This window comes from Chenopodium quinoa, unplaced genomic scaffold (assembly GCF_001683475.1).
Source record: "Chenopodium quinoa cultivar QQ74 unplaced genomic scaffold, ASM168347v1, whole genome shotgun sequence".
In the NCBI taxonomy this organism is placed as follows: domain Eukaryota; kingdom Viridiplantae; phylum Streptophyta; class Magnoliopsida; order Caryophyllales; family Amaranthaceae; genus Chenopodium; species Chenopodium quinoa.
The window spans coordinates 5810440-5882528 of record NW_018742484.1 but is presented as its reverse complement, the minus strand read 5'-3'; the positions used below and the strand labels follow the sequence as shown (position 1 = coordinate 5882528).

Below are 72089 nucleotides of genomic sequence, written 5' to 3'. Positions count from 1 at the left end.
GTATTTTACCAAACTAAATTTATTTTTGATTAAAACTTATTTTACTAATTCTCTAATATTTTTTCAAATAAATTAAACAACAATGCATTTTTGTATACGACGCCGGACAAAGTAACACTTATAAAACCGATCGAGTAACCCTTGTAATATTAACTGAGTAACCTCTAACACGGACTAAGTAACCCCTATCTTTAACACTGATTGAGTAACCACTATAACACTGACCAAGTAACCTCTATAGCACTAACGAAGTAACTCTGATCTTGTAATAGTTGGTGACACGGTTTGACCAGCTACGTATAAAAGTTTGTGGTTAAGTATATTATAAATGGATCTTATTTTAAAGAACTTTTTAAAACAAATTTTATGATGGAAATAGTACCGAATTATAAGATATTTATTAAAAGTTATGATTAATTTTGTATGTATGAAATATGAGAAGTATATCAATAATAAAACTCTATACAACTTTTTTATCTTTAAAAATCTATCCAAACTTCGCTTACTTAGCATCATATATGTCACAATAATACCTATTTGTCACCTATGTGGCGTGACAATTGGCGAAAAACTAGAATGCCAAGTGTCGCTGTCTCGTGGCCTGGCTGCGAGACCGACTTTATTTATTAGTGACTAGTTTTATTCCCGGGCGATGCCCAGATTGTTGATAAAATTTCATTATAAACTTTTTTGCTTGAATGTTAAATACAGTCCTACAATCCCTTTTGATAATGTATGATATTTAGACATACGATGTCATATCGCTTATTTAATTAAATAATAGTGTACTTTTTGTAGTTTTGTTTGTCAATAGATATTTATGTTATTATTGACTTGAAATTATTTTTATGGAACTTAAATTGCTTTGTTACTAATTCTCTATTTTTTAAATGGATTTTATTTTAAAGAACTTTTTAAAACGAAATTTATGATGGAAATAGAATCGAGTTATAGGATATTTATTAAAAGTTATGATTAATTTTGTATATATGAATTATTAGAAGTATATTGATAATAAAACTCTATACAACATTTTTATCTTAAAAAAAAACTATCCAAAATTCTTTTACTTATTATCATATGTGTCACAATAATATCTATTTTTCGCCTACGTGGCACGACATTTGGCGAAAAACTAGAATGCCAAGTGTCGCTGTCTCGTGACCTGGCTGCGTAACCGACTTTATTTATTAGTGATAAAAATGGTATAATTATCCCAATAAGTGCACTTGAATACTTTAAACCTTAATAAAACAATCCTCGAGTTGGCTAGTATAGTGGCATACTGGCATGACATCCAAGATAAAATTTTGAGCAATGTTAAAATATTTTATGTTTATTTATATTGGTGAATTTGTGAAGCCATTGTAACAATTACTTAATTAAATATGTATCACCCCAATAATTCTCCCTTTTCCAAACCACTTACTTAAAATAAAATAGAGGAGAACTATTGACATGTTACTGTCACGTGTTAAAACGTTAAGACTTTATCAAAGTATCGCAACGGAAAAACCAAACTCAAGTCTTTAAAATAACAAAGTTTAGAAAACCAATAAGTACTGGAACCATATAAGACCCTTATTTAAAACCAAATTAATATTCAAAACTCAAATCATAAATGAAATAGTAAAACATAAATAATTTCAACACAAGGAACGAATACTCTCACTCACACTAATCCCTTGACAATGCGTATGCCAAATCCCTGAAGTTCACATCATCAAGCTAACCTGTGCAATACTGCTCCCCAATAATACAAGTGCAATAAGCAAAGTTGAGTACATACAAGCTACAACGAACCAACCTAGCATGCTCAACTAATTAAAGTAAATAAACATACATCACGAATTCATTAAACAAGGCTCCTTACTTAAATAATTCAATCAACTCAACACACTTACTAACTAATTCCAATCACTTGAATCATTATATTTAATTTAATTAATTTAATTGGAGTAAGCAATAGACAAGTTTGTCCAATCCACCAAATTATTTTGGTCCCAAATGACCATTTAAATAAAAACATAGCGCGATGCAAGAATGGGCGCGACTCTATTCTCACAAAGTTAGTCTAAGATCCCATCTAACTTTCATTATAAAATAGAATTGTAAATACCAAAAGAAAAGAAGACATGTTGATCAAACAAGCCTCGGAAAGCCACGGGCTACCACCATGTACCCCAACCCATAATTGTGATCAATACTCTAAAAGTGCACCCTTTCCAGAGTTTTATTGCTCATCCATATTTCACTTACGTGATTACAAGTTTAAATAATAGGCGACTCATTCAAGCAAACCATACATAATAATCATACATATAATTCACTTTTAATCTTATTTAGGACAACGATGATCACATCAGAAATTGACCTTTAATTCCATTAAACTTCCAAGATATCCAAAATTGTTGAACATAGTCAACCCACCAAGCCATTTCGGCTTAATCTACCTTTACTCAACATGGTAACAAGTCATGCTTGAGTAATAAATAAAATAATAATGACCTCATGGAATAATTAATAAATTCATTCCACTTAAACCATTCAATTCCAATCCTTCAATATTCCAAATGTGGTTAATAAAACAATCCAATAAAAATATGCTTATATCAACATTCCATATAAACAATTAATCCAATTCAACATGCTTGCATCCATAATTCCCTACAAACATAATTAATTTACCAAAACATGTCTCATAAGCATAAGTACATGAATTAATTCAATGTTTAACCAAACAATTTCCATCCTAGAGTTCTCTAAACATGAAACTAAGTTCTTTCCTTCAGGTACCTAAACATGATACTACTTACAACGAAATAGACATGTACGTACCTTGTGTAAACAATTCTTTGTGCCACTTTTAATCAATTAAAAGTCTCCTAGGGAATAATCACATCCTAGAAAACAACCAACAATCATAAATTATTTCCCAACTAATTTCTAGCAATATAAATTTGATTAAAACTCCTTAAAACTTCCTTAAAAACATATTTTTTATGCTCAATTAAGCATTAAAAATACATTGGGTACAAATGCCCCAATTTAATTGCTCATTAGAACCCTAAAATCCCAATTTCAATAAATTAAAACCCTAGGTTTAAAATTATAAAATCTGAAAATTAAAACTAAAATTATAATATGAAATAATAAGTTTAAATCATCAAAATATTGTGTTTCATACTTATTAAATCAATTTCAAACAATAAAATAAAACCCAAAACAATTAAATCAATTATTAAGCAATAATAAAGCAAAAGGAGAAAGAATAAGAGGTAGGCCAGCCACGGTGGGTAGCCCCCCGACGGCGGTCGGAAGGTGGCGGCCGGTCAGGGGTGGCGCCGTCAGGTGGCTCACGTGAGGGCATAGCTGCAGCAGTGAGAAAAATTTCTCACATAAGAACAGGAGAAAGAAAGAAGAAAAAGAAAAGAAAAAGGAAAAAGAAAAGAAAAATAAAGGAAAAATTAAAGAAATAAAATAAAGAGAAAAGAAATTAACTCCTTTTTGTGTGGGGAAAAATTTGGAGATTCATGAGGTATTTATAAGAGAGAGTAGTAGTGTAAAATTGGGCCTCATGAGAATAGTGGTTTTTATGAGCTTACATTATAGAATGAAGTTCATAAAATAATTTGTACTAAAATAATTTTTGACCCAAATTAATAATTTGAAACTTTTAAAATTAAATTCCGGAAAAATACAAATAAATAAAATAAAATTTTATTTATAAAATATTTAAAAATACATGAATTACAAAATATTATTAGTATTTAATTAGTATTAAGAAAGAAATAATATTAGTTTCAACAAGATTTTACGAAATCATACAACGAGAAATTTATTTTTTGGAATTCCAAAGATTTTACTTGACGTTTTCAAAATTTTTAGTACTATACATTTGTACAAATACCACTATAATAGTACAACTTCTTACTAATAAACGAGAGCTCTTTCCCAAAATAAGGTTGGCAATGTCCCTAATTCCCAAAATAAAGCCACTTTTTTTTTATATTCCCAATATACCGTCCACGTAAGCCTTGGTTGAAAATCCAGTTTTTTTTTTCCGGTACAGCGGAAAACCGCCATGTAGCGGTTTACTAAGAATAAACCGCTACTTCAAGTAGCGGTTTTTTTTATAAGAAACCGCCACTTGAAGTAGCGGTTTTTCCCAATACCCCGCTACTTCAAGTAGAGGTTTTCAAATAGACACCGCTACTTGAAGTAGCGGTTTTCTCTGTAATTTTTTTTTTACAAAATCAGTAAATCATCCAAAAAAAATCCTACAAGTGTACCTGTAAAACATTACAACCTGCTATTTTCAGCCAATAAAGTCCATATACCATATCTTCAACACAACCACCACAAATAACAAGTTTATGAACACATTCTAATTCAAGGAATTCCAAATTGTGTTAAGGTATTCTAATTGCATAGTCAAATACTTATCAAATGATAAAATATAAACAAAGTCTAATTCTAATTATTTACAAAATAGCATATGATAATGGTACCAAAATATACACCTAGCTCGGGCGTTGCTTCTTCCCATGAAGTGACGGTGAAGGTGATGTAGCTGGCTCCTCCTTTGGAATGTCATGCAGGCCAACTCCAACTCCAACCTGAGACCCAGTCTTGCTACGCCGTCAAACTCTCTCATACTGGCGGTGCACCAGTGGAGGAGATGTGACGATAGTATGCTGAGGAGGAGGAGAAGGGGGTGGGAGAGGTGCGTGGAACTAGGGGAGCAGAATTAACAGGTGGATGTGGATGTCGAACTGTAGGAGAGGGAGAAGGAGCATGTAAGGGAGAGGGGGGAAGGAGCATGCAAGGGAAATCGACTGGGAGTCGGTGGACGAAAGGCACGTGATGAATGACCACCACGATGAGGAGGTGGTCTGATCGACCGAGTGTGCACAACAGAAGCAGAAGAAGATGGCGAAGTGGACACTCGAGGCTGTTGAATAAGGTGTGAATGCCCCACCCTAGACAAGGTCTGCCCATAGAATGATGTAAGACTCTGTATCGTCTGTATGACAAATGGTAGAGCCTTGTCCGGTGGAAAATCAGAGATGGTCTCAGTAGCTCCCGATAGCTTCGTGTGCAAATCAGCAACTGCATGTGCTTACATTGAAGTGTAGTTTTAATGTTAGTAAAATGAAATCAAAAGCGAAACAACTAGATTGAAATGAAATGAAGTTCATACAAGTACTAGGTCAGAGGTAGCTGGCTGGTAATGACTCGGGGGGCGTGGCTGCGAAGGTGGAGTAATGATCAGCCTCGTGATGCGATGGTACCAAGCCATGTACTCTGTCATGACTAGGGAAGAAGTCCCAGTGAACGGGTTACCCCGGACGATTAATGCCTCTCGTCGACTCCACACATGTACATGCTCCGAATGTCGAATCTCCTAATTACGTTGTCCCCTTCGATCCTTCTTGTGTAGAGCAACATCCATGTCAACTGCCTATGGGATCTGTTGCTTTAAACCGAACTGACGCAGTACTCGGTCTGTGGAGCTCAACGACGTCAAAGCAAATCAGAGGTGTTCGTGTACGCCAAATGTACATGTTAGAGCGACAAATCTCAGGAAGTCGGTCCATCACCGCCTCAGTATATGGCTGCCAAATCATCTAATTCCCAAAACAAGTATGTTAAATTAATATAACTATTATAATGAACGAATACCAATGCATAAAAAACAAACATCGATTATACCTTGTCCTCACGCTGATGGTCAAATGCATCTCGGTAGTATGATAGTCTAGAAGCAGTATGCGCACACGAGAGATGGACACGTAGCCACCTGTAAAAATTTGTTAATAATAATTCTTAATTCTCGAGAGACAGCACTGTAAGAACATGAACTTTAAGCAATAGTTTACCTGCACACCAAAGAGTCAACACCTCGCTCATGCTGAGTCCCCAAAATGTCATCCTCTTCCTCAAGGTCCTCCTGTGGCGGATCTCGAGGCTTCCTTACATAGGGTCGACCAATACTAATGTGCTCCCACGACCACAACTGAAGTAGGATGAGTGGGCCTCCAATTTGACATGCTCCTCTCTGACATGCTCGACATAGCTGACGGTACAAAAAACCAAGAGTCGCACTCCCCTAACTGTAGGTCGAAGCTGTCTCCCAGTCTCTAAGTAACGGCAGATAGTAGAGTGACACATCATCGCCACTCTTATCAGCGAAGAGAATAGATCCCATGAGAGTAAGAATGTAAGCGCGACTATATCGCTGAACGGCAACGTCATCAGCTCCCTCTGCCATCTGTGAGAAGTGTCGTCTGAGCCACGTTAACTTCAGCGACGGTCCCTCCAAAAAAGGCTTAACCCTATCATCAACGCCAAATCGAACTCCCAACAACTCCTTAACAAGGTCATGCCATCCCTCAAACGGAGGACCAATGACAGGTGGGCCGTGAACTCTCAGACCTAACAGAATGGCAACATCCTGTAAAGTAATGGTGGCCTCTCCCACCACAAGATGGAAATTATGTGTCTCCTGCCTCCACCTCTCAACCAACGCAGTGAGAAGAGAACAGTCAAGCAAAAACCCTCCTCCCAATATCCTATGCACACCGTAAAACCCAACACGCCTCACATAGTCTAGTACTCCACCCTCTACCCTCCACTCACGTCCCACGCTAACCACATGCTCTCTAACTGACAGAACTCTATCAGCTACGCCAGTCCAAACATCATGACTCCTATGGGAAGTTTGCAACCGTAGAACAAATGAATCAATTGGGCCTGGTCGAATCACTAGATCCATGGGACCTACATGATAACAGAAAATTGAATTAATATTAAGCATGCGTAAGCAAAAAGAAAATATTAAATAAGAATTAATAATAAGTCATGTTAGCAATATATAATGGTCGTGACCCAGATGATCCAACACCACCGCTAATTGTAGGACATGTCTTCTTGTTATTCCCAGGTCGCCGACAAACACTACATGCCTTCTTGACACGATAGGGACGCTCATCCATTTCGTTCCGGATTCTAGTAGACCATCGGCCTGGGCCTCTTTTCAGATCTGGGTTGGCTATAACATTAGGCCCATTGTAAGTTGACCAATAGCAAGGATCAGGAACTGGTGTGAAACACTTCGAGTATGAAAGTCCATATTCGGCGATCCTAAAAAAAGAATCCACAAAGTCTAAGTGTGATAGGCTTCGATGACGACAAACTGCTAGGACATAAGAGCATGACAACTTGTATATTTTCAACTTCTCACAAGTACACGTCTTTCTCATCAGATTCACAGTGTGGGAGTTACCACCTTTACCAGCTTTTCTCCTTCCACGACCTGTCCTCACCTGATACAACCTTATGGCATCATAGTCAAAAGCAACAACCTCATGGTGCATGGATTTCTCCATGTTGGCCTCTATTGTCTTCATAGCCTATTCTGATAACTCATGGCCCTCTTCAAGTTTTCTTTTACTCCAACTTCGTCTAGTTGCAAAATAGGAGTTAACTCGAAAAAAGGTCATTTGCACTAAAGCAGTTATCGAGAGACAACGAGCCCCTTTTAAGACTCCATTGAAAACTTCCGACATGTTTGCAGTCTTCACACCAAACCTGAAACCACCATCATGGTGAATGGACCACTTACTGTACGGAATTTCCATCAAGTACCGACAAGCCTCCATATTCAAGTCACCGATTTTGTTGATGTAGTAATCAAACTTCTTCTTCTGCCTTGCAGTAGCTGCTTTGCCAAAGAGGTTCTTTATGACGACACTTTTAAATTCTGAGTTCACATTAGAAGCCAAGTGACGTGTGCAGTACTTGTGGTAGGCATTGGGCTCCTCCCAACCACTTCCAACCTCATCCATTGCTGCTAAAATACAAGCATGTCTATCAAATATCACACATAACCCTTTTCTATCCGTTACTCGAGCTCGAATACAAGCCATGAACCAAGACCAACTATCATTGTTTTCTCCTTCAACAACCGCAAACACGAGGGGGTAATAGTTCAGTTCCCATAGCAATAAGTAGAGTCCCTTTGTATTTTCCATATATATGAGTTCCATCAATGGTGATAAGGGGCCTACAATGACGGAATCCATCAATACATGGCTTGAATGCCCAAAAAAACTCGTTGGAAAAGATAAGTTCCAGGAACTAGGGGTGTTCACCGGTCCAAAATCGGACCGGACCTGGACCGGACCTGTTGGGACCAGGACTTGAATTAGGGAATTTTGAGGACCGGAGAACCGAACCTGTTCAGGTCCGGTTCCGGGTCAAACCTGAAAAATCAGGTGCGGTCCGAGTTTGGACATGAACAAACCTGGTTTTGTTATTTTTTTTAATAATAACCTGTTGGACCTGCATATGGACCTGTATATGGACCAGTTTTGTGATTTTTAGACCAGTTGCATAATTTGATAATTACATATTTGACCCTATAAGACCAGAGTGGATACAATACTGTCAAATTGTCAATACAGATCTAACCTAAACCCTACTATGTACACCCCTACGCACAACCCACCACCACAACCTCCTTTCCTTCTACCACCCACCGCATCTCACCCCTTAACCACCTTAACCCAGACACCGTAACCCCAACAACCCAGACCCCCCGATATCCACCCAGATCCCGGAAAAATGAAAAAATTGAAAAAAAAACCCCACCACCGTCCAAGCGTCCTTTATATTCCACACATACATTCGAACAAAAAAGAAATAAAAAAATGAAAAAATAAAAAAAACAAATTATACATAATATTGTTAGAAAATCCGAGACAAAAAAACAGAAAATTCCGAAAAAACAGATCTACAAACTTACATTACAAAATTTATAATTTTACATTACAATTTCATCAAAAAAATAATTATAATCGTCAATTGTGTGAAAAATAAAACTAGATCTACATACTAACCTATACTAAACTAGATCTAAAGTACAAACAAACTCTGGTGAGTGGTGACGGCAGATGATGAACGATGGTGGACGATGGTGCCTCAAATTTACCAAGTATAAAGCTGAGAAATCAGAGAAGAGGAAGAGAGAGAAAAGGTGAGAGTGAAACCGAATTTACCAAGTATAAAGCTTGAACATGGATGAAAATAGAAGAGAGGAGCGTGAATGGAGGAAGAAAGAGAATGGAGGAAGAAATGAAGGGCGTGAATGGAAGAGAGAGAAGAGAGGAGCGAATGGAAGAGAGAGAATTAGAGAAGAGTCTGGAGAAGGAGCAAGCCAACAAGTACTCTACGCTCCTCTCTAGCTCTCTTACTTTGTTATATATTAAAAAAAAAAAATTAAATTAAAAAAAAAATTTATCGGGTTTCAGGTCCGGACCTGAAACCCCGGTTTTAGACCTAATCCGGACCGGGACCGGACCTGAATCTACAGGTCCGGATCAGGTCCGGTTCAGGTCAGTTTTCAGGTCTGGTCCTATTTATGCACACCCCTACCAGGAACCGTACTCTCTAACAACCTCAACTCAACAACAATTCCAGCATTTGATTCCTTGAGAGCTTGCATGTACTTAGGCAACTGTTCAAATGAACCCTCCCAATCCCCATAAATGAGTTTTATTGCCTTTTGTTTCTCTAGCCATGCTCTCTTGTAGGTTATTGAGAACTCAAATTTCTCTTTCACAAGCTGCACCATTGCCTTGATTTTCAATGAAGGGTCAACGCGAAGGACATCTAAAAGAGCATTGCAAACAAACTCGGAAGTCTGTAGCTTATGATCCACCGAGTCGATGTCACCAACACAATTACTTGCATGAGGGCTGTTGTACCGAACAATTTTAAAAGTAGAAAGTGTTGGATCTTTCACTCCTCTAAGCCTCCACGAACAACTACATTGTTCTTTCCTCTTGCACTCAACAACAAATTTCTCTGGCTCTGCCTCCACAACTCGAATTGTTTGATTTCTAGCTATGGAGTAAGACTTCACAGCATCTTTCAGTTGTTGCAATGAGTCAAACTGCTGTCCAACCTCGAATTCCCCCCCATTGTTATATGTCTCATTTCCTAACTAAGTCATTCATGAGTTATTCAGACGTGGATCAACTTACGACATTTTATTGAAGTCTGTAGTGGGAGCGCTTTCTTTAATTGCCTTATCACGAGCTTCAATTACATCTTCATCATCATCTTCATCAATATCGTTCATCTCCACATCCCCAAAAACATCAACATTGTTTGGGTCAAGAGAATCAAGAATGGCTTGTGGTTGTGTGCTTGTTGAGGTTCCAACATTAGGCGATGAGGTCGGAGACCTAATCCGTGAAAGATGTTCATTGACATAGTGTGGATCAACAAGCATTCTTGTGAATGAGTCTACGCCCACACTTTGATTAGTAAGGAGAAATGGTTGCTCCACACTACAAAAAATATCCATCTCCGGGAAGGAACCAGTATTAATTTGCACAACTGGCTCCTTTGGAACCTGTTCAATGTACAATTGCATTGCAATAGAAGAACTCTGATTCACAACAATCTACATAGCCTTAAGAGCATTGTCGTCATTCAACGGAACTGCGACATAAGCCCCAACCATAGGATACCGCATAATCACCTTCAACTCCACAAATCTAGGATCAATACTCAATTCTTCATATAGCTTATTCCGAACGTTTGAATATGTCATCCCAGAATTTACAAAAACAAATTTTTGATTTCCACCCCTATACGTTACATCACTATCTTTGTGGATAATTTCCCTAGCCCAATAGCAATATAGAGGGTAGTTTGGTACCTCCATGTTTCATTCTAGAAAACACCATGATTAATCAAAGATATTAGTTTTGCAAAAAATTATTTATAATGACGACATTCACATACAATTAACATAGTCTACACTCTAAAACATACTTAAACCCTTACCAACAACGGCGTGAGTATATAGTATACAAAAGACATGTACACAACACATAGGACCACAAATAGAAAAAGCTAACATGCTTATTAGAAACTATGTTGCTGAACTTCTTGTATGACTTGAACCTCAAATTGGCTAAAACAAGAACTTTTTGCAAGTGATGTACAGTGAACCTCTGCATCTGAGGTAAAGATGGAGGCAATTGGTTTTACCAAAAAACAACAACTTCACCAGGCAATTGGTTTCACCAAACAACAACAAGTTCACCAAATAATTCGACAATTGAATAAAAAAAAAACACACACACACACACACAAAAACAGTAACAATTCAATAATTTCACAAGTTCACCAAAATTTCACAAATAGAATAAAACTCACCAAACAACAACAAATTCACCAAACACTAGTAATTCGGCAATTGAAAAAAAAAAATTAGGGCAACATTAACTTACCAAATCACGGAACAGCAAAGACAAAACCCACTTCGTGGTCTGACACCAGCGTCGGCAACCAACGTTGTGATGAATGCGGTGACGTCCGACGGCAAAAGGGGCGGCTTCCGGTGGTGATTGTTGCGTTGGGTGCTGATGGGGAGGAGGAGTGTCGCGTTTTTTTTTTCTTGGGATGTCTGAGAAGTGAGCTGAGAGTTCTATCTAAAACACGAAGATGGGAAAGTGAATTCGTAAAAAAAAAAAAATCATTAAACATAAACCGCTACTTCAAGTAGCGGTTTCTAATAAGAAAACCGCTACTTGAAGTAGCGGTTTTACACAATACACCGCTACTTCAAGTAGCGGTTTGTACAAAAAACCGGTTTAAAAAAATTTTCCCTTGAACCGGTGACGTGGACGGTATAGCGGAAATAAAAAAAAGGCGACTGTATTTTTGGAATTGTATATCTTCTCAATAATATTTAGGGACAGCGCTCAATAAACGATATGGAGTATTAATTTAAAAGGAATGATTTGTACCACACATAACTATTACGGAGTACTATTACAAGGTTAAATTTATCTTAAAATGACACTGAACACTCCCAATTATACAAATACACCTAATTAGTTCAATTTTATTTATTTATTTATTTATTTTTAATTTTTGTTTCCCTATAAGTGAGAACTATGTTAAATACCGTGTCGTGCACGGTCATAATTATAGTTTACAACAAATAAATTATAAATAATGGTGTTAATTCAACAATAATTTTTCCAAAATTAATATATGTAACAAAATAACTTGAATTTTATTTTAAACTAATACCAAATACGTAAAGGTTATTGAATTGGATTGTATAAAATAGTAATAGAAATTAGAAGCTATAAGGCTTTATATAAATGAATGAAAATATTAGCTTAGGTTAGTACCCATATATAAACGCATATACATTTGCCCTTATATTTTGTTGACACACTTTGACCGGCATTATATAAAAATTTAGTTGAATTTTTTTTACTTTAGAATAATTAGTATTCCATAATCAACTTTTTTAAATATATATTTAGTGAGTAGTAGGGTTTTTTTTATATTTTTTTTATTATTTTTTTATATTTTAATAATCACATAAATGTTTATAGTAATTAGATAGAATTTTCCAATATATATGATTTTGTTCGGTTGTTCTTATAAAATTATATATAATTTTAAGATTTACACAAAGTATGCTACCAAAATGATTTTTCTTTTTAAATTAAAATAAATTTTATTGTCAAAATGGTAAAAGTTGGAGAAATTTTTTTGGTAATATTATAATAATCTTGGATAATAATATATCACAATACATTACAATACCTTATTTTAAATCTATAATAGTATTTTTGTAACTAAAAGTTTCCGAGTATATACAGTAGAATATATGTAAAAAAAATTAATTGAGTATAATTGGATTAAATACGTTGTTAAAATAGAAATAAGTATTATTGTAGGTTATAAAATGGATGTCAATAAAATTTGGCAAAAAAAATAAAAAATAAAAAAGAAAAACAAAGGCGGGAAATTTTTTACTAGAAAATAACAAGTGTCATTTCTGATTTCGCCTTTACTATAAAGTTATGATTGAGAATCATGGACAACATTCGTGTAAAAAAAAAAAAAAAAAAAAATATCATGGACAGCATACCCACAAATGTCGCAGTTTTCACTTATGCCCCTAATAAGTTAACAAAATATCGAAACTAACAATCAACTACGACTCTACGAGCATAGCATTTCTCCACCTTATTCGAACTCACATACTCATTTCGCGCATCCAAATCCTTCCCCGGTCTCCGCATCCCCCCGCCACCAACGGCGGCGCCGACTTCATTCCATCGATTTCTCCACCGCTCCCGATCAATCCGAAACCCTAATTAGAATTACCAAATACTAAAATAGATCAAATTAAGCTTTGTAAGAAGTGAAAGAGTGTGATGAAGAGGCTATTGGAATTTGGGAAGAAAGCAATGTTCTATGTTAGGGTTCTTTCTGGTTACGAAGAGCGTCGCATTCGATCTTACAGATTGCAGCTTGAGCAGCGTCTTCGATCTGTACTTTCTCTCTCTTCCCCTTTTTATTTTTCTATGTCAATTTCAATTGTTGATTCTAATTTAGGGTTTTTGTTGACATTTAGTATGATTTCTATATTAGGGTATTTTTGTGTCGCATTTTTTTTATGAAAGAGTTTAATAGGGTGTTGTAATGTGAAATTCAGGAGCTTAATACCTAAATTAGACGATTAATGGAGATGTATGTTACTTTATTTTGGGTTCTTTGTGAAGTATTTTGGAAATTCTTTGTTGTGCCCGGATAAATGGATTGCGGGATACTAATTTGCCAGGTTCAAAGTTGTTCCTTTAAGAATGATAACAAATACGAAGTATGCTGTAATTATTCGTCAACCGGCCGAATGTTGGGAGGTTTAGAGTGCTAGACATACTCTACCTCAGCTGTAATTTGTTGGAATGAGTCGTATTGTCTTTATGATAAGTTCTTCTTTTGGAGTTGTGAATTTAAACATTATGTGATGACCTGTGGATAACTTTTGCTGGTGTAATCATGTATGTAATTACCCTGCTTCAAAATGTATACATTTGGTCGTGTAACCACCTGTGGAAAAGTTTTGCTAGTGTAATCAATAATCATGTATGGAATTACTCTGCTTCTTAATGTATACATTTGGTTGTGTAGTTTGGTGAATGCTTTTCATCTGCCCCGAAGTTAGTTACCTAATGCTGACTTGCTTTTGGTGTTACATGTACTGTTTATGCATGCTTGATGGGAGGTTGAGTGAAAAGGTACCTTGAGTGCGTTTAGCAAGGGAGCATAAGCTAAGATTTTGATGTTATCACGCTTTTTTGATTTATGAGTTTGAATCATCCTAAAGAAAAATTTTATACTTCATAGAAAAATCAAGTGATGAGGGTGAAGAAAAGAAGTGTTGAGATGTGAGGATGTGTCACATTGGCTGTGTGTGAGAGTAAAAGAAGCCATCCATGGCATATGATATAGATGACTGCATAGGACCATAGATACACATAGAAGACTATGTGGGGAATGGAGCCATGGGGTTGGGCCGTTGGGGAGTAGGGAAGGAGTGTTTACATTCTTTCACAGTGAGAGGTTTTCAGTTTAGCTTTACATAGAATAGATGATGGGGCAGATACTTAGAGAAGATTGTAATGTCACAACTCCCATGTATGAATGTAGACCATAAACTCTTAGCCCGTATTCCTACCCAGCCTTTCTGCTGTACTGCTGCAGTTGCGAATTAATATTGCTTTAAGTTAGAATCCAGGGCTGTTTTTCTCACCGATCAAATGCTATGGTAATTGTTTCTTTTCATTTGGAGATGACTGGTTACATCAGTAAGGATGATATGGATGTTATACCTGATTGATTGATTGATTTTAAGGAATATGTCAGGAGAAATGAGTTGGGGCCTTCATTTACCCCCCCGTTTTTTTTTCTTTTCTTTCTGGTCTTTATATTGATTAGTGAAATTGACATTTTCTTCCATGTGTGTTCTCTATTCAGGCACAAGAAAAAAAAGAGGCCACAAGAAAGATCCCTGAACAAATTATGCTGTCTGAAATTCGAAAAATGGTGGAAGAAATGCAAAATGTAAATAAGAGGTTGGAAGAGATGGTGAGTTTGTTTACTGGTTAATTATGCAAGTAACTCTTATGATTGGACTGCAAGGGATCTTTTACTTGTTGCACGTAATTATGTTGCTGTCTTGTTGACAGTATGAAGTTATGTTTTACATGACTCTCTCTTGGGGCTGCCCAGGTTTATCATTTTGATAAACAATTGAAGTTTATCAAGGGGTAAAAGCGTCATTTTCAGTTGATAATGAAGGGTGTTTATGTAATTTGATAATCACAGTTAACTAGCTGCTGTTATTGTTTCTCATCTCCATCTTCTTCGTATATTTCCAGTCATTGCACAACAATGGAGATTGCACAACAATGGAGACTTTTTCTCTTCCCCACCCACCTTCATCTTCTTTGCCTCCTTCTTCAAGTTGCTAATATGGACATTCCGCCAACCTCAACTACCACCATAGCCGCCGAATTAAACGAAAACCCTAAGATAAAAGGGAGAAATTAAGGGTATGGTTAACCCTTAAGGGTAGGTGTTTATCGATTGCTTGTGAGCTTTCCTTCCCCCATTGAAATCTCCATTGAAGTTAGTCTAACCTTCTTCCTGAACAAGTGGATGTTTGTGAGTTTCACTTCCGTCAAATAACGCCGTGAAGAGTAGTATTTTGACAGTCGGACAGAAGTACTACACTGAGTTTTTTATTATATAAGCTCAAATATCAAAACCAAATATTTACATAATTGCCATTTGATAAACAAGTCTTGTTTATCAAAATGATAAACTTGTATTTCCTCCTCTCTCTTTTAAGTGCTGAAATTTGCATCTTGCAAGTTGTGCAGTGTTGAGATGAAAGTACTACAGAGTACCTTTGTCTGGATTCCAAATTCTTTGGAATCGACACTCACATTTATTTTCTTGAGATATCCAGAAAAAATGTCTCATTTATACAAAGTACTCTGTATGTGCTTATGTTTAAGCATTTACCCCATTTGGAGACAGGATGGCCAAAAAAAAAAACAAAAACTGTTAGAAAGGCTATCAAATCATTGTGAATCCCTAACTATAGTGGGGTTTGGACAATGTGACTATTAATCTTGGTTCTTAATGCAAGCAGTTGTTTATATATTATTTATGTTGCTGGCATGACATCATAAATTTGGAATTTGTTCTTAACTTGACTACAAGGGAATCATATATGTGTACCCCTTTACTATGGGTGTTTATTTTGCACTTTTCAGTCGGGTTTGACCTTTCAATGAATTCAAGGCTTTTACAAACTTCATTAACTTTTATGTGCAGGAAGGTGATATTAATGAGTATTTCAAGCCAATTGACAAGGAAGTGGGAGTTCTTATGGATATGCAGATGGAGAAAGAGAAAGCAAAGATGGAAATGATGGGTTCCATGTATAAACAAGCTCTGATTGAGAAAGCTGAAACACAGGCAGCTGGAGATGTAAACGGTGCTAACCAAGCGAATATGGAAACAATGAGTGCCATGTTCAAACAGGCTCTGCTTGAGAAAGCTGAAGCAGAGGTGGCCGCTGAAATGAAGAACTCACTAAAAGAACAAAATCTTCCTCTCTCTAAACAAGGTTAGATTAGATAATTATAAGTATTTTAGACAAAACATGCTATGTGATGAATAATTATGAAATGCTATGCCTGTTATCTCTATTTTTAGGGACAGGAAGACAGTTCCAAGATAAATATTGAAATACTGAAATTCAGTTTTTTGTTGAATGCTAATTAGAATCTGAAATTTTGATTTATTCCTGAATTGAGAGCCTACTTTCGTCGTTTTTTTTTAACATATGCTGATGAGTAGCAGATTTATGCTTCAATGACTTCAGTTACTGAAGCTCAAGCTATTGTAAATTTGTAACAATCGTGTAATACACAACTTTTAATTGAAGCAAGTTCTGTTCAGTGGTACATATGATTATTTTTATTACTATATATATATATATATATATATATATATATATTTATTTTTTTTTCATTTCGCTAATCTGGCAAGAATCAGGCTACCATATATGGGACCAGATTGTAACTAAGAGTTCGTGATAGTGTGATACCCTAAAGCCCATGAAACCCAACAAGCCTAGATTTCCGAATGATCATGGAAATGTAGGAAGAAAAGCATGTTCCTTCTTTTTTTTGAACGGAAGAAAAGCATGTGTACTTAGTTATTATGGGTGGAGCTGCAGAAGCATGTAAAATAATCAAATGTTATCATGTAAAATGTTGTTAAATTAGTATAAACATATATTTTCACTCCTTCAATTCGGATGCATTGCAACACTTTTCTTTTTCATCTTTTCTAATTAATTGCAGCTCTTTCATATTTGGTAAAGGGCCAATGTTATTCTATATTTTCCTCACACTAACCTCACTTTCAATATTTTGATGATGTTTTTTTCAACTAGTACCATCTAAATATAGCCCCACCAACTATACTTTATAAGTTTATATTTTAAAATTCATATTTTGGTCTTCATTCTATGCGTTTTCTTAAACTATGTGTCAAACCTTTTGCAAGCCCTTCCCCACAATAATGCTATTAACTCATCCAAGTTCCAATACGACTTTTTTTATTTTACTACCTCCGTTAACAGTTATGTGCAACATTTGCCATTTTGGGAATCTACCTATTATGTGCAACAATTTTTTTTCCTTTCCACTTTTAGTAACTTTTTGTTAACAAAATCCCATATTACCCTTAAACAAATTAAACATCTAATTAAATCACTAATCTGATTTAACTCTTTACCTAATGAATCTGATTATTGTAATCATTTTCACCAATAATCATTCACCTTCATCAAAATCATTCATCTCCCTAACCCTTCTTTAGTTGAAATCTCCAGAATTTAAACCCGAACCCTACATTTTGGTTCATCTTCCCCCTTCTCTCTCCTTTTGCGATTTGGGTTTAGGTTCGGGTTCGTGGATTTGGGTTCGTCTGGTTTGTGGGGGTGGTTTTAGGGGTTTCAGATCTGGTTCGTAGGGGTGGCGTGAGTTTCGTGGGGATGGGTCTTTGTGGTGGGTGGGTTTGGTTTCATGGGTAGTCGTGGGTTTGGTTTCGTGGGGGTGGCTTATTGGGATTAATTCAATTCGTGGTGGTTTCGGTTTAATTGGGTTTCGTGGTGGTTCAATTTGTGGTGGTTTAATTGGATTTATTCAATCCGTGGTGGTTTAATTGGGTTTCGTGGTGGTTATGGGTGGTTAGGGTTCTTGGTTTCTTGGTTCTTCTGGGTGATGGTGGTTTTCGGTGGTTCTGGGTTCGTGGTGGTTTAAGGTTTTGATTTTTTTTTTGTTAGATTAATACTCAAGTACATGTCATTATATTTCAATAATCATGTTTAAAAACTTTTCCTTAGGAGTTCGTGCTACCCCCTTTGTTTCAAATAACTGTTAATGGAGGTAGTATTTTATATTCCTAGTTTATTGTTTCACATAAGCACATTAGGAGTTTTTTTCACGTACCAGTTTAGAGGGTTTTTAGACCTTCTAACCTTTACTTCAAGTAGTGGTTTTCAGTTGAAAATCAATACTTCAAGCGGCGATTTTGAGTAGTGGTTATGATGTAAATTTCTCATTATAATGATCTAGAAACAACGGTCTTTGTTTTTTATTTATTTGTTATATTAAGAATTAAATTGAAGATAGAAAATACAATTAAAAATAAAATAAAATTGAAGATAGAAAAACTTTTAAATATGAATTATCTTTGACAAATATATGAAAAAAAAATCCCATGTGGGACTTTGTTAAATTTGTTTTGGTATTTTCTTAGTCTAGTATTAGATATTTAGAAGAATTTAACCTTGTGAGTGTTGTGACCTCAAAGTTATGAGGTAAATACCTCAACACTTACACTAGTCCTTGGTTAAATAAATATTGTAATTACTTTGCAATTTAAGAAGAAAGAAGGAAATATACCCTTCAAATCGTAAGAAAAATAAGCCCACTTTGTCATTTTGTCTTCTTTCTTAGAGACTTAGCTAAGTGAAAACGGTGGGGTGTTGAAAAGTCTACAAAGTTCAACTATAGTGCTATTTAAGCACGCGCAATGAATTATAGAAATGTAATGTGTTGGGGGGAAGCATCCCACTTGGAAAATGACATTTGTGGACGTTATTTGGACGAGGTACAAATTGTAGGGACTTATCTTTTTACTTATCATTTAGACCATCGTCATTGTAATATTCAATAATTACGTTAGTTAGGAGTATTCAGTTATTCATTGAGCTGCACCGGTGATGCCAGGAAGAATCATTCCATCACAAAAAAGGGCAGAATCTGTACCTCCACCTATGGTCGAGGGCCTCGACTCGAGGCTGTGAAACCCATGATTAAGGGATCACAAAGGAAATCCGCTTGATGCGGGGCTTTAAGAAAGATCTCAGCAAGCTCCAATGCAATATCGATGTAATATCAATGTAACGTTGCTTTACCCCGATTACACTTACACGTCAAAGTGTAGAACTACATACAATATAACTTCTAAATTGGAGTGTTGAAAAGTCTACAAAGTGCGGAAATAATAGGGTTTTTTTATTATTTATTTTTTTTTTTCGCTAAGGAGAAGGACTCTGACCGAATCTCAACCTTCACGGTTTTTTTTGGTCCGGTATTTAGTTATTTACGGATCGGACACTTTGAGAGTGAGGGAGAAGGGTAAGTGCTTAAGTGGGAAACATCCCACTTGGAAAATGACATTAGTGAACTTTATTTGGACAAGGTATAAAGTAATAAACTACGGAGTATATATAATACTTGTCTTTATGTATTATAACATTTATTAGAGGTCATCCCAACTAATCTCTGTGATTTACATGGAAAAAATAGCAATTTCAGTTACGTTTTCCTATTTTTTTTTTCATAAAATTTACACTTTTGCTTCTGTGGTAAAAAAAAATTGTTTACCACAGAGATACATATTTTTCTTGTGTTATATGTAGTAATATGTTATTATCATATACGAATATATGATGTAAAATAAATAGCAGTAATTTTTTATTTTTTTTATCCTAATATTATGAGGCTTTATGACTATTGTATTCTTTAAGTTATCATAATGTTGCGATTATTGTTTATGTCCTTTTATTTGTAATTAATGTAATTTTATACAATAGTATGCGCTTTTTATCCGTATGTATGCACTTTTGTTATAATGTTATTATTTTTTGATAATAAATAACGTGTATGATTATTATGTTGTTATTCATAGATAGCGAAGCAAGCATTCCAGCGAAACAAGAATCTATAAATATATTATCTCCGACCTTAAATAATCACATCAATTATCAAATATTTACTTGTTTAACAAGCCAAAAAAAAAAAAAAAAACTGCTTTTACTTCTTACTTCATACTCGTATAAGATTTGTTTCTTCTTAATAAAAAAAAAAGAAAAAAAAAGTGTATTAACCCGTTTTTGTATAGTACTGTACTATACATACTCCGTATTACATAAATCAGATGTCTCCGAAGGACCCGTATTACATGTATGATTTTATGGGTATGACTGTATGAGTGTATAACTTCATAATTGCGGGGAAGCGAGTGTTGAAAAGTCTATAACGTGGTACAATTATATGGACATTATTAGGAGTGTTCATCTAATCATACATTGTGGTACCCTGAGGGTAAAATCATTCCTTTCCTTCAAAAAAAAAAAAACAATGGCTGAATCTGTAGCTCCGCTTTTGGTTGAGGCTGTGAAACCCATGATTGAAGTAATGGTGAGTCGGGTGAAGGGGGAGATCAAACTGATGCGGGGCTTCAGAAAAGATCTCAACGAGCTCAAGCGCAAGGTCGATATAATCTCAAGCTATGTGCTCAACAAGACTGCTACTAATACTAATACTAGTAGTAGAGACCTAATAGAACCGTGGATGAGAAATGTCGTCAACATTCTCTATGATGCGGAGAATATGATGGATGTGTTGGCTTATGAGAAGCAGCGTGTAGTTGTCATGAAGAGAAGGTCTCAAAGGAAACGAGTCTTCTGGCCTTTGAAACAGGTCTTCTTTCGCCGTAAGATTGGCAAGTGGATAAGTAGGATCAATTCCAACATCGATAAAGCTGTGAAAGAGGTTAAAACCATTGCCAAGCTCCGCCAGGCTTTAGACTTAGCTCCTCAAGGCGCCGCTGAAGATAATCCTCTGCAACAGGTTCGACGGAATTTGGATATGTCCATGTTCATCGGCAGGGATACTGATGTTGATTCCTTGGTAGACAAATTGTGCAACCCTTCCCTGGATAACTGCCTTTCTGTCGCAGCCATCGTTGGTTTTGGAGGTATCATTCTTATTGTTGGACTTATACTAACGTTATTAACTACTCCCTTCATTTTTTTTAAATGCAACGCTTTCTAAAGCTCATTATTTTAAAGCATTACAAGTTTTGCGTGCTAAAGTGATACATTCCCTGGGTTTTTGATTATTTTAGAAAATACACTTTTGCCCGAATATCAAATACTTTTTTAACACACTAGATTTTTAATTATTTGATTTATTGTACTGAATAATTTTTGCACGATTTTTTCATCTAAGATTTTTAATTATTTGATTTATTGTACTTAATAATTTCAGACAAAATTACAAAAGTTTAATATTTTTTTTTTATTATAAATTATAATGAATTTATTAAATATAAATAAATTGTAAATATGATAATTTTTTTTCCGTTATACTTGTATAAAATCTTTAATTTGAAATGATAAATTTTTAATAATTTAAATCCTAAATCATTATTTATTGTTTTACCATATCTTTTATAATCACCAACCTCGTCCACAACCAACCTACTACATCAATGGATAAAATGAAACGTGAAATGTTAGCCAAACTGAAATTGATATAAATTAAATCTTTACATTTATATAAAATAAATCAATATATTTACCAATAAATAAAAAATTGTTGCGATATAAAATCAAGTCTATGCATTGGAATTTTTTCATCATATCAAAAAATAATCAAAGCTATCCATATATTAAGTATACAACATCTAATCGTATGTCATTACATAATCAAATAATCGTTAAGTATCCTGAATAAATACAATGTAACTAATAATTACAAATATAAATTTAAACATAAGATTTTAAAAATTACCCAGATATTGATGACCTAAAACAACACAAAATTCGCTTGATGGGGTTTTGTATTGATATGAAATTTTATTTGTGTCGTATGATGTGTTACATCTGCATGTAAAAAAACATTTAGTAAATAAAACATAACACATATAATCGTTGAGTATCCCAAATTAATACAATGTAAGTAATAATTAGAAATACTAATTTAAACATGGATTTTAAAAATTAAGCTAAAAATTACCTGGCCATTGATGACCAAAAATTAACACAAAATTACTAACACAAAATTCGCTTGATGGGGTTTTTTATTGATACAAAATTTTGTTTGTGTCGTATGATGTGTCAATTTAATTATAATTTAATTTAATTATAATTAACGAACAATTTGGATTTCTTATACTCGTAGTATTGAATTAATAAATTTATCTTTTCCTATATTCTTACTTTTTTTTTCATCAAAATAATTTAATTCGTGGATTATAATCTACGTGGCATTAAAATTTTAAATATAACAAATTTAATTCGTTACTTTTATCTAGGTGGCGACATAATTTTTTAATTCAAAAATAAAATACAAATATTTCTTCTTATTGATCGAAATAAGTATATTTCTTACGTGGCGCTCCAAATGCTCTCCAAAAATGCCTACTTTATATATATATATATATATATATGTATATATATATATATATATATTAGATTATTGATAAAAATAATATTTTATTTGAGTTGTACATTTATAATTATCTCACATATCTCATTTTTTTTAATTCTATTTAACTTGACCTAGTTTGACTTTTGTACTTTCTTAAAAAAAAAAGTTTTGGCTTTTGCACTATTTAAATAGACCAACCGTCTTTTGTAATTTATACATAAGTTATAACATAGCCATGTGTTTTCTTTGAACCGTATTGATAAATCCTATCATAATATCTAGGGTTTATTTTATTTTTTTTTAACCACCAACAATTGTTGGTGTTTTAGTAATAATCACTAACATTTTTTTTTTGAAATTTACCACCTGTACTTTTTTAAAACATTTTGACCAACCCCTCAAAGACGACATCAACCTTGCTATTTCCCTCCTTTTTCTTTCTTCTTCTCTCAATTTTCACTTCCCTCTTCTAGAATACTCTATCTGTTTTATATCAATTTAGTTAACACTTGTATCAAACTGGATAAGTGGATATATATACACAACTTTGATCAATAATTTAAGCAATTACTTTGCATTTACTTCTTTTGCGACTTTTTACTCAAAATATTAGAGATTTTACGTTTACCGGTGTACATTGTATAGCACTAAAATCTTAAATATACTCCCTTCATATTTTTAATCTTATATAACATTCTTTGGCGTAGGCTGAAGAATAAAAAAAATATTAGTGAGGAGAGAACTTGAAAATTATTAAAATATGATATGAAGAAACCACAAGTAAGGAGGAAAATAATAAATTATGGGGAAATTCTACATGGTGGCCCTCAGGATTCAATTATTCTACGTGAAAGACAAACTTTTTCCAATTCTCTTAAATGACACCCAAGTTTTAAAAAATTAACCATAATGTCCTTTTTAAGATTTTATGGTAACTTTTATGATTAAAATGGTTAACCTTTGATTTTTTTTTTTTTATTACTAAAAAATTGTTTTATAAATAATAAAAAAAATAAAAATAAAAATAAAAAACCCAATCACCAACCTAGTCACCACCAACTCGCCGAAACCCTAACCCCACAGACCAGCCGCCGCCCCAAATCTCCCTCCCCCTCGCGTCGGCCGGCCAACCAGCCCAATCCCAGCCACTCCCTTTCCCTTCCCCGTTTCGACCACCCTTCCCTTCCTCCTAACTGGAACAAATCCCCTCCCCTTCCTCCACTGCGAGCCGACGACCCCAAACCTAAAACCCCGAAACCCCATAGCCCAAACCACCCTCAATTCGTTAGGGTTCCGGTCGTCCGCTTGAAATCCCAATTGATTTGTGGCTGAATTGGGGATTAGAAGTGTGGCTGCTCTGTTCGAATAGATGTGAGGTGGGGAGGAGGGCGACGAACGGTGGTTGGGTGCAGGTGTTTTTGAGATTCCGGCAAGTAGTCCAGTTAGTGCGAGGTGGGTGATTGCGGTTGTTGTTGGTGTCGATGTTGTGCTTGTTTGTTGTGGCGGTGGTAAGTGGGCTGGAGAGAGGTGGTTGCATGTTGTGGTTTGCAGGCTGGGCTATGGGGTTAGGGTTCCGGCGTGGTGGTGGTAGCGGTGGGGTTTGGCAGGTGGTTTTTTTTTTTTTTTTTTTAATTAATTATGGTTAACCAAAATTTTAAAAAGTTAGCCATAAACCTAAAAATGGGCATTATGCTTAATTTTTCAAAACTTGGGTGCCATTAAAGAGAGTTGGAAAAAAATTTGTCTTCCATATAAAAAAATTGAATCCTTGGAGACCCCTATGTAGAATTTTCTAAATTATTTTTATAAGTTTGCAAAAATAGAAATAAGCACCGATTAAATTAAAATACAACTGGAAATGGGAAGTAAGCACGTATTAAAATAAAGGGGCAATATTTTATTAAAATTATTAAAAATAAATAAAATTTTGAAAATATATTTCAACACAAAGCTAAGAAGAAGTTACATGAATACATTTGTTTCAACATTTAAATAACAAAAGAGTATCAAAAGAGGATGTGGGTATTATAAAATTCCTAATATTGTCATTAATAAATAACCGAGGAAATTTATATTGGTAGGAATTATATAATTTTGATAAAAGAAAATATGTACAAGTATTATAACTAATACAAAAACAATTTACATTACAATATTTTTAATTTATGTATGACAGGCATTGGAAAAACAAGGCTAGCAAAAAACGTTTTTGAGAATAAGCGAGTGACGGAGTCATATACCCAAAGAATTTGGGTGGTCGTATCAGAAGATTTTAACATTACGAGGATTTTACTGAGAATGCTGGAGTACATTGACAAGAGCGATAAAGAGATTGCCAACACCGACAGCAGCGAAACAGCAGTAAGAAAACTCAAGGAAAAACTAAATGGAAAGAGATACTTGTGTTTGATGATGTTTGGAATACCCATCAAGGCCTTTGGAATTCAATGAAAAGTTCTCTGGAAAGTACTGGTGGTTCTAAGGATAGCATGATACTGGTGACAACTAGAGATAAAGATGTTGCACGGGTAATACACTCGTCTTCGGTCCATGAATTGCCAGAGCTTTCCGAAGATGATGGTTGGTCTTTGTTTAAACAAGTTGCCTTCGTAAATAAGTCTAAGGAGAACATATCTATGTTAGAGACCATTGGTGAAAAGATTGTTAGGAAATGTAAGGGAAACCCCTTGGCAATAAAGACCATTGGAGGAATATTGCAAACTAAACAACATTCATATGAGTGGGAGAACATTGAACGAAGTGAATTATGGGATTTACCACAGGATGATGAGACGGGAATATTACCATCATTGAAGCTTAGCTACAATCATTTGCCATCTCCATTTTTGAAAAAGTGCTTTTCCTTTTGTGCTGCGCTTTCAAAGGATGAACAATTGGGTAACGAATGGTTGACACATCAATGGATGGCTCTGGGCCTAATCGAACAATTTGATAGTAGAGAATTGATGGAGGATATTGCTCAAGGGTATATTAATGTTTTGCTAAACATTTCCTTCTTACAGGAAGCAGAGTGGGATGATCTTGGAGATATAAATTATTATGTTATGCATGACTTAGTGCATGACTTAGCAACATCAGTTTCAAGGCACGAGTTGTTATTATTGGAAGAAGGTAAACAAGTGACAACCATATCTGATGTTCGACATTTGTCTATATATGGACATGTGGAAGTAACATCAGATTTTTGGGACAATTTGGTTGTTGAAAATTTACGCTCACTTCTCATCGATAGGAGTTCACCTAGAGGTTTATTGGAGTATGTCAGGTATCTGCGTGTATTATGTTTACAATATGTAGGTTTAAATAATGTTCCGAAATCAATTGCTGGATTGAAGTGTTTGAAGTACCTTAGTCTGAGAAATATTCCAATTAAGGTGATGCCTGACTATATTACTAGATTATACAACCTGCAAGCTTTGGTTCTAGAAGGTTGTAAGTTGTTAAAGGAGTTACCTCGAGGATTAGCTAATTTAGTTAATCTGAGGCATCTTTGGATTGACAGCATAAACAAAGTTCCAGCAGGGATGATTGAGCAGCTGAGGTGTTTGCAAACCCTTCCACCTCTGTGGGTAAGAGATGGAGGATTCCAGATCTCTGAATTGGGATATTTGCCTCACGTGAGTGGTGAATTAAAAATCTGCAGCCTTGAAGTAATCAAGAGCAAACAAGATGCTGAAACTGCACGTATCTCAGAGAAGTCAAGACTTAAGAAGTTGGGGCTATTCTGGAATAGTGACGACAACTGGGTAAAGCATGAGGAGGTGTTAGATGGGTTGAAGCCAAACTGCAATCTTAGACTTCTAAGAATTGGAGGGTATGGTGGAGAGAAATTTCCATCTTGGTTTATGAGAATGGGTGCAGTCTACAACCTGGTAAAGATTATAGAGCTTGTTGGTTGTACGAGGTGCCAAAAATTGCCAACATTGGGGAACCTGCCTTATCTTGAAAGGCTTAAGATCACAAATATGGACAGGTTGGAGCACATAGGTGCAGAGTTGTATTGTAATGCTGAGATTTTAACTGAGGATGCGAGTAGCAGTTCTAACTTTGAGGTCGTATATTTTCCAAGCCTGAAAGTACTTCAACTATGTGGGCTTCAGAATTTAAGAGAATGGGGTGAACCGTGCTCTGGGGTGAGGTCATCAAGGACTTTCTTTCCTTCCCTGGAAGAATTGCTTATGGAAGACTGCCCTGAGTTGACGACAACTGCAAATAATTTCCCGTCTCTTGAAAAGCTAACTGTTAAAAACAACACTTCCGGTGTCCCTGTGGTAAAAATACTTGACCATGAAAACAGTCTCGCTTGTCTGAAGAATCTTCATATCAAAAAGGTGAAGCAGCTCACAAGTTTATCTCAGAAGTTGACAGAGTACTGCACATCACTCCAAGTATTGGAAATCCAAAGATGCCACAAGCTGACTTGCTTGCCAGAGAACCTTTCAAAGTTGATTTATCTTGAAGATTTGCAAATAACTAAATGTTCCAGCTTGGAGTCTCTACCCAACCTCAGCGGTTTAGCTTCGTTGCGTTGTTTTCATCTCTTCTGCAATAAAAATTTAAAGTATCCTCTAGAAGGTCTGCAATGTTGCACGACGCTGGAAGAATTGGTGTTTTCAATTTGCCCAATAACTGAGACACTTCCTGACCTGAAAGCATTGACTCGTCTTACCGCTCTCAGCCTTGTCGGTATACAAGGTATGCCCAAGATGATAGGTCAGTGGCCTGATTGTATATACAGCCTTCCGTGTCTTCAAACGTTACATATTGGGAGGTATGATCAGCTAGATCATTTTCCTGATATAAATCCCCTTTTGAAAATCACATCTCTCAAGAATTTGCTGTTGTATGGTTGGAAAAACCAAGATGCGGATATTAGTCTTCCAGAACAACTTCAACACTTTAAGATGCTGCAACAATTGCATATTCGTTTATTTGAGAATCTGGAAAGTCTTCCGGATTGGATCGGAAACCTTTCATCTCTCCAGATATTGGTCCTTTCTAGATGCAAGAAGTTGAAGAAACTAGCGGCAGAGGATGCCATGAAGCGACTCACCAAATTAAGCAACTTGAAATTTCAAGAATGCCCCCTGCTGGAGGAAGCCATCAAGACCAATGGCACAGAGCATCACATGATTTCTCACATTCAAGTTGACACCGAATGAATTTGGCAATCCTTGTATTTATAAATTACTATTTTTATGTAAAATTTCAATTCCTGTATTTATACCCCTTAACATTTATGAATTCTTTCTTTCTAAGTGTTGAAAATTTATCATTCTACAAATCGTACCAATCTTTGTACAGTATGCCTTTCTTTCTTTTTTCTTTTTTTTTTTTTCAAATTTTTTTTTTACGATGTTTAAGATGATACTCATTTGATTATTACTATTTGTTCTTTCCACTAAGACTAATGTTCTTATAATTATTAAATAAAAAATCGAACAAATGTCCTTTCTATATAAAATATGTGTTCTTTTTTCTTTTTAGAAAGTAAAATATGTGTTCTTGATATTAAAGCTATATGCTTTTTATATTTAAATAATACAAGTATATTTACACGGGGTTCATGTTCATTAATTCCCTCTCTATATGAAGTTCAAGTGTTTTGTATTTATCCCTTAAAAGCTAAGAGGCACACTCACAGTATAAGAAATTTATTATTTTAATTTACTTATAATTTTATTACAAAGTATTTTATTTCTATAAATAACAATGTCTATAAAAGATATTACTTCCTTCATTTTTTTTTTAAGATGCATCATAATCTATGAATGAAAGTTTCAATTTAAACACATCATTTTTCTTTTTGGTTAATAAATTTTCTCTATCTCTCTACTACAAAGTTGTCTAGGAGACCGTAAATTGAAAAGTGATGCAAAAAAAAAAAAAAAAAAAAAAAAAAAAAAAAAAAAAAACCTAGAGGAAATAATAATTTTTTGATAATTAAAATCAATTCATTATAATTAAATCAATTCATTATAAAAAAGAGGTTCACTTGTGTTATATAAAGATTTGTTCTTTTGTTCATTTGTCACTTGTGTTATATATAAAGGTTTGTTCTTTTTTTTTTTTTATTCAAGGCTCATGATTTCTTCGTTTATCCTAGATGATCTATCGATTAATGAGGTGCGCGCGTTTTATGGTATAAGTGGTGCATTTTGTAGGGGCATGTTGTATATTATATACCCACGACCTACATCATCCAATTATTGGATTAATTAAGAAAGAATGATTGAAAAGCTGTAAGTGGTGTAGGGTGTAACTAAAGTAGATTGAAAAAGGCATCGTGGATACCTTGCTATTTTATAGAATAGCAGGGACCTTTATTTTATTTTTTTCTTCCAGAAACTAAAGTATTGCAATAATTTATTCCCCACGGCAAATATTATCAAATTTTATCAAGTTTCAAAGCATTTTTTTATCAATTTTTAAATCAACACAGCCAATATTTTCAATTTTTTAAAATCAATTATGAAAGGATAACCAACAATCATCATGTAAATATTACCAATTTTTATCAAATTTTTTAAATCAATTATGAAAGGATAACCAACAATTATCATGTAAATATTACTAAATTTTAATCAATTTGTTTAAATCATCACAACAAATATTTCAAAATCTTTGACAAATAGGAAAGGATATTAGTAATTATATCATGCAAATATTATAACTTTAAAAAAGCAACACAGCAACCAACTGAAATAAGCTACACAAAATTTTCATCACGATCCATTTAATAGTACATAAATCTACCTGAACGAAGACAATTCCATCTGTGTAGCTCCCGAATTCTGTGGTAAATCCACTCATTCCCAAAGAGTAATTAGGTCCACTTTGTGGGATCACCGGCTTTGGATCTATCAAGTCTTCTACCCGCTTCGGTATTATTTTTGTTTTGCCCCGATATTCCACAACGAGTTGCTGCTTGGACCTCAAGCTTACCCACAACATCTGCTGCATTAGGTAAGTGAGTTGGGAGTATGTTCCCATGCTCATCCTGCATCATCAACTTCTCTATCCTGTGTTGCTCGTCCTTCAGTTTAGCAACAATCTTTCGCAGAATGTCGAACTCCAGGACATGCAAAGTCAGCCTTCCACTCCGACTATAAAAGTATGCATAGTCATTGAATTTCATTTCCGGCTCCGGATTCTTGTTGTACTCGAAACGGTGCACTGCATTCTCCGTTGGTGGAGCAAGGTAGAAACCAGCTGGAATAGGGTTGTGTGGTTGGATGGGGTTTGAAAAGAGTTTTCCAACGATATATTATAAGTCCAAATCCGAGTTATTATGAAGAAGTTATGGCCAAAATACTAAACTGGGTCCAAACCGAGTCTTACCTACGGACCCAATGATCATGTCGAGGATCCAATTATCTTAGCTCTATTTCTAAAACCATTAGGATTTATCATAAGTTTTTGGAATTATCTAGAAGGTTGTTTTAAGTCCTAAATCCCTTAGGACTGATTATTTGTTTCTAGAATCTTCTAAAAGGTTCTAATTTATCCTTTTTTTGAAAAGATAAGATCTAAGGATTTTACTTCGAATAAAACATGTGTTTTAATAGATTTAATTCTGATAAAATAAGGATAAGTACGTATATTCGACTAATCCAATTTGATTGGAAGTCGAATTCCGTACGGATCTTATCTTCTGAAAAGCATCGTGTAGCAATATAAACATCGCGTGGCGATAATATAAACATCGCGACGCGATGAAACCATCGCCACGCGATTAAAGGCGTTTTACTCTGAGTCGGATTCTGACTCTTCTTCTGATCTTTTCCATCGTTTTTCCTATAAATAGGGTGTTTTCCTCCGTTTTCATTCACCAACAATCATCATCTAATTCCCTCTATAAGCTTTAAGCTTTTCTCTTTCTTTCTTAGCCTTAGCCTAAACACATCACACACCATACGACCTTTGCGAGACTTGAAGTCCTTCTCGAAGTTGCCTTTGATTTCGACGTGAAAGGTTGATATTTATGAGGGTTTGGTCCCTAATCCTTATTTCAATTCTTATTTGATTTATTTGTTTGTTTAATCTTTCTTAAAGTTACTAACGTGTGTATTCTTTCAATAAAAAGAGATACGAGGCATCGAAGTGAGTAGGTCTACTATCTTTATCTTTATCCTTATTCCTTGCTTTTGATATAGAAATCATGCTTAGATTATTATTTTAATTCCTAGTATCGTGTTAGGATGCTTTTATGATTCCTAGTCTCATGTTAGGATGCTTAATTAATATTTCTTATATCATGCTTTCTAGTATCATGTTTAGGCTAAAGCTTTGATTTTTATTATTTAGTGACATGCTAGGGTTTGTTATTAATTCGTTTAGTATCATACCTAGGATCTTGCTAATATTATTTTGGAGATACTGCTATTTATGATGATGATGATGATGATGATTTGTTGTGTCAATAATAATTATACGTTGCTTGATTATTTATTATTATTATTATTATTATTATTATTATTATTATTATTATTATTATTATTGTTTGATCACGCCCTTTCTGCAGGTTTAAAGAGAATTTGTACTTGAAATCACAACTAATAAGATAATTAATAATTTGATTTTAGGGCTAACATGATGTTAATTCAAGTGATCACCAATAATTGATTTATTTGTACATTAATAATCAACCAACGTAGATTAAACAGGTTTAGGGCTAACTTGTTGAATGTATGTTGATCGGAAAGCGCACACACTACTAGAAATAGGTTGATTTCCGACGGACTGCTTCCGACGGACGGAAAAATCCGTCGGAAAAACTAAAAATTCCGACGGATTTTTCCGTCTGTCGGAAATTTCCGACGAATTTTAACAATCCGTCGAAAATCGACCTATTTCTAGTAGTGTGTTCTGGGCGTCTGATGGGGTCAGGGTTTGGGTTAGGGTTCGGATGTTTTAGGTGGGTGGGTGGATCTGGGTATTCGGTGTTTGTGGTGGTCTGGTTTTAGGAGGGTTGTGGTTAGGTGGGTCAGGGTCGGTGTTTGTGGTGGGTATGTTTTAGGGTGCGGTGTTTGTAGTTGGTGGGTCTGGGTTAGTTTTAGTTAGGTTTTAGGTGTTTGTGGTGGTGTCTTGGTTTTAGGAGGGTTGTGGTGGGTGGGTCTGGGTTGGTGTTAGGTTTTGGTGGGTTGTAGTGGGTGAGTCTGGGTCGTGTTAGGTGTAGGTGGGTGGATCTGGGTCAGTTTTAGGTTTGAGTGGGTTGTGGTGGGTCGGTTAGGGTGATGGGTGGTGGTTGTGGGGAATATTTGATAGGGTGGTGGTCCGGGTTAGGTGGGTTATGGTGGGTAGGTTAGGGTGGTGGGTGAAGGTTGGGCGTCTGATGGGGTGGTGGTACGGGTTAGGTGGGCTGGAAAGGGGTGGTGTGGGGCGTTTTATTTTTTATTTTTTTAAAGCAATTTCCGACGGAAATTTCCGACGGAATTTCCGTCGTATTTATATTCCGTCGGAAATTTACGACGGACTTTTCAGGTGCCGGAATTCCTCTTCCGACGGAAAAGGTTGTTTTTCCTACGAAAGGGTTTCCGACAACCGGTTCCGACGGATTTTCGGGTTATTTCGACAGTAATTTTCTGTCGGAAATGGCCTGTTTTCTAGTAGTGACATGGATATCATAAGAATTAAGTAAAGGCTGATTTAGGGCGGGTTCAATCTCTAGGTTGGATTCATACCATCATCCCCGAATATCCAGTCATGGTTCCGGACCACTATGGAGTTAGCGATATCTGTGATCGTGAACCCGTGAACGGTTTACAAGTTCCTAAAACTTGTTGGTGACTCTTTTATCTCTAGCTTCTTTCCCTTTGGACACCACAATGCTTAAGTGCATGATCACAGTGGGGCTCAAAGTTGAGTGTTGAAATATTCCCCACAGTTTTTGGCGACTCCACTGGATAGGATTTCTAATTTTGATTCCTAAAATTTATTTTGGCAATTGACTTTAGAGTGGATGAGACTTGAAAAATTCTAGATATTCATGTGCGTAATTTTGATTAACATTGTGGCATATGCATAAAAAGGTCCACATTGGAAAGACCATCCAAAATGAGTCAAAAACATAGGAATTTTACACGTAGGAAAATTGGAAAATATCTTTCACAACTAGAATCGAAAAAATACTACGAAAAATCGAAAAATTTTGAGAACATAGAAAGCTGCCGCGAAGTGTAGGAACTGTCACGAGACGACAGTGTCCATCGCTACGCGATGGGGTCATCGCTGTGCGATGGACCCTGTTTTCTCGCGCCAAGTCTTCCAACATTGAGCCAGAAATCTGTCGTCTTGTTTTAACTGATTCTAGTACTGTTTTGCCGATTCTACTTCCTGATTGAGTTTTTCCTTCTTTTCTGAACCCATATGTATTCTACTTATGGTTTTATCCCCTGGGAATTCACGCTCCATCTACCCAATCGAACGCTCCGTGCAACGACGGATACATCCGAGTTTGTGAATTCACCAAACCATGGAAGCAAGTCTAACTTGCGGGGTCCCATCCATACGCGCCAACCTTTCCAAAGGTAAGGCTTCCGCGCGATGCATCCAGACTCATAACCATGGACCCTCTTTGACTACCAAAATCCTTGAACTTTAGAGAACTAAAGTCATGGTTAGGTTGCAAACTCATTGCATATGTTGCGACTATTTGACTACTTGTGCATCTCTTACTTGTGCATAATTATATGTGATTAAACTAATCGTTTGTGTTGACTTGTATTTGTAACTAAGTCTTAAAAAACTAACTAATGACTAAAAGGACTTTGCTTAATTAATTAATTAATTAGGATTAATAAACTCTAATTATACTCAACTTAGCAAGACTTTAGGCTTATCTTTTCGAAAGAACTATCGCAAACAAGCTAAATTAACGTTCCAGTTCTGGCGCGGAAGTTTGGTTTGTGACGCGGAGCATCAGCTTTCATCGCCACGCGAGTTGACGCGATGCGATGGTTCGATCTTTCCTTTCCGAGTCTTTGTGTCAAGTCTAATTCACATGATTAATTAATTTTCACTAATTACCGAGGTCCTAATTTGGTCTTTGTTTGAGTCTAGCACATAGTCCCATGGTCATTACACGAGTCATAAGCATGTCACTTTCACTCACTAGTCAATGCACACACTTTGTATATGTCATGACCATGTCTAGAGTCTTGTGTGCGTTTTTTCGTCACTCACCACTCAGGTTAACGACCCTAGCAAGCAAGTACCAATCGAGACCATCAAACGCATAGAAGAAAGCTTGAGTCAAATGTCTAATGACAAGTACCATGGGATTAGCTTCAAAGGGGTCTCAGTGGATAAGGAACTTCTTCCGCAAAAGTTCTCTGCCAATGACATCCCTATGTTCAAGCCAACTGACAATCCTTACTTTCACTTAAGAGCTTTTGAAACAATCATGGACATCAAGGGAATTGATAGGAGAGTTTTTCCTTCACTCTTCCCGCTTTCTCTTGAAACAGTATGTCAGCAATGGTTCTTCTCTATAGACAAAGAGAAGATCTCTACCTAGGAATCTATTACACATGCTTTTATTGATAGATACAAATGTAATATCCAAGTAGAAACTGACCATAGGGAACTTGAAATACTTAAGCAGAAAGAAAATGAAGGATTTACTGCTTTCTATAATAAGTGGAGGGAAACTTCCACTAAAATTATCGAAGTTCCAAGCGAGAAAGAATCTGTAAGGATGTTCATTAAGAACCTCCAAGACAAATATCAAAAGCATTTAAAATATCAATGCAGTTTAAACACTTTCAGAACTGTCTATAACAGAGGCATTAAAATTGAAGATGATCTTGCAAAACAGAAAGCTGCTAACAATAGCAACAACAATGGCTGGAAAGGAAAGAAGAACGACAAACCTTCTTCTTCCAAAGCCACCCCTTCTAGTAATAATGTTAGCACCTTTAACTTAAATAATGTCCTTGCCATGAATAATCAAGGGCAAAAGAAGCAGTTTAGGAGAGACTTTACTCCTATTGGGATGAGCTATGATACTGCTTTTGACCGTCTTCATGCCAAAGGACTCATTACTCCTATCGGACCTATGCAAGATCCACCAGTCGAAAGAAGAATGACTAGTTGGAACCCAAATGCGCATTGCAAGTATCACCAAGGTAGGGGCCACTCTACTGAGAATTGCTGGAAATTAAAAGAAGTTATCCAAGACCTAATTGATAACAACAAACTCCTAGTGCCTCCTGCTAGCAAGAAGCCAAGCATCAATAACTCTCCATTTTCGGATTCCTTAGCAATTTCTAACGAACAAGATCCTATGGATCCATCGCTCCTCATTAAGCCAATTGAAGAGGTTCATGCCATTGAAGAGGAAGAGGAGACTTTCTTTGATGCCATGAGCGACTTTCAAGAAGAAGATAAGCCCTTAAATATTAGAGAACAGGCTGCCACTAGAGGAGAAGTGTGTGTCCTTATCAACACATTAGAAGAAATAAGGGTTGAACTTCAAGCTATTCGTAGGAAAGCATAAAAAGTTGAAAATAAGCGTGCTCTTGAAAAAGAGAACCATGCTTCTTCTTCAAACACCGTTGAGAGAAAACCATTCATTTTCAACGTATTTACACCACCAATGAAAAGGAATAACAAAATTTATACACCTATTGGTGTCCCTTATGAGAAGATGTTCAACATGCTCTTTAAAATGGGAAAAATTAAACCTCTCGAACCAGGACCATTTGAATCCCTCAAAAGAACGGACAGAAACTGACAGTTCAATTTCAATGCCTATGTTATAGACAGCTTTGAAAGTGTTTAAATTGCATTGATACTTTAAATGGTCGGGTCAGTTTTCGATTTTCAAAAAACGGGTTTTAAACAGTTCAATTCCTTTTTAGATCGGTTCAAAACAGTCGAGTTTAACGGTTCGAGTCAGAAACTGACAACTCTATTTTGCAACTGAGCTAAAGTGGTTAGCTGGTAAAAAGATTTGGAGAAAATAAGACACAAGTGGTAAAATGGGAAAGACAAAAATTAATAATAGACACAATTGGCTACTTCGTTACATTCACTTCTTCCGTTGTTTTTTTAGTTTTAACTATTGAGTTGGGCTTTAGAAATTAGAACTAACATTTTTTTTTTGGGCTATACCAGGGGCCAGGCCTCAGTAGGCCATACTGAAGAGCTGCCATTGATTACTAACTTCAATAATTTCTTAAATTGTGTATTCACGGTAAATCTGTAAGTGAGAATAAAAGAACAGGAGTATATAAATATATAATGTTGTTCGATTAGACAGGCTAGGAGAGATCGATACTTTTAAGAATAAGCGAAGTGTCACGCCAAATAGACGATAACCAACCATTAACTTGACACATATGATATTAAATAAGCGAAATTCAAATAGCATTATTAGGATGGAAAAAAAAATAGATTTTAATTTCAGTATTATATGTATGAAATGAATTACTCCGTATAATTTTCAATTAATATCTTTATCTATATTTATGGAATATTTATTGATTAAAATCTAGAGGTGATCGAAATTCCAGGTCGGGTCGGGCCGGGCCTTAATATAGAATCTCGGGCACAACCCCGCAAAAAGTAGCGGGCTTTTCGGGCCGGGTTTTTAACTAAAAATGCGTTTTAGGCTTGCCCAAACTCGCCCTATTTTCGGGCCACGCTAGCGGACCGGGCCAATGTTGATCACCTCTATTAAAATCCTAATCATAAATTATTTAAGGAAATATAATAAAAATACCCTATGTCAATTTGATATTCGCATTACATTATTATTGTAGCTTCAATTATATAATCACAATAAAAAGATGTGAAAAAAAAAAAATCTTGTTGAAATTAATGTAGGATAGAGTACACTCCCTATGTTGCAAATTAGGTTTTTTTTTAAGAAGAAGCTGCAAATTAGGTTTAAAATCTTTTTTCTTTTTTTTTTTTTTTTTTTACTTTTTGCTTATATTTATAATTGTCAATTTTTATTTTTTTTGAAATATTACATCAAAAATTTTATTTTAAGTAATTATTACATATATATGTACGATGTATAAGATAAAAAAATATAAAAAAAAAAATTAAACTAAACTATATTCTGAAGCGAGACTGTGGACAATGTTTCCTTCCCCGGAAGAATTGGTTACCGAGTATAATAGAAAACTGAAAATTGATATATACATTTGGGTGCACGGTACACCCAATTAATAATCAAAGTTAGTTTTTGCTCTTCATTTGATGATTAAATGAATAACGATCATCAAAATGATAACCAAAGGTATATATAACAATCTCTCAATATAAGTGGTTGTTGACTAAGTTTTTAATTATTAATGTCATAAACTTATTGGACTGTGTACATGTTACACATACTGACATACACTATAAGATGAACTTAAGAGTGTGCTCACTTTATTTCATAAAATTTAGACCAAAAAAACAAGACAAGATCAATTTAATGGCATGCTCAATATAAATGGCCTGTTAAAGCCGTCTGAATGTGTTATCCTGGCCATTCTCTTTGTTCTGGCCATGGTGTCTTGCACAGACACATAGACAGTCGGATTCTTTGCAGTTCGCAAAGGGTGGTCCTGTTAAACAGGTCTATGTCGCCATAAGATGACGAGTATATGGTTTGGTTAGTAGCAGTCTTATTCAGCTTACAAAAACGATTGCACTGGACCACGTTCCAGCCGGCTGCAGCAAGAAACATTGTCATTAGGCACAGCTGCAGATGATCATCTTTAACAACTAGTTCCGACTTCCGACCACGAAAGCGTTGATATGTCCTTTTTTGTTTGGAGGATATCAGATGTTCATTCCTATTAATTATTTAATTTTTTGTCTTTGAAGAGTCAGCAGTGTATAGATTATATACTAAATGTATGATTATAGAGTATGCACACATTTTTCATAGGAGTGGCATCGCACTCCCCAGTCCCCACACTAATAAGACTGTTCTTTGGAGGTTATTTGGGTAAGAGTACCATCTTATCTTATCTCCGAGGCATCCCACCTCGAAACTGACATTTGTGAACATTATTTGGACGATGTACGACTGTAAAGCCTTATCTTTAAATTATTTGAATAGCTTCACTAATTTAATCATTCAATAAGAGTATATATTCATACATTGTGGTGCTCTAAGGAAAGAACTAATAAATCATTTCATAGAAAATAAAAATGGCTGAATCTATAGCTCCGCTTTTGGTTGAGGCTATTAAACCCATGATTGAAGTTCTGGTGAGTCGGGTTAATGGGGAGATCAAACTGATGTGGCAGGGCTTCAGAAAAGATCTCAATGAGCTCCAGCGCAAGGTCGATATAATCTCAAGCTATGTGCTCAACAAGACTGCTACTAATACTAATACTAGTAGTAGAGACCTAGTAGAACCGTGGATGAGAAATGTCGTCAACATTCTCTATGACGCGGAGAATATTATGGATGTGTTGGCTTATGAGAAGCAGCGTGAAGTTGTCATAAAGAGAAAGTCACAAAGGAAACGGGTCTTCTGGCCTTTAAAACGGGTCTTCTTTCGCCGTAAGATTGGCAAGTGGATTAGTAAGATCAATATCAAGATTGAGAAAGCCTTAAAAGAAGCTCAAACCATTGTCAACCTCCGCCAGGCTCTAGACCCAGCTGCAAGAAACTCTATCATAAATGAAGGCGTGGCTCCTGCAACAGCTTCGGCAGAACGTAGATATGTCCAGGTTCGTTGGGAGGGGACCTGATGTTGATTCCTTGGTGGACAAATTGTGCAACCCTTCCCTGGATACTGAATATGTCACCAGTAACAGCCTTTCTGTTGTGGCCATCACCGGTTTTGGAGGTATGCTTCTTATTCTTGGACTTAAATTTAGTTAATGCAACGCTCTTTTAAAAGTTTTTTTTTTTTTTTTTTTTTTTTTTGCATTACTTAACTAAATGGAAATATTAACTACCCCACTCACACTCAATTATGAGTACTTCATATTTTTCTTCTCACACATCTTATACGGAGTACTTTTCTAAATAAAAACAATTAAGAGTTGACATCTCATTTTTATAATTTTAACTCCCAAAAAAACCCGCATATATATATAATATTTTACCAAATTCGTCCTAATCAGGCCACCTAAAACTCCGCTTGAGATAAACTGTTGCGTGCATTTAAAAACAACGAAAGATATATTTTATTTTTATTTTAATTGGACTTTTTGTCAACAACTACCTTTTAAGTTACCACTTTTGCAAACAATTACCTTTTACTTTAGAATTTGTGAATAATTACCTTATATTGAATTTTTATTTTGGTACCACTACCAATTGACGGATTCCTTCAATATTTTTGTTACTTTCAAATTGAGAACCCTAATTCATAATTGAAGAGTAAGAGAAATGTTTTGGAGAGAATTCGATGTGAATTGGGAGTAAAATAAGCAAATTGAAACCACAAATGCATGTTGGAATTATATTATATTAGCCCCAAATTGAAAACCCTAATCTAATTTGGGTGTAAATTAGGCAAATTAAAATTGAAAAGCATTAATATGGGTTTACATTAACTAGATATAACATTAAGGTGTTTAAAATAGGTTTTAATGGGGTCTAACCTATGTAATTAGATATAATTTTGTTTAACATCATTGAACGTGGGTCTCACTAACGAAAATTTTGACGGAATCCGTCAAATGGTAATAGTACCAAAACAAAAACTCAATATAAGCCTATAAGGTAGTTTTTCGCAAACTTTAAAGTAAAAAGTAGTTGTTCGCAAAAATGGTAAATTAAAAGATAGTTATTGACATATTTTCTTTTATTTTTCTAAAAGATGAAGAAGGACCCTAACTAATCTGGCACCCTTCAAGCTAATAAGCCATTTCAGCTGCACATGTCAATGCTTTAGAGTAGAGAGGGGAATAAGGGAATTCCCCTACTCACAAGTAGGGATGACAACTCTTTCCGAGTTGGATTCGAATCCGACCCAGATTTAAGAAAGAAAATCCGATCCAAATCTGAATTTGATAAAATAGATCTGAAACCGAATAGGACTTAGACATAACTTTAACCAATTATATATTTAATTAGCAATACATATAAATTTTAACAAGTTAATTTTCGTAAAGTATGTATTGAGACGATTCTAACAAACACATATAGTGGCATAAACTTTTGTCAAAGTGATGTACGTGAATAATGCAAAAGTCAAACCGAGATACTTAAAAGAAACACGGAGGGAATAACTGAGAAATAAACTATACAGCGTGTGTAAAGTTACCTTCGTCAAAGGTCACGAGCTGAATAATACTTCGGTATCTATATACTGATAGCAAGAGGTAATTTGATCGGGCAAGCAGTGTAACACAGTGAATTCTTTTGGTCGTTTTGGATAATTAGCAACTTAACATGTTTATGGTAGGCATTTAAAGTATATGGTACCTATGTATGATACAGGTATTGGAAAATCAAGGCTAGCAAAAAACGTTTTTGAAGACAAGCGAGTGACGGATACATTTTCCCAAAGAATTTGGATTGTTGTATCGGAAGATTTTAACATTGTGAAGATGTTATTAAAAATATTGGAGTACGTTGAAATGAACGGTAAAGAGATTGCCAGCTGCAGCGAAGTAGCAGTAAGAAAACTCAAGGAAAAGCTAGAAGGACAGAGATACTTACTAGTGCTTGACGATGTTTGGAATACCCATCAAGGTCTTTGGAACGCAATGAAAAGTTCACTGGAAAGTATTGGTGGTTCTAAGGATAGCATGATACTGGTGACAACTAGAGATAAAGTTGTTGCACATACAATGCACGCGTCTTCAACTCATGAATTGCCAGAGCTCTCAAAAGATGATAGTTGGTCTTTGTTTAAACAAGTTGCCTTTGCAAATAAGTCTCCGGAGAACATATCTATGTTGGAAACCACTGGTGAAGAGATTGTTCGGAAATGTAAGGGAAATCCTCTGGCAATAAAGACCATTGGAGGAATATTGCAAACTAAACAACATTCATACGAGTGGGAGAACATTGAACAAAGTGAGTTATGGGATTTACTACAGGATGATGAGACTGGAATATTACCATCGTTGAAGCTCAGCTACAAATCTACAATCATCTGCCATCTCCGTTTTTGAAAAAGTGTTTTTCCTTTTGTGCTGTGCTTCCAAAGGATAAAATAATAGGTAAAGATTGGTTGAGATTTAATTGGATGGCTCTGGGCTTAATCCAACAATTTGATAGTAGAGAATTGATGGAGGATATTGCTCAAGGTTATATTAATTTGTTGCTAAACATTTCCTTCTTAGTGGAAGTAGAAAGGGATGAACTTGGAGATGTAGAATGCTACAGGATGCATGACTCTTCCACCTCTGTGGGTAAGTGATGGGGGATTCCAGATTTCTGAATTGGGATGTTTGCCTCACGTGAGTGGCTTTTTAGGAATTTCCGGCCTTGAGGTAATTAAGAGCAAACAAGATGCTGAAGCTACAAATATATCAGAGAAATCGAGACTTAATAAGTTGGGGCTAATGTGGAATAGAGACAATGACTGGGTAAAGCAAGAGGAGGTATTAGATGGCTTGAAGCCAAACCGTAATTTGAGACTTCTGATAATTTACGGGTATGGGGGTGAGAAATTTCCATCTTGGATAATGAGAATGGATGCAGTCTACAGCCTGATAAAGATAATCAACCTTATTAATTGTCGAAGGTGCCAAAAATTGCCAACATTGGGGAACCTGCCTTCTCTTGAAGAGCTTGAGATCAGAGATATGGATAGGTTGGAGCACATAGGTGCAGAGTTGTATTGTAATGCTGAGATATTAACTGAGGATGCAAGTAGCAGTTCCAACTTTGGGGTGTTATATTTTCCAAGCTTGAAAAAACTTCAACTATGTGGGCTTTGGAATTTAAGAGAATGGGGTGAACCGTGCTCTGGGGTTAGGTCATCAAGGTCTTTCTTTCCTTCCCTGGAAGAATTAGTCATAGAAGATTGCCCTGAATTGACGACAACTCCAAATAATTTCCCCTCTCTTACAAAGCTAACTGTTATAAACAACACTTCCGGTCTCCCAGTGTTAAACATACTTGACAATGAAAGCAGTCTCGCTTGTCTGAAGAATCTTCATATTGACAACGTGGTGGAGCTCATAAGTTTATCTCAGAAGTTGCCTGAATATTGCACATCTCTTCAAACACTGCAAATCGATAGATGCAAGAAGCTGACTTGCTTGCCAGAGCGCCTGTCAAAGCTGGTTTCTCTTGAATTGTTGCATATATGTTTTTGTTCTGGCCTGGAGTCTCTACCCAACCTCAGCAGTCTAGCCTCATTGCGTCGCCTTCATATCTTCCAGAATGATAATTTGAAGTATCCTCCGGAGGGTCTGCAATGCTGCACGTCGTTGGAAGAATTGTGGTTATCAATTTGCTCAAAAATTGAGACACTCCCTGACCTGACAGCATTGACTCGTCTTACCATTCTATGTATACGTGGTATGCCCAAGATGATGAGTCAGTCGCCTGATTCTGATTGGATATACAGCCTTCCTTGTCTTCAAGTGCTACATATTGGGAGGTATGATCAGCTAGATCATTTTCCTGATATAAGTCCCCTTTTGAAAATCACATCTCTCAAGAATTTGCTGTTGTATGGTTGGAAAAACCAAGACACTTTAAGGCGCTGCAACAATTGCAAATTGTTGATTTTAAGAGCCTGGAATGTCTTCCAGATTGGACCGGAAACCTTTCATCTCTCCAGCAATTGGTCCTTTCTGGGTGCAAGAAGTTGAAGAAACTAGCAGCGGAGGATGCCATGAAGCGACTCTCAAAATTAAGGTACTTGCAAATTGAAAAATGCCCCCTCCTGGAGGAAGCCATTAAGATCAACGGCACAGAGCATCACAAGATTTCCCACATTCAAGTTGCACTTAAAACAGAATGAATTTGTAAGTCCTTGCAATCAACGGAATATAAGTTATTTTTGAAGTAAAAATTCATGTATTTTACCTCTGTAACATTCAATTGCTTTCTTTGAAGTGTTGAAATTTATCATTCGATAAATGATACTATCTTAATTTTTTTTTCTTTTTTTACGAGGTTAAATTTATTCATTTGATTATTACTATATGAACTTTACTTCTTTCCACTAACAATCATATCTTTGAATAAAAAAATCAAATAATTGTTCTTTTGATTCAAAAATTAAAATATGTATATCCTCAGATTTATCATCTGAGATGAAGGAATTTCCTACTGAAGATTAAGATGCCTATTTTGCTGCTGATGAAATTGTTACCAGCCTACTCGTGATCTTCCTTACATGGTTCGCTATAGGAAGTGCTTTCAGCAAATGGGGAAGCAAAATAACTAGGAATCTTCCGTCAATGGAAAAAGGCAAACCTTTTTTGAATTGTTATGCTTTGTAAAGGAGGATAAAGAAACCTTTCATATTCCGAGCCGAGTAAACAACCCTCACTCTTACACTTAGCATGTTTGGTATGGGCTTTTTATAGGGCTAGAAACGGAAATCGGGTTACCGTTTCCGTTAGAAGATGTTTGGTTAAAGAGTTATGTAATAGAAATCGTTTCCCTCCTCTAACCCATTCCATTACTTTGTTTCCACTGTAAAATTTGGGGAAACAAATCCCCTTTCTTTCCTCTATCTATTCTCTCTCCTTTCATACAACAGATCACCCCTCAAAATCCTCAACTTTGATCGATCGAAGCCACAATTTCGCTGAAGAACCCTAAATTTTCGTACTTCAAATTTCCAGAAATCCATAATCTCAAGGTTTGATCTCTCACTTTTTTGATTAAGAACCCTAGATGTTGAGTTTGTGTTGAATTTATATAAAATTTGTTTGATTGATTGTGTTTTGATTTTTCTACTGTATATCGAAAGATTGCTATTTAGGAGGTATTTTCGATTCATGCTCTTAATTTGATTTGCGATCCATATTTTTTGTTTGTGTTGATTGCTATTTTCGATTTATGGTGTTAATTTCTAGGGTTTTCTGTCCTAATTTTTCATTTTTATTTGAGTTTTATTTTTCTCAATTGAATCACCTGCTTTTTGTTTCATGACATTATTGCTAACATGATATCAATTTTCGATTTTATGCTTAAATTAGATGGTATATATAGCTATTATTGCATGTAATTGTTGTATATTTTGTGTTTTCCCCCAAATTTCGATTTATGCTTAAATTAGATGGTATAATTTGCTGTTATTATTTGGCTTCTTTTATCAGTATTGTTGAAATAATACTTACTGATTTTTTTGTTCTGCAAATTTTGATTTTATGCTATTATTATTTGGCTTCTTTTCCCCCAAATTTGATTTTATGCTTACTAGTAATACAAACTGATGTCTTAGGATTTCTACTGCTGCATTTTTTTGCTGGTTATTTTGTGTTACTCCCCCAATTTTTTCCATGATTTTGGTTTACTTTTGGTGGGTTGATTGTATAGTTGGGGATTTTTTTTGGATTTTAAGTGCATTAGGAAGTTGCTTGTTTAGAATTTTGATTTCTTCCAATGATTTCTAAAAGCTTAAGCAATTGCAATAATATTCTTCCCTTGAATTCATGAAATCATAATCAAAGTATAGTCCAATTGTTCAGATTGGTTAAGAAAAATATGACTGAGACTTGACAGAAACATTGAGTGGTGGGACTACAAGTCCATATTTGCACTAGGTAAGCCAGAATATCCCCTTTGCAACGATTTAGGCAGCTTTAACAATAGATACCACACTAAAGCTAAAGTAAAAATAAAACCAATTATACAGACCCTCAGCTTTGGTCCATATGACTTCTTCTGTGGGTGCTTGATGAAAATCAGATGCAGGAAAAGGAGTAGATAGTTAATATTATTAGTCAATCATAAGAGAAATATTCAAATAAACTAGCTCATGATTACTAATCTCCCTGGGAAAGCATCCCATACTCAAGTTCTCGATGTGTTGCAACGCAATCTTTATGCAGTTGACTGTAATCTTGGCTAATAGAATATGTGACATTCATCTCGTTCTCTAACGTATCATGAAAATTTTGCCGTTTGTCAGGTTCAATTTCCATTTGTTGTGTTTCTTGTACAATGGCTCGACTTATGCGTTCTATAAGGAAGAAAAAACTATAACAAATACAATTAGTAATTGCAATGGTTATTATTATGTTGATGATGTATTGGATGTGGTATATAATTTGCGTTGTTACAATAAGGGGGGTTCAAATAAAAGAAAGGAAAAGAAACAAAAAATTGTTACGAATGTTAGTATTGAGAGGGCTTTATAGGGAGAGTGATGTGAAATGCAAGAGTGAGCTTCGCGTTAATAGAAGAACTTTCAATATTATTTGTGAGATGCTTAGAGACATTGGGGGTTTGAGTGGAACAAAAAACATGTCGCTTCAAGAGATAGTTGCCATGTTTTTATACACGTTGGCTCATCATAAGAAGAATAGGTCTATTGGACAATACTTCTTTAGAAGTGGAGAAACCGTGAGCCGATAATTTCACCTTTGTCTAAGGGATTTTCTCAAGTTGCATGAAGTACTACTTTACAATCCCACACCAATATCGGATGATTATGAAGTTGAAAGGTGGAAATCCTTCAAGGTATTGGTATTTTCAAAGCCCCTACGTTTTGCTAGGATTTTCTTATTTTTGCTTGTTTGTAAGTAATATTTTTTCCTATTTTTGTAGAATTGTTTAGGGGCATTAGATGGGACTTACATTAATGTAAATGTGCCTTCACAAGAACGACCAAAGTATAGAACAAGAAAAGGAACAATTGCTATGAATGTATTGGGTGTTTGTGCACCTAATATGCAATTTATTTATGTTCTTCCTGGTTGGGAAGGTTCGGCCCATGATATGCGTGTACTTCAAAATGCTCTTTCTAGACCAAACGGTTTTAGGGTACCTCGAGGTAAGTGAACGTCTTTTTTTTTTTGTGAGTTATATATGTTTTGTTAGTTTTGGTAGGTAGTAATCATTTTGTTAAATACTTTGAAGGTAATTATTATTTGGCTGATGCAGGGTATACGAATTGTGAGGGTTTTCTTGCTCCATATAGAGGTCAAAGATACCATTTAAAAGAATGGACGGATCGACAACCCGAAAGTGCCGAGGAATTCTATAACATGAAACATGCTAGGGCGCGAAATGTGATTGAGAGATGTTTTGGCCTACTTAAAGGAAGATGGAGTATACTTAGAAGTCCTTCATTTTTCCCTATTCGAACTCATGGACGTATCGTGATGGCTTGTTGCTTATTGCATAATCTAATTAGAAAATTCATGCCTACGGATGATATAAAAGAAGATGAATTGAGTGAATCCGATGATGATTCCGAGAGTGATTCTGATGATGAGAGGGAGTTTATTACAAGTGTTGCTACTTCAGATCATTGGACCAATTTTAGAAACACATTAGCCCAAGATATGTTTAACGATTGGAGGGCGAGAGGTAGACATGGTCAATAACACAAAAAGTATGATATGCCTTATAATGTTATGTTCTGTTCAGTTCAAATATGCCTTATAATCTGTTATGTATGATATGTTCTATTGTAATTAGCCTTGTAATTTGTTATGTTGAGTTCTAATATGCCTTTTAACCTACTTTTTTTTTGTAGATGGAGGCTAGTCAAGCTAAGGGTGAGGCAAGCAATCGAGGAAGAGGCAAAAATAAAAGGTATTGGACGTATGAAAAAGACACGGTTCTAATAAGATATTTGCATGAGTTGAGTGGTGATCCGAAGTGGAAGTGTGAGAATGGGTTTAAGAATGGTTACATGAATAAGTTGGAAGAGATGATCAATCGTGTACTTCCTAATTGCGGCTTGAGAGCGGTTCCCCACATTGAGTCAAGGATCAAGCATTGGTCGGAGAAATATAGTGCATTGGCGGAAATGTTATCCACCTCAGGATTTGGATGGGATGTTGAGAAGAAGATTCTACAAGTTGATAAGTCGGTGTTCGACGGATAGGTAAAGGTATGAACTGCTTCTATGGTATCTGCTTCTGTAGTATTAGCTTCTGTATTATCTGCTTCTGTGGTAACTGCTTCTGTATTATATGCTTCTGTAGTCAATGTATATTTTGTTGCTACCTTGTTGCATCCCCCTTACATTATGCCTTATATATTCTCTCATTACCTGAATTTTTAATGAGTTTACAGCTCAAGACTGATTTTACTGATTTTCTCAACAACTGGATTAGATATACACCTTCCGATATATTTTTTTTCTCCTCTTAGAAAGATAGATGGAGTAAATAGGTGGGTGGATGGAAGAAAAGTTGGATAGAGTAAGAGATTACAAATGTGTTATGTGTATGTATTTTTATTACATTAATGCCTCCTTTATATTGTATTGAAATGTTAATAAAGAGATCCAAATGCTGGAAATATTTTTTCTTAAAGGGTACCCTTGCATGTCATTATTGAACAGTTCTGACGTTTATTGATTCATAGGTTCATAGTAGCACAGAAATCAGTGTTGATGCTGCATCTGTTCATCTAATTTAAACTACTTCAATTTATCCCTGTTTATGTCAGAATTTTAAAAAGATAGTTTAGATCAGAAATTTTAGCAGAATTTAAGGTCTAGTATATGCAGAAAAAATATTAATTTAATTATTTTATCTCTTATATGGCAGACTCATAAGAAAGCTAAGGGGTTGTTTGGAGTTCCATTCATTCATTATGACACTCTAGCAGAAATTTATGCAAAATACAAAGCTACCGGAGATGCAAGTGAGTCGTTTGTTGATGCTATAGAAGATATGGATCAAGAGATTGATAAGCAACCATTGAATGTCGAGAGTGATGAAGAAGATGATGTGAATTCTACTCATTCGGACACTTATTCTTCTACAAGTCAATCTAGAAAACGGAAGATAGAGGATGATCATTCAACTCCTTCAAAAATGGCAAAAGTGAAGGCTTCTACGATTCATTCTTCCGCAAGTGATTCCACTACTCAATCCGGAAAACGTTCTACAAAGGCAAAGGAGGCTAAGGTGAAGGGAAAGAACAAAGTAGTTTTGAAGAGTTTGTGTAGGAATGATGATGATGATTTGGTGGCCTCCCTCCATGATGTATCTAACAATTTTGGGAAGATATTTGAAAATATCAATGTTAATCTTGGGACTATGGCTAGTGCATGGTCTAAAGCGGAAGAAAGAGAGCAAATAATGGATGAAAAAGTGAACAAGGTTTTGGATGAGGTGATGAAGTTAGATGGAATTTCTTCATCCGAAGCTTTGGAGGTTGCTACAATTCTCATGGCCGAAGAACATAAGCTTCGCATCTTCTATCAAGCCCCAACTAATATGAAGAAACAATATGCAATTGATCTTCTTAAGAAGAAGTAGAAAGTTTTGTCCTAAGTTGTTATTGGAGTTAATGTTTCAATGGTTTTTGAATGTTTTTTTTTATATAATTTTTTTTTTTTTTTAGAATACTAGAATTTCAATGCTTTTGTAATCAACAATTTATGTGACTTTGCCTATATCTAGCATATGATATATTATGGTAATCGGTTCAAAAAAAAAAAAAAAATATATATATATATATATGTATATTATGGTAATTAGTGTTGCTCTACATTGTATAATGTTTAGCAAAAGTTAGCCAAGCTAACAAAAAATAGAAGGAAAGGTATTTGTTTCCAAGTTATCTATGCCAAACAAGAAGAAAGGGATTGGTTATCATTGTTTACGTTTCCTTAGTAATACCAAACAAGTAGTAAGGGTAACACTATATATTACCCTTTCCCCTCCTAATTTGTTTCCATTCCCTTACATTTACTAATTTGATACCAAACACCCCCTTAGAGAAAATCTTTGTGCAAAAGCTTTAGTATAAAGGATTCTTACCAGAGTGAAGTCCTCGACCAGCAAGAGCCTTTCTTTAATAGTTAATTTTTCAAATTTGTAATTCACTATAGTAATTCACATAATTATGTTTTTCAATGAAGGAATAAGTTTCACTATGTTTTAAAGTATATAGCTTCACTATAGTAATTCACATAATTATGTTCTTCAATAAAGGAATAAGTTTCTCTAATAGTTAAATTTCAAATTTGTTCTTTTAATGGTACATAGCTTCTTTCTTTGAACAGAATTAATAGTACATGACATATGCATGAAAGGCATACCTTTTTAACCTGGCAAAAAGAGTAAGAGCATAATCACTTCTCTGTTGTGAAGCTCTGAGTATGAGGGAACTCAAGGATGCATCACTGAAACACAATAAAGGTATTTTTTTTAAAAAAAGTATAATAAAAAGGGAGAAAATAGAAATAATGGAAAATTAAAAAATAATAAATGCTTGTCAATTTAAACAAGCTCAAGACTTCAAGTTGATTATGCAGTGAACTCCTTAGTTTCCATGCCATACCATTTCATCAGACATTCTTGTTACTGATGCCTCTGGAAAATGAAAGCTGCGAAGCAACTTTGTGGTGCAACTGATCCGACAACTTAAGAATATGCAATATGGTGTCGATAACTGATCTGACCCTACTGCATTGAAGACATCATTAACAGATACCTCTTACTCTAAAAGCAGCAACAACAGCAGCATCAGCAACAATAATCCTACCATAATGATAACCAGAATCAGGAAGTGACTTAATAATGCAGTCATTTATGCTATGTATTACTGCATTGAGCATTATTTAGCTACAACACTTTGAGAAAGTTGTTCTCTTCGAATGCCATGAGATGGATCAGGTCAGTTCAAAGTTTTGTGCACCGAAATATCACAAGGTTTCCTGCATCTTTAAAGAAATAGAAGGCATTTGTTTCTCTGATTGTTCTTTATCACATTTCCTCTTTTAATGGCAATTGGCTTTCTTTGTTGTCAAAAACAGAAGGTAATTGGCTTTCTTTCTTTGAACAAAACTAATGTACATCACATTAGCCTCACAAAATGGAAAGTAATGTACATGACATTAGCCTGACAAAATGGCATACCTTTTCTAAACCTGATATAAAAGAGCACGAGTATAAGCATCTTCTCTGCTGTGAAACTTAATATGCGGTTTTTGTTAAGAGTTCAAGCTTCATCAGTGATATTCTTCTATATCAACCACAAAAAAAAAAAAAAAAAAAAAAAAAAATAGAAACTCTGGGATGCATCACTGAATGATGTACAGCAAATTAGGGTAAAAATAAAAATGAAGATGCTTGCAGACATTCAGTAGTTCGAGTTTATGAATCAGTTATCTTCCATGTCAAACCATTTGAACAGAGGTTTTCGTTATTCATGCCACTGGAAATAAAAGCTAAAGCTAAGAAGCAATTTTAGAGTGCATCATTATAGCATTGCTCGTTGCAATCTCACATGAATAACTTCTAAAGGACTGCATTCTGGTGCCAACTGGAAACATGAGAATTCCTTCGTGTTTCCAATTGGACAGAGTGATAAAATGGAAGTAACAGAAAACGTATAACAGAAATGTAGTATGGCATCTCAACGAGTATAAAATGGTATAAATAAATGCCCTGAAATGTTTAACATGACATTATTGGAAACACTATGTATACTCCTAATGTAAATTTCTGCTTACAAAAAGAATGGAAAACTATGACGAGGTATGTGCTTGAACATTTGCTAGAAGCCTGGTGATTTTGGCCAGGGTTTCCTTGGCAGATAGGGTACCAGGATGATTTTCACCAGAGATTGACGTCCGAATAAAAATAGCCTTCCTAATAAGATCGTCAGCAATGTCAAACTGCCCTCCTCTCAGCATAAGCTTGGCCCTCGTCTCTAATACAGTGGCTCTAGCTAATGCCATTTCCTGCCACAAGGAGGGATTTAACTGCGCGTTTGTGTGGACCGGCTTCCAACAAAGGGACTTGTCCAACCATTTATCAACTGGAGTCACAAATGCCTGATCAGCCGTTTCAAGCGCATTCGTGCACAAACGAAGGAGCTCAAGAGCCGCATTGCATCGTGAGAATGTGATAAATGCTCTGATAGCAAGCGGTAAAACCACTTTTTTTACAAGGACGAGCAAATCAGGGATCTTCAGTTCCACAACTATAGGGTCATTTCCAAACCCAAATATCAAAAAACATGCTGCCCATAAATGTTCAGGATGATGAACAACAGATGCCCGGCCAATAACAGCTTGCACCATTGCGTGAGCAACACCAGTAACCCCTCTTCTACGGGCATAAAGCTTGACGATTTCGCTTAAATAAATATATTCCTGCTTGGTACTACTCCTTGCAATATTGAACCTCAACAACATAGAGGCAGCTTCTGCTTCAGATCTCTTGGTGTAGGAAGTAAACCCACAAGGTAGGGAATGCAAGATTTTTTTCCATAACCTAGTTCCTTTGTGCTTTTCAGGTATTTTGTGAGCAGCTGCAGCGAGCAAAGAGACGGGAACCGGAGCTGGTGCAAACCAGCCACTTGCCTGAACCATCCTTGTTGCCAAACTTCTAGGTCCATCTGCATGGTCGAATATTGAGAAGCAAACCTCAAACAATTGCAAAAGGAAGGTATTTTTCCTCAGTGTATTACCTTCCTTGCCATTCCATGAGAAGTCCCTCAAAGGCATCCTGTTGATAGTATCCAAAAGCCTAGTGGGGTTAATAGGAAGCTCAGAGAGAATTGCTCCGACAACAGCGAGGCCTAAGGTTATCCTTCCAAGTTTCTCCTCAATGACCCGAAGAGCATCAATTTCAGTGAGTGGATAATCTGTCGTACTTCCCTGCATCAAAGAAAGAGCCTCCACCCCGGACAAGTAGGAGAGTTTCATAGGCTCAAGGTTCATTACACGAGGAAGGCGTGTGGATATAAGGAAATGGGTTTCACCACCAAACCTAGGAAGAAGATCCATTATGAGCCGGTGGTCCCACCAATCTTTTTCATTCTCCAAATTGTCAATAATCACCAAGTATGGCAAATTCCTCATAAGTTCTCTGCGTACTCTGAACATAGCAGCCTCTTCTTGCTCTTCAAAGCTTCTTATTCTACTCTTTTCAGCACAGGTATCAATTCCTACATCAACTTCTATAAAGGGCCAGAGGTTTAGATAGTTTTGCCTAATATATCTACTTTCCCCTCCTATCCACAAGACCATCTTATATCTTTGATGGTACTTGTATGCAAACTCAAGAAGGAGCTCTGTCTTGCCGATTCCAGATTCCCCTGCCACAACTGCTATACCTTTTCCATATACTATTTTCATAGATCTTTTTCTTCTAGCATATTTTCTGCCAATCTTTGGTTTTGGTATATTAGGAGGCTGCTGTTGAGGGAAACTGGCACTTTGCATCTCAATCTCTTTCTCTGATTCTTTCCATGTAACAGGATCTTTACCTTTTTTCTTACTACCTTCTCTCTGCCTCTCCATTGAATTACTCCTACTCCAACTAATTGTCACATTTCTCCTCTTGGGCTTAGTCTTGATCTCAAAATAATCTCTTTCTGAATCTCCAGTTACATCTCCGAAAAGCATAAACTCTAGCTCTGATAACTCCTTTTTCCTACCAGTGAAGTTCTCATTTCGAGGCAATGGGAACTCTTCTTTCTCTACCTTCTCCTTCCATCGGCTCAATCTCTCTACCACACTTCTCCTTCCTAACCTCAGTGCTAGCAATGTAACAGCCCTCAATATGCGTTCTCTCCAATTACCATCATGTGCCTCCAATTTCCACTCATCAATGCGAGAAAGACTATATATTGCTTCTTTCCATTCCTTCTCCAGCCCACCATATAAATTCCATAATTCACCCCCAGCTTTCTCCCAGAGTTCTCCCCTTCTCTCAATAATATCCCTAACAAGGCAATCACTAGGAGCAACGTCAAAGAAAACTGGAACAAGGTTCTTCTTACTAGAGAAAAATCTCAGCTCCTCAATAGTATACGGATTTTTAAATGACTTCTTTGTTATGATCACCACTCCAAAGCTGCAAACATCCATTGCTCGCTCAACAATTCTCTGCTTCCTTGGGTTCCTACACCGAGCCCTATCACAAGCAAAGCAACTGACCCCTTGAACTTCCAGCTCAGCACGTAACCAATTAACAAATCTCAAAAGTGGAGGTTTTCTTCCATACAAGCCTATATAGATATCACAGTTTTTTACTCGGCTGGCAGACAGAGAATCTGCATTTGAAGGGTAGGGCACTCCAAAATGTCTCACCACTTTCTTGCGCCTCCCTCGAGGTCTTGAGTATTCAATCCATCGACCTTGGCTATGAGTGGAGGCCGTTTCATTGGATATTCCCATTGAGGAAGAAACACGCTCGAGCAACTGCAGATCATCTGCCAATTCTGAACCTGGAATGTCCAGTGGGGGAAGACTAACATTCATCTCTGGCTCAGGGCCTGGATTTGCTTTACTCGAACTGTTATCTTCAAGGTTTACATCAGTACGATTAGACTCTGAAAACTGAGACTTTGGTGAACTTGGTGAAAAGAATGGTGATGGATTTGCTGAGTAAAATACAGATGATGCAGATGAAAGCCTTCTTGATGTAGTTCCTGCTAAAGACTCCAATTTAGAGGACTCTTCTCGGAGATCCATACTCATCAACTATTTCCCTCTCGGAAGATTTCCTGTGCCATATATGTACAAGTAAACCAATTTCCTGGCATTCGAAACAAGAACTCGAGTCTCAGACTATTCCCATAATCAACACTATGGGAAAAAATACTCAAGTCCAAGCAAATTGTAAACAGATGAAACCCTCAACCTTTTCAAAGACCAAGACTTTTGGTCATATTTCACAAACTACTTTGCATACACAAATGAGAAAATTTTGTGCATAATACAACATGTACTAAAAAACACAAACTTCATATTCTTAATTGCTTACATATTATTTGTATGAACTAAGTGGGGCACCATTATGAAATGATATCATCACCTAATACTTAACTATGTCCCCAATTGGATTAGCATATATTGGCACCTTTTGAGTTTTGACTACATTTTAACATTAATTTATATGCATTTCATTTTTCATACCCAAATAATTCAGCTTATGATAAGACTAAGTCACATATACTGAAATATAACACACCCCCATTACAAATAAAAAATAAAAAAATAATAATAAGGTGCATATTTTTCACTAATACTGGTAACTAAGACACAACAGATCCAAAAAAAATATAGAATTGAAAAAAAAAAAAAAAAAAAAAAAAAAAAAAAACAATTAAGAGTCCAATTATAGATATTGACTAGAAATAAACCAATATCAACATTACAAAATTCAAATATCAGATCTGGGAAAAAACTTACTGTGTTCAAAACCCGAAACATTGCCTCAAAGATTTGGCATTTTCTTGCTCATTGCAGCCAAATTTAGCAACTAAAAACCCAGAAACTTCAATCACAACTTCAGTGTATAAGTAGCAATGTCAACTAAAATGAAGCAACCCTGAAAAATTAAAAAGATGGGCATTTAATTAAATCATAAAAATAATCTGTAAAATTAGCAAAACCCCATGAATCTATGAAGAACTAAGAGAAAATTGATTGATGGGGTTCCTATTTAGTAATGATTAAGGAAATTAGAAGATGGATAAACAAAAAAGACAGATTTGAAAGAGACCCATTTGCAATAAAACGGCAAATAGCCAAATACCATAGTATAAGAATGAAAATAATGAAATGTGTATAGTATACAATAAAGTTTTGAAAATTATAAATTTGATAGAGATGGGGTTGATTGATTGATTAAAAATGACTTACCCTTTTTGCCAAAATGTTCAGAGGTTTTACAACTTCAAAGTTGAAACCTTTATTTTTAAAGAAAAAAATTCTAAATTCGTCTCTCAAGAAATAGCTTTCCCTCTTTCTCTCTCTAAAAAGGACCAAAAAGTTTTACTCATTTATTTTAAATTTTAGTTTATTTTGCAAATTATATTTTTGGTTTTTCATTTTTGTTGTTATTTTGTTGGTCTGAAAGAATTGAAAATTGGTTGACAGGACGAGACACAAACCGTTTAAGCAGGGTATGGGGCCAATTGCCGATCTGACTCGAGATATATAGCTGCAAAGGTATTTTTGGTAGAGTATAAAAAACATTGATAAAGAATTTATTTTATTTGTTTTTTGAATATTTTGATTAAGTTTTAAGTAGTACTCAAATGTTTAGGTAGTTTGTGATATGTGTTAATCGAGTTTGTTACACCGTAATGTAATGTAGTGTTAATGTGTTATGGAATGTTAATCATGACTTATGAGTAATTTTTGTACAAAGTTTGAGACGGATCAATAATTTCAATCAATTAAGAGAAGGTTTTGCGCGAATAATATTCTAATATCTTAAATTAATATTCTAATATATGACATTAATAATCTAATATCTGACAATCTAATATTCTAATATATGACATTAATAATCTAATATCTGACAATCTAATATTCTAATATATGACCACCGGAGAGCCAGGTGGCTACAAGCGGCCGCTTTAAAAAAAATAAGTTATAAACAATTGTGTGCTACATAATGACAAAAAAGAAAGGATGGTTCACTAGTTAAAGTCTTTATTAGAGTTATATGTGGTCACAAGTTCAATCCTTCATTGATTCAAGCAGTAGTATTATTTAATGAAAGCATGTTCTAACTTCTAAATTACCTTAGCAATTTACATAATTTTTTTTAATAATTGCTCAAATTGCAACCCCAAATTATTGGTTGTAATAGGGATTTTGGGCAAAGGTAATTGATTGTATTATATATCTCAATATAAATTAAATTGACGAAGGGTTTTTGTCAAATTATATAACAATCTTAACCCGTCCCCCAACGATGAAATTCCTCACTCCGCCACTGTATATGACATTAGTATTCTAATATCTGACATTAATATTTTTAGGGGCTTATTCATTTTCACAGCTCTCTTCCTCTTTCCTTTGATTACTTCTTCTCCATTCATCTCTCCTTCACCGGTGACCCTCTTCTTTCATGGCTACAATACTTTCTCTCTCCTCTTCATTTTCTGTAATTGCAACAAATTTCATGGCTACAATACTTTCTCTCTCCTCTTCTTCCATGGCTTTGACGTTTTCGAGATTCACGTAAAGGTCACGGATGTAGGAATTCGCCTTCTCCGCCACCACAATAGTGTCGCCAGAGGCTTTGAATCGCTCGAATTCGTCGTCGGAGAGGAATTGAATGACAACATGATTGGGGAGTGTTGTGCAAAATTGGCCCGGGGGAAGTGTATTTGTGTAGGCGGACTCACGGTGAGTCCATTCTACACAAATTTTTTCAATCAATCAAAGTCTTAATCCAATAAGGAAGGTCGACTACATGAACCAAAAGTGATTATTTTGTATAGTCATCCACAAAAACTCTCTTCCTCCATCCCTTATGATCAAATACTTATTCTCGTGCAAATTCATTTGCTTCATATCATTCCTACCTCCTAACCAAGTCATTTTCAATCTCCCTCCACCTTGTTTAAGCTCTCCATGATCCCACTCTTCTACTCTTTGTACCGGTGCAGCTAGGGTCTCGTCTTATATGCCCGAACCAACATAGGCGATTTTTCCATTAGTTTGTCAGCAATGCTTGCAACACCCACTTTCTTGCGAATAACTTCATTCTCCTGCACATCCATCTTAACATGCACATTTCCGTAACCCCCAACTTTTTAATGTGCTTTTTCTTAAAAGCCCAACATTTTGTACCATAAAGCAACACTGATCTTATATATGACAGTCTTATAAAATTTTCCCTTCAACTGTTAAGGAATGCTTCGGTCACATAACATGCTCGTAGGCGCTCTCCATTTAAACCACCCCGACTTAATCATGTGGGCAACATCTTGATCAATGTCACCATTCTTCTAGATGATGAACCCAAGATATTTAAAACACTCACTTATGGTCAAATCCTTTCAGTCCAAACTCATTACATCATCGTCTATCCTCCTTTGTGTACCAAAGCAGCATACCAAATATTCAATCTTACTCCGACTTAGCTTAATCTCACTAGATTCCAACATTTGTCTCCATTGCTCGAATTTGGCATTAGCTCCATCTTTAGTGTCATCCACCAATATGATATCATCCGCCAACAATATACATTAGGGGACGACCTCATCTTAAATTGGCCTGGTTATTTCATCTGGAACCGTTGAAAAAAGAAAAAAAGTTTAATGAAGACCCTTGATGCAATACAATTGTAATAGGAAACTCTTTTGTCAACCCACCACATGTCCTCGTTGTTATTGACAACATCCAATACATGCATATACTTAACTAGACCCACGTACCTTCGCAAAATTCCTTTCTTCAATATTGCCCACCAAAGTACGTACCTCTCTTGGCACATTGTTATAAGCCTTCTCTAAATCAATAAAAACCATATGAAGGTCTTTCTTCTTTAGCCAATAAAACTCCATCATTTATCTTATCATTAGTGCTTGTCAGAAATTACAAATTTATAATAAAAATATAGGTGATATATCATATAGAAAGTATGTGATTTAGTATATGATATTTATGGAAAATTTCTATGTTTTATACAAGTATTTTGTGTGACTATAATTGTAAAATAAAATGGTCACCTAGAAATTGGCACTAAAAGTCTAAATCAGTATTAATCATCATCTTTTCATCATAATCATATTGAATTATGAACCATATTTCTATTAGATAATCTGGTATGAAAATATAAGTGCAATTAAAGGAAGGCCTGTTAAAATATGGTAAAGTTCGGTGGGTCTGCCTAAATTTAAAAATGGCAGTAAGATCTCAAAACGTACAGCTGCTTTGCGGTTTCCAGTTTCTTGGTTTCACATTTTTAGTCCCTCTATGAAGGTGCCTACTTCTCATCCAGTGGGGAGTGGGGACTAGTACTATCGTTGTACGTATGAGTTTTACTTAGCCAACAAAAAAGGTACGGAGTATATTGTACTTGGAACTAGTTTTTGATCCGTATAATGCACAAATTGCTTGTAGTATAACACATTAATACTTTGTCTAGTAGTGATAAAATTTGTCATTTTACAATCATAACTTCATAAGGTTGTGGGATTAATCTCCATCCACTACCTACTAGAGGCAATTTGGAGGTGGGGATTCTAGATTCCCTGACCCGCTAACCCAAAACGGGTTGATTTGTGAGATCAAAGATTCTAGTTCAATAAAGCATCTTCTCCTTACTTACCATTAAAAAAAAAATAAAAAAAAAAAAAAAAAAGATCATAAATGGGAGTTTTTGGGATATAAGATATGGAGTAGTAAATATACTTATATCTTACAATATTCAGTAATTCACATGTAAATTTTGAAGGCAATACAAAAGCTAACAAACGAATATGATGACTGAAAGTAAAAATATTAAATTAAAATAAACATTAATTATAGCAATTTACGCATGATTTTGACATTTATTTCCAAATTAATACAATACCATTTTAGTAAATACGACGTATTTAAAATTGTTAGCTAACACCCCGGGGTCATTCGTTAGCAAAATACTTTAACAAAGTTGCTTAAATCAAATTATGCATGTGATCATTTGAAAAAAAAAAAAAAAAAAAAAAAACTCTTGCTATATTACCAACACGGTCAACTAATTAATTATACTCACTTTTTATGGGTAATATCAATATTGAGTTGCTATATATGAATTATAAATTTATAATTAGTCGAGTTAATCATATACAATTTTATATTATCAAAACAATAACGTTCGTTAATTGTAATGTAGTTATACAAAAGTAAATTATTCATCAAACTAACCAAACCGATTCTCACACAATGTAACTACTCATCATATAATGAGCGTACATCAACATTGTTAATTGATGCATACATTCCTCTAAAATATATCGTTAATATATACATACCTAGAGAATACAATAGTGATCATTGATGCATTATCCATTGTGAAAATTATTGTGTGTATTTAAGTGGTTGGACTTACATGTATCATTAGAGGATATTTGCTTACCTTTTTTTGATGGTCAATAATAAGAATAAGTGCATTCGTGCTATTGTGCTAAGTAATCAAAATGTTTGCATTATTGCTAGCAAAAGAGTCCCTTGCATGCTAAAATTCAAACACATATGCTTTTTTATCAAGCATAATAATGCCAACTAGCTAGTCTTATCATAAATTGATCATGTATACTTTGTACTTTATATTAAATATGTTATATTGACAAAATTAATTATTATATTTTTATATACACAAATGTTTAATGATAATAAAATCGAATGGAAATTCATCAACTCACATACACTTGTCAAAAACCATTGATGGTGTGGGATTGCATCACACATTCCATCATTCTGTACGAGTACATACCAATATACGAATGAAGTATGCAAATACACTGTTTGGTGTTGACTTAATATGACACTTGGATTTGATATTTTATCCCCAAGTATCAAACAACGGTCCAAAATCTAGTTTTGTTGGTGCCTCCTCGCACATGCATGCATGTGAAATCTATGCCACTACAATATACATCGAATGCTAGCTAGTCATTTTTTTGCTTCTTCCCACACCTCTTAATTATAAGCGTGCTCTTATTTTGAACCTTAATAGGCCCATGTCTATAACTTTAGTATCATGACGTCGACCGTCATGTGGTTACACCTTATGTGTACCAAAGATGTCAGCTCCCGGTTCCAGGTGATTCTGGGATCGATTCTCACCCCCGCCCTAGTGGCTCATATGAACAAAAAAAAAAAAAACAGATGCCAGCTAGTTTAATTGGTAGTGTTCTCTTACGGTTACACGTTATGTATATTATATTCTCCTTTTCTATTATTTCATACTTTTTAATTGAGAATGAGTACTCTAAAATTGACTTGAACCTATTTGATGTAGATTACCAATAATAGTTAGTATTTGAGCTTACCAAACACCATCAATACAAACAATTACTCTATATATTATCAAAAACAATTCAAACGGAGCGAATAATTGATGAAAACGGCTAACTAAATACTTGTTGCGCGCATTACTCTTATAATCTCCTATAGGGTCTCTCAACCTCTTGACGATCTATCTCTACTTTATTTTCTCTTCTTTTACACATAGACAATACTATAACTTTCAATAAAGTGAAATGAAGTTAATGAGCAATCATTTAACATTGAACAAAATACCCCATTATATAAAGTTTATCAATCCAATAATAGAACATAATAAGTTGTTGAATGTTTTCAAGAGAACGGTCAAAGGAAACAAAACATAATTAGTGGTATACTAGTATCTAATAACATTATTATAAATCTATTATTATAATCAATTTTTTTTTTTTTTTTTGACAAGATATTATAATCAATTAGTGCATTGATAAGTGTCATTTATGTCGCTATTTTAAAGAGTTTTCTAGTTATTTTTTCATAGTTTTTATATCTTTTTACTTGGTTTTAATAACATTTTATTACATTTGTCATGATTGCGTGTGAAATGTCGTTATTGCTCAATTTTGGCTTTTCTTGCATATTTTAGTTGCTTACGGCATTAGATTAAACTTTATTGGTTTATTCTTATGTTTAGGAACACTTGGATAAGTTCATTGCTCAAGATTGAAGAAATATAAAACATAAAAGAACAAGTAATGAAGAAATGTGCACTTGATTTTCAATGATCAAACTTCAAACGCCTATATCTTTTGATCTACAAAACATTTTGGGGCAATTCCAATTGGAGATGAAAGCTTATCTTGATAGCTTTCCAAAGACAGGTCATATGCCCAATTCCGTTGTAAAACGTGGGAGATATGCTCATTTGAAGCTGAGCGGTTTGCCCAGTCCGATAGGAGCGGGCGCGCATCCTATGAGGAGCGCCCGCTCTAAACTTTCTAGAACGATTCTGCCATATTTTGCTGCAGCTAGGAGCGCCCGTGCACGAAATTGGAGCGCCCGCTCCTCTGCACGCTGCTCGACTTTTTGCGGAGCTTCCTAGGCAATTTAGTAAGGGGTATAAATAGATTTTTTGCTCATTTTAGGGGGAGAATTCATATTTTCAGTAGATTTAGGTTTTTAGAGAGAGAAACTCTCAAATTTTGGAGAGAGAAAGTGAGAGAAACAATGATTTTCATGGATTTTGGATAATCAAAGGAGGAATTTGATGATTTGAAGATCTCCATTTTATATCAATGAGTATTTCTTACTCTCTTCTCTCTTTATGCTTTATTAATTGCTTTGTTAATCATGTTTGAGTAGATTTCCTTCTACTAGGTGTTGAGTGAAGCTTTGTTATGGTTAATTGAGTTATTTGAGATAAATTTGATGATAATTGTGTGATTAAATTGATTGAATTGATGATGGCATGTTGTTTGTTTTAGATTGGATTGATCTCCCAAGATAGCAAACTTAATTGCATGTTAGTTCTAGTTTGACAAGGGATTGTGAATTAGAATTTATATATTTGATTGCATTTTGGGTAAATTTCTTCTATGCACCTAGTCAATGAGGGATCTAGGCTAGGAATTTGAGAGATTGCTCTTGATGGTAATTAATTCCCATTTTAATTCTTTCTTTGCATGATTGATTATCAAATCGATTCCCATTAACTTGTTAATTGTTCAAAGTGGATCTTTGCCCCTAGTAGACTTTGTAATATCTTGATCTTTATATGTGTGTTAGTGTAGTTGTAGTGTCCACTATCCATAAACCGACTTCGGCGTAGCTTAAGCATTAGATCGAGAACCACAAGGAACGGTAATGTTGGACAATCCAACATTACCGTTCCTTGTGGTTCTCGATCTAATGCTTAAGCTACGCCGAAGTCGGTTTATGGATAGTGGACACTACAACTACACTAACACACATATAAAGATCAAGATATTACAAAGTCTACTAGGGGCAAAGATCCACTTTGAACAATTAACAAGTTAATGGGAATCGATTTGATAATCAATCATGCAAAGAAAGAATTAAAATGGGAATTAATTACCATCAAGAGCAATCTCTCAAATTCCTAGCCTAGATCCCTCATTGACTAGGTGCATAGAAGAAATTTACCCAAAATGCAATCAAATATATAAATTCTAATTCACAATCCCTTGTCAAACTAGAACTAACATGCAATTAAGTTTGCTATCTTGGGAGATCAATCCAATCTAAAACAAACAACATGCCATCATCAATTCAATCAATTTAATCACACAATTATCATCAAATTTATCTCAAATAACTCAATTAACCATAACAAAGCTTCACTCAACACCTAGTAGAAGGAAATCTACTCAAACATGATTAACAAAGCAATTAATAAAGCATAAAGAGAGAAGAGAGTAAGAAATACTCATTGATATAAAATGGAGATCTTCAAATCATCAAATTCCTCCTTTGATTATCCAAAATCCATGAAAATCATTGTTTCTCTCACTTTCTCTCTCCAAAATTTGAGAGTTTCTCTCTCTAAAAACCTAAATCTACTGAAAATATGAATTCTCCCCCTAAAATGAGCAAAAAATCTATTTATACCCCTTACTAAATTGCCTAGGAAGCTCCGCAAAAAGTCGAGCAGCGTGCAGAGGAGCGGGCGCTCCAATTTCGTGCACGGGCGCTCCTAGCTGCAGCAAAATATGGCAGAATCGTTCTAGAAAGTTTAGAGCGGGCGCTCCTCATAGGATGCGCGCCCGCTCCTATCGGACTGGGCAAACCGCTCAGCTTCAAATGAGCATATCTCCCACGTTTTACAACGGAATTGGGCATATGACCTGTCTTTGGAAAGCTATCAAGATAAGCTTTCATCTCCAATTGGAATTGCCCCAAAATGTTTTGTAGATCAAAAGATATAGGCGTTTGAAGTTTGATCATTGAAAATCAAGTGCACATTTCTTCATTACTTGTTCTTTTATGTTTTATATTTCTTCAATCTTGAGCAATGAACTTATCCAAGTGTTCCTAAACATAAGAATAAACCAATAAAGTTTAATCTAATGCCGTAAGCAACTAAAATATGCAAGAAAAGCCAAAATTGAGCAATAACGACATTTCACACGCAATCATGACAAATGTAATAAAATGTTATTAAAACCAAGTAAAAAGATATAAAAACTATGAAAAAATAACTAGAAAACTCTTTAAAATAGCGACATAAATGACACTTATCAAATTCCCCCAAGCTTAACTTTTGCTCGCCCTCGAGCAAAACAAAAGAAACACAAGGGAATGTGATGCATTTTATACAAACAAAGAAAACTAGAAGGGGAAGAATATACACTAACTCACTTTCGTAGGAATCACGAATACATTTAGCGTATGCATCAAGCACTTTAAACCCTTAGATTGCTCTAGAGGACGAGTAAGCTCTCGTAAGGGTGTCCTAAGAGTTTAACCCATAACTCTTGAAAAAAATCAAGGCAAAGCAATAAATAAATAAAATAAAATAAATCGAAGTAAGAGAAAAGTTACAAGCGTTCTAGAGTGGACTTTTATGATGGAAAAAACACTAATGAATGTCAATATTTCTAAAATAATAAAGGTATGCACGTTCTAAGATGTCCAAGGTTGGTTGAAACATAACATATGCTAAGCATAGAGAACTAAAGGAAACACATTCCACCTTTTGTTCCAACCAATCAAACCACGTTCTCTCTACTAGTTTCAAATCCACTTTCAAGTTAGATTCTCATGATTCCACGAAGGAACCGGAAAATAAATAAGAAATTAAAAACATTGAGAAGGTTACCCAACATCTTGGCTATGCAAACTCGCTCTATAGGCTTGATTCCTATTTCCCGCCATCATTGAATGACTTAACCCTTTAGGATCAAAAGGAATTTCAAGGTTGTAACATATTTGCTAGGAGAGTAAGGGTGTGGAGAACTCTTGAAATTGGCGGTAAACCTATGTGAAGCACGGGTGGAACTTCTTCCACAAGATCCAAACGATTCCAAAACAAAAGTGCCAAGTATGCTTATTAAATAACTTTCCCCCAAGCTTATTTAACACAAAATAACAAAAACAGGGAAAACAACAATAACTAAACCTCTTTTTTTTTGTGCTTTACATTCTTCTTTACTTTTTTTCGATATTTTCTTTTTCCAAGCTTTTGCTTTTGCTATTTTTTTTTTAATGTCCTTGCCACTTTTAACTTTGGGCGGCTTTTTCTCAAAATGCATTTGGTTTTATGCAAAAAATTATATACAACACATACTTGCTTTGCAAATGAACTCATAATTTTAAACTTGCACCATAAACAATAAAACAAGCTCCAAAACAAAATTGCTTCACAAACTAAAGGTAGGAGTTAAAGTGGCGCTCCTCATTGTGGAGCGGGCGCTCCTCGCTGGGAATCCGTTTTCTTTTGACGGATTTCCCTATGTGTTTCGGGGAGTATAAATACTTCCCCTTTAGCTCATTTTGAAAAGGGGGTACAGTAGCCTAGTTTTCAGAAACCTCTCTTAGTTTGAAACATTCCTTAGGATTAATTTAGCTTAGTTTTCATCAAATCAAATCATTGTATTAGTGAAATTCAAGAATTATTCTCAAAGTTTGGCAATTTGTATTCAACATTTGAAGCTTCAATTAATAATTTCTCCAACTTTCTTCCTTTTAATTTCAGATTTTATTTGGTATTTGCATGTTATTTAAATCTTCTTAGTTCTTGGTAATTTGTTATTGGATGATAGTTATTTCAATTGTTAACCACTTTTCCCCAATTATTGAAGTATTTAGAACCCTAATTCTTGATTGCATGTTGATAAACATGAGTTGTGAGTAGTCTTCTTGCTAGGGGTTGGGTGAAGCTCGACCTTTTGGGTTAACTATGCAAATGTGGGAGAAGCATTGATGTTTGTATTGCAATTAAATTGATTATATGAGATTGCTTGTTAGTTCCTCATGATAGGTTTAGCTACCCTTGACTAAGGAGCTTGATAGTATGATATGCCTAATTTGACATGGAAGTGTAAATTGAGTACGTCATTACTTATTGTAATTTGATTATGTATCATCTATTGCTAAACTAATGAGGAATCTAAGTTTAGTAGTGTGAGTTGTTTTCTAATTGCATGAGGTTGATTTTACATATAGTCATTGCTATATCTTGTCTATTTTACTCCCCGTTTGCCTATTTGCCTTGGTTGAGTGGATCTCATTCCCTAGTATCTTTAATTCATTGATTTAGAACCATAGTTTGTTTGTCTTCTTGACGAACCCCAATTCACCAATTGACTTCGAGTTAGCTTAAGTGTAAAGATCTTTGGCAATCATATCCCGTTCCTTGTGGACCGAACTCTTACTTGTCATTATGCTTGGTTTGTAAGGTGTTTGTTAATAAATGTGTTTGATTGAGTGTGGAATGTACGACCGTTCTAACGCCCATCAAAATGGCGCCGGGGTTAGTTTAGGATTATAATAAATTTTGTTTGGCCGTGAGGAGGTTAGTCAACGACCTAATTTCCCCGCGCTCATGCATACTCTTCGATCTTTTTCTATAGGGAATAAAAGAAAGTCATAAGCTATTTCATGAGGTTATAAAGGCTATGAAAGTAACAGCTAACCCCTGCAAATTACAAAAAAACGAAGCCTTAAAACATGTAGGCATGTTAGAACGAATATGGCTTATGCATATTTTATACGATGATTTCTCACCCTTTATTTCTAAACAAAATATGGGCTTCTTGTATGTATTCTGTTTGGTGGTTGTTATGTACTTATTTTCTCCCTCAATTTATATTATAATGTTTTGCTAAAAGGGATAATATAAACTAGATTAATGGGATAAAACATTCATAATGAAATTATATTTATCAGCTTTTGAGGAAGTCTTAGCCCATAATGGCCCTTTGTCGATCTTGTTAAGATCCTAGAAGCACTATTTTTATGTGTGTAGATGGCAAATAATATAGACGAGATTAGATCACAAGTTATAGGCTTCACCCTCAATACATTAATTACCAATAAAAGAGTACAAAACCTGTGTAACTGATTGCAAAGTTACAAGAGTAGTTCATTATGGAGTTTATATACGTCATATACTGTACAGGAAGGATTAAATAAGTATTTTTTCTATTAATGTACTACTTTGTTTTCAATTGATCTTAACACTTCACATTTCACATACTTGTATTTGATTTTCAAACATACATGTCCAGATGAATTTAATAAGTCTCCACATAAATAAAAAGTTTTTTTTTCTTATGTACTGTATAAATAGAGAAGGTATTGGGTGTGGACTGCCGTACGCAAATTTTGCATACGGCAAGTTTGGATGATATGTTTCATTTGTTGGCTGATATGTTTTTTGTGTAGGCTGATATGTTTTTTTTTTTTTAATGTTTAATATGTTTCTTTTGTTGGCTGCTATCAGACATCAGATGACTGATATGTTTCTTTTGTTGACTGATATCTTTATTTTGTTGGCTGATATGTATATTTTAATTGTTGGCTTATATGTTTCATTTTGTTGGCTGATGTGTTTATTTTATTGGCTTACATGTTACTTTTGTTTACTGATTTCATCAATTTGTTGGCTGATATGTTCCTTGTGTTGACTGATATGTTTTTATTAATGTCTAATATGTCCCAAATGTTGACTGATATCAGACATCAATTGACTGATATGTTCATTTTAATGGTTGATATGCGTCATTTGTGACCACCCAAATACAAAATAAACTCTTTTAAGTTTTTCAAGCCTGCCTACCCCTTCTCCTTCGTTCCTCACTTCCCCCTCATATCCTCCTCGACAAATCAGTCCGGCCACCCTTCGCCACGCCGTTTTTGGCGCCGCCGTTCAAGCCTATGCCAGGTCGTCGCCAACAAATCCTTACGCCACCACTGAACCCAGCAGCTACCGTCCCAGCAACCACCATTCTCATCGCACCGCAACTCGAAACCCTTGTCTTTCCTTGCTCAAGCCGACGCCGCCTAGCCACCACCACCTCTACCTTAAGCCGAAGCCTAGTGGCGGAACGAAGGGGGGGCTGGCGTGGGCCATGGCCTCCTCCTTGGTTTTGAGTATATATTAAATGTTGCAAATATTTATGTTGAATGCATCATAGCTGAGTTGGTAGCAGAGTAAAGTGATCTATTTGGAGGTCACAAGTTTGAGACTTGCTCCTCACATTTTTATAAGATTTTTTTTACGAATATTTCATAAAGATTTTGTTTACGAGTATTTCATATCCTCCTTTCGTTTCGCAATAATCGCAACACTTTCTTTTTACATTCGTTTCATAATAATTGCAACACTTCCTTATTTGGTAAAAACACACTACTATTTTATTATTTCTCTCTCCTACCAACCCCACTTACACTATTTTTTTTTTAATTATTTTCCTCTCATACTAACAATTAAACATATCTCCAATAAGGCAATAACTATATTTTATATTATAATATTCATTTTTTGGTCCCTACTTTATAATTTTTCTAAAACTTTGTACAACACATAATCTTGCGATTATTACGAAACGGATGGAGTAATAAGTTGTAGCACAATCCTAGGCATTAAATACCCTTTTCCGTACATTTTCATTAATTTTTTTAATAAAACTTGGTCTCACTATTTTTCCACATTAGAATACTATATATGTCCATGAGATATTAAGATATTTACTAAGTTTGGCCCCCTTAATAAAAAAATCCTGGCTCCGCCCCTGCCGAAGCCGCACCACCACCACCTCTACCTTAAGCCGACGCCATTGTCGCGCCATTAGCACCTCTAATTGTAAGTTTTTTTTTGCTTTTTCTCGATTTAGGGTTATTTCCGACGTCGCTGCAGCACGAACTATTGAGTGCGGACTATCGCACCCAATAGTTTGTGGTATAAATTATACGGAGTAAATAATAGTTAAAATAAATTTTATAAATAGTGTGTTACAAAATTAAAGATGTTTTGTTGACAAAAATGGAAATATATATTTTCGTTGAGTAGAATATTGAATTAAGCCTAGATTTAAGAATAGAAAATCGAGTTTGTGGTTAAACTGAGGAAGAACTAGCTAAAATTCTGTGCCACGCACGGATTTTACAAAAATTTGTAATGAATTGTTAATTCAATCCTATAGAGCAATAATTTACCAAAAGAAAAATATATTTTAAATAAAAAAATTTAGAATTTGAAATTATATGTTAGTTCAATATTTATGGTAAATATATTATGGATAAATGGGAAGGAAATATTATTATAATATTTTAAATATTCTTTAACGATTTGATCAAGTAAACAAAAAAAAAGTAAAAAAAAAAAAAAATGAAAAGAAAAATAAAAGCACCAGGAAATAACACGTGTCATTCCTAGTGTCTGTTTTAGTATTATGTTATTATTATTATTATTGATTACGAGTGGATTAATTAGGTGCATTATTAATTTTTGTGGCTAGTCACTATATCCGGCATTGGAACAATCCAATCAAGAATTGACAGTTGGCTAAAAGTCAAGCGAAGGTATGTGTGATGCAGACACATAACGTGGGGTTAAGAGAGCGAGTGGGGATAATATAACCAAAATTACTTTGGATTGAATGAGATATTGAATGCATGTCGGGTTACAACCTAACAATTTAAAAATAAATACTAATAATTCTAAATTAGCCTTCATATTTATGTTCATACTTAAAACAGTTTAAATTTTAATACTTCATATATAAAGCTTGGTAAAACAAATTAATAAAAAATTGGTTATGATAAGCATTACACCGCAATTTGTGTGCGGTTGGTCACATTGTGTGATCGTTTGAAAAAAACTGAATAACCTCTATAACACTAAAAGAGTAATAGAGTAATCCTTATTGATAGGGTATAAAAATCAATCTTGGGCTTTTAGCTTAAACTTTTGATTGAGTTAGTCGTTTAACACCTATTATAGTCATTAAGTAACCCTTAAATAACAAAGTAATCCCTACAACACTAACAAAATAACCTTATGTTACTAAACTAATAACCCTTAAACCCTAACAAAGTAGCCTCCTTTGATCTTGTGAAGTGGATTATCTCTTTAGGTTCTGGGTGCGGTCCAGACTCACATTTAACATCGTATCAGAGCCCAGGTTGGGTTGAATTGTTATTTGACCAGTATTATGGATAACTCACATGTGAGGGGGAGTGTTGAGCCCATGAGCAAAGTCACATGTGAGTGGAAGTGTTGTCTCACATTAAAAGTGAAGAAAAGTATTAGGATGTGTGTCTTATATTGAAGAAAAGAGAAAGTTGTGTCCGCTTTATAAGGCTAAGGGTTACTCCCCTCATTGTCATATGATTTTGAGGTGAAACCTCCTTGATAGTATAAAGTGGACGATCGTGACGGGTGTGGCCTAGGCCCCTTTATCATAACCCTATAACACTAACCGAATAATCCTATGGTGACTAGTTAGACGGTGTGGCTAGCAACATATAAAAATAAGTGCAACTCATTAACTCCTATGAAGTCTTACTTTCCATATTTTTTTTTTCATTTCAACCAAACAAACCCTAAGAAAGAATTTGCTAATCATGGGAATTTTGAGTTATAAAAGGATTAACAAGCCCGTCAATTACATGGTTTTCTCGGAACTTTAAAACAGGGTCCTAAAAAATCAGGGCCCAAAATTAAGAAAGTTACTGATTAATTTTTATTAAAAAAAAAAATCTTTACCTTCTATTTCTCCTAAAATAAGTCTTTTGTTTTAAAAATAAAACTTCTTAATTATCTCTCTTCTTAATAGCTAAAAACTTCATCAATTCAGTGATTCATTTAATTCAATTCTATATTTCTATCCACTATTTTTAAAGCAAGCTATAAGCAGGTTTTAATTTTCATGTACATATTAGCGATCAATATTTATTTATATTAATATCAACTGAGTAATATTAATATTTTGGATCTATATTTTTTTACGAAATAAGTTGTCACATGCTTTTTACATTTTAAAAATGGTTTTTTTATAAATTTTAGGGGCCTATCTTGTAGTTAGCACATGGCCTTCAAATCGCCGAAGACGAACCTAAAAGGGAGGTTTGGTAATTTAATTCTTACATTTTGTAGGCATTCACTTTTTATAACCAATCAAACAATGAAACAAACTTTCTATTTTTATTTTAAACAAACCCTCCACTTTTGAACTCCCACGAATTTTCAATTCTTCTATTTTTTTGTTCAACGAAACGCCAAATGAGAGGAAGTAGTTTATTTGAGTAGGTTAGGTTGATTCACCTTTTGGGGTTTCAGTTATCCAAATATAATTTCAGGTTCAAAATTCAAATTTTAGGTCAGGTTCATTATTTGATACCTAAGCCCAACAAAGTAAAACTGGGCCAAATAACACCCAATAAATAAGCCCAATTCATACGGCAACAAGATACTTGTTTTAGTTGTATACTCCATCCAAAAAAAAAAAAAAAAAAAAACAAATAAAAAAAACAGAAAAAGGACCGCTAAGGCGCTAACTACAGCAAAACCTTAAAAAACTCGCCCAATAATATTGGTCGTTATATCTGAAGATAAAATAAAATATTAATTGATTAATTAATTAATCTAACTCTTTTATTATAATTAAATCAAATATCGATCTTTTTTCATAATTATAAATGCTAAGCTCTATTTTCTCATAGATCTTTCTTTCATTAGTTTCGATCAAAATTCTTGTGTTCTTCTCCTCAGATCATCAGCGATTAAAGGTAAATCCTACGAATTTTATTCACTCCCATTTCAATCACATCAACCTTTATTATTTTCGATTTAAATTCTTTTTTTTTTTTTTTTGGTAATTTGATAATATTTTCTTGACCATTAATTCGAATTATCCGAATTATCAAATTTTAAATAAAAAACAGGGTTTTTGCCCATATAACAACGTTATCATTTCTACTCAACTTTCTTTGGAAGTCACTGATCTGGGGTTTATGAGTCTATTTTCTGGGTTTTAGCAATCTGGGTTTTTTTTTAATCTGTAGAATACCCAATTCGTTTTTTAATTAGGAGCCTATTAGATTCCGACTAATCTGAATTTGAATTCGAGCATTCATTTCATATATATTGAAGTTTTCCCAGAAAAATTGGAATTTTTTTGTTGAGTTGTGGAATTTTATTCAGTCAAATGGCTCGATTGGTTTTACCATGCAAAGGTCCCGTTTTAACGAAGACCAATTTTCTGGGATTGGTTTCATCTTCTCCTGTGATTATCTCATCCTATTTCTTATCTTTTAATTTGTCTGATTTGTTTTTTTTTGGTTTTTTTTGTTTTGTTTTTTTTTTTTAATTAATTTTTACTTCAAAATTGGTAGGATATAATGATATGTATGCAGTTGATATTATTATAGTTGATAAATTGCTAGCATGTTTGGTTGATTTCAGTTTTTGCATGGTAAATTAAACAGAAAATGAATGATTTTTGTTGGTTACTGCTTTAATTGTATGACTGAATACCCAGTTGATGATTTATGCTGTTTGTGGTGATGCAGCTTCAGGCTGTGTGTCGAGTCAGTTGCGTTCATCGTCCGGTTAGGAGCCTCACAAGATATAGACAGTTTTTTAGTTTAGAGGTTTGTTTAGTTTTACATGGCTGATATTGTGTTGCTTTTGGGATTTGGATTATATGTTCAATGTGGCAATGCTTTACTGAATTTGATTCTGTTTCGTTTTTAGACGAGCTTGCGAAGGAATTACTGTTTCTCATATCCTTCTCTATATGTAAGTAATCTAAATTTGATTGAGAACTTTAGGTGTTTCTGAATTTTACACTCTTTTGTTCTTTTTAGTTGTGTTCTACTGTTTTGTGTTAGTCTGATGTGCTGTTTTGTCCTTTACATTCTGATGTTGTGTACTCTTGCCTCAGAGGAGTCAGGAAGTCAATAAAAGGTTTATCTGTTCAGTTGCAACTGAACCATCGTCAAAGCAAGCTGAAGAATTGAACATGGAGGCTCCAAAAGAAATTTTTCTGAAAGACTACAAGAAGCCTGCTTACTATTTTGATACTGTATGTGCTTCTGTTTTTCTCCCTTAGGCTAGATGTATATGGGACAATAATATGCTATTGTTTTTAAATTGATTGTTTGACTCATTCATGTTGGTGCAGGTGGATTTGAAATTTGTTTTGGATGAAGATAAGACTCATGTCTTCTCAAAGATATCTGTCTTCCCTGCAGAAGATGGTATTTTACCTAGTTGCCTTCTGTTTTCAGTTTTTCACTATGTATACTCTAGTTATTCACTCATGTTTGGCTTTTATGTAACCTTCACCAGCTTCCGCATCTTCACCTTTAGTCTTGGATGGTTCGGATTTGAAGCTAATCTCAGTCAAGGTTGACGGGAAAAAGCTAAATGTATGTTATATTTCTTTGTTTTGAAGTTTTGACTTCATTATCTTACATAGTTTATACATGTTTATTTTCTGATCTTTTACGATCTCTTATTTGTATGCATTGAGTTGTGATTTACAAATTGTCATGGTGCCAAAGTGTCTGGCTTTGAGATTACGTGCAATATAATTTTTTTTCAGGAGGGAGAATTTCTTGTGGATTCTCGCCATCTAAC

At 34.9% G+C, this 72089-nt stretch overlaps 6 protein-coding genes across 8 annotated transcripts in view; 5 read left to right on the top strand and 1 right to left on the bottom strand.

Moving 5' to 3' along the window:
* The first annotated feature begins 12853 nt into the window (after positions 1-12853).
* Positions 12854-16852, top strand: LOC110719544. The gene is made up of 3 exons (XM_021898498.1): positions 12854-13379; positions 14866-14976; positions 16234-16852. Exons 1-3 carry the CDS (start codon positions 13263-13265, stop codon positions 16531-16533), a joined length of 528 nt encoding a protein of 175 aa, XP_021754190.1. The 5' UTR covers positions 12854-13262; the 3' UTR covers positions 16534-16852.
* A 3117-nt stretch (positions 16853-19969) lies between these two features.
* On the top strand, positions 19970-28536 carry LOC110719543 (putative disease resistance protein RGA1). Its single transcript, XM_021898497.1, has 2 exons — positions 19970-21240; positions 24874-28536. The coding sequence occupies exon 2, from the start codon at positions 25145-25147 to the stop codon at positions 27878-27880; it is 2736 nt and encodes a 911-aa protein (XP_021754189.1). The 5' UTR covers positions 19970-21240; positions 24874-25144; the 3' UTR covers positions 27881-28536.
* A 9796-nt stretch (positions 28537-38332) lies between these two features.
* Positions 38333-46353, top strand: LOC110719211 (disease resistance protein RGA2-like). The gene is made up of 8 exons (XM_021898113.1): positions 38333-38521; positions 40126-40797; positions 40854-40882; positions 41010-43459; positions 44735-45285; positions 45373-45598; positions 45709-46162; positions 46307-46353. Exons 1-4 carry the CDS (start codon positions 38353-38355, stop codon positions 42456-42458), a joined length of 2319 nt encoding a protein of 772 aa, XP_021753805.1. The 5' UTR covers positions 38333-38352; the 3' UTR covers positions 42459-43459; positions 44735-45285; positions 45373-45598; positions 45709-46162; positions 46307-46353.
* Positions 44938-46660, top strand: LOC110719210 (protein ALP1-like). The gene is made up of 4 exons (XM_021898110.1): positions 44938-45168; positions 45373-45598; positions 45709-46130; positions 46307-46660. Exons 1-4 carry the CDS (start codon positions 44938-44940, stop codon positions 46658-46660), a joined length of 1233 nt encoding a protein of 410 aa, XP_021753802.1.
* Positions 46661-50018: 3358 nt separating this feature from the next.
* Positions 50019-54555, bottom strand: LOC110719542. The gene is made up of 3 exons (XM_021898496.1): positions 54395-54555; positions 53942-54080; positions 50019-53285 (listed from the first exon to the last, which is right to left on the bottom strand). Exon 3 carries the CDS (start codon positions 53225-53227, stop codon positions 50264-50266), a length of 2964 nt encoding a protein of 987 aa, XP_021754188.1. The 5' UTR covers positions 53228-53285; positions 53942-54080; positions 54395-54555; the 3' UTR covers positions 50019-50263.
* A 15538-nt stretch (positions 54556-70093) lies between these two features.
* Positions 70094-72089, top strand: part of LOC110719541 (puromycin-sensitive aminopeptidase-like) — a 7611-nt gene continuing 5615 nt past the window's right edge. Inside the window, exons 1-7 of one of the 3 annotated variants that reach the window (XM_021898494.1) lie at positions 70094-70234; positions 71018-71098; positions 71202-71246; positions 71392-71532; positions 71632-71707; positions 71799-71878; positions 72055-72089. The exon at positions 72055-72089 is cut by the window's right edge and continues 79 nt beyond it. In XM_021898494.1, the coding sequence (XP_021754186.1) occupies positions 71470-71532; positions 71632-71707; positions 71799-71878; positions 72055-72089 (254 nt within the window). In that variant the 5' untranslated portion in view covers positions 70094-70234; positions 71018-71098; positions 71202-71246; positions 71392-71469. Of the gene's footprint in view, positions 70235-70424; positions 70732-71017; positions 71099-71201; positions 71247-71391; positions 71533-71631; positions 71708-71798; positions 71879-72054 lie in introns of those variants that run through there. The other 2 variants (XM_021898493.1, XM_021898495.1) reach the window with 2 other exon arrangements.

Coding starts and splice junctions, on each gene's coding strand:
- LOC110719544 (XM_021898498.1), top strand. CDS start 13,263: ATGAAGAGGCTATTGGAATTTGGGAAGAAAGCAATGTTCTATGTTAGG. Junction 13,380..14,865: donor TTGAGCAGCGTCTTCGATCT/GTACTTTCTCTC, acceptor TTCTCTATTCAG/GCACAAGAAAAAAAAGAGGC. Junction 14,977..16,233: donor ATAAGAGGTTGGAAGAGATG/GTGAGTTTGTTT, acceptor TTTTATGTGCAG/GAAGGTGATATTAATGAGTA.
- LOC110719543 (XM_021898497.1), top strand. CDS start 25,145: ATGAAAAGTTCTCTGGAAAGTACTGGTGGTTCTAAGGATAGCATGATA.
- LOC110719211 (XM_021898113.1), top strand. CDS start 38,353: ATGAAGGCGTGGCTCCTGCAACAGCTTCGGCAGAACGTAGATATGTCC. Junction 38,522..40,125: donor GGCCATCACCGGTTTTGGAG/GTATGCTTCTTA, acceptor TGTATGATACAG/GTATTGGAAAATCAAGGCTA. Junction 40,883..41,009: donor GGTTGAGATTTAATTGGATG/GCTCTGGGCTTA, acceptor TTGGAGATGTAG/AATGCTACAGGATGCATGAC.
- LOC110719210 (XM_021898110.1), top strand. CDS start 44,938: ATGTTAGTATTGAGAGGGCTTTATAGGGAGAGTGATGTGAAATGCAAG. Junction 45,599..45,708: donor CGGTTTTAGGGTACCTCGAG/GTAAGTGAACGT, acceptor TGGCTGATGCAG/GGTATACGAATTGTGAGGGT. Junction 46,131..46,306: donor ATATGTTTAACGATTGGAGG/GCGAGAGGTAGA, acceptor TTTTTTTTGTAG/ATGGAGGCTAGTCAAGCTAA.
- LOC110719542 (XM_021898496.1), bottom strand. CDS start 53,227: ATGAGTATGGATCTCCGAGAAGAGTCCTCTAAATTGGAGTCTTTAGCA.